At 46.6% G+C, this 72,089-nt stretch overlaps 1 protein-coding gene, 1 long non-coding RNA gene, 1 other non-coding gene and 2 pseudogenes across 4 annotated transcripts in view; 3 read left to right on the forward strand and 2 right to left on the reverse strand.

Moving 5' to 3' along the window:
* Window positions 1-28,171: 28,171 nt before the first annotated feature.
* Trnar-acg (transfer RNA arginine (anticodon ACG)) lies at window positions 28,172-28,244 on the reverse strand. Its single transcript has one exon. It is a non-coding gene; the product is annotated as a tRNA-Arg (tRNA).
* Window positions 28,245-30,429: 2,185 nt separating this feature from the next.
* LOC119374724 (DNA polymerase subunit gamma-1-like) lies at window positions 30,430-34,071 on the reverse strand (annotated as a pseudogene).
* Window positions 34,072-34,907: 836 nt separating this feature from the next.
* LOC119375103 (ubiquitin thioesterase OTUB1-like) lies at window positions 34,908-58,229 on the forward strand (annotated as a pseudogene).
* Window positions 58,230-65,167: 6,938 nt separating this feature from the next.
* LOC119374803 (uncharacterized) overlaps window positions 65,168-72,089 on the forward strand; it is a 122,248-nt gene continuing 115,326 nt past the window's right edge. Inside the window, exon 1 of one of the 2 annotated variants that reach the window (XR_007417929.1) lies at window positions 65,168-65,301. The gene's annotated coding sequence lies outside the window, so the exon portion shown is untranslated. Of the gene's footprint in view, window positions 65,371-72,089 lie in introns of both variants that reach the window. The other variant, XR_007417926.1, reaches the window with a different exon arrangement.
* Window positions 65,556-72,089, forward strand: part of LOC125760362 (uncharacterized) — an 8,116-nt gene continuing 1,582 nt past the window's right edge. The window contains exons 1-4 of the long non-coding RNA XR_007417930.1: window positions 65,556-65,817; window positions 65,948-66,013; window positions 66,079-66,183; window positions 68,162-68,240. This is a non-coding gene — a long non-coding RNA (uncharacterized LOC125760362). The remainder of the gene's footprint in view (window positions 65,818-65,947; window positions 66,014-66,078; window positions 66,184-68,161; window positions 68,241-72,089) is intronic.

The following is a 72,089-nucleotide window of genomic DNA, read 5'->3' on the forward strand; positions in this document are numbered from 1 at the left end:
TACCCACGCATGCTGGGTGCCGCGCGCGACCGCCGACACACTATGCTAACGCACTCGCGAAGCAAAGTCGTCACCCCTCACTTCTGCCAAGCCGGTGCACGCCCACTTTCCATCCGTCTCGGCAGTTACGTGCAGCGCTGCGAAGGCTACCAACGTTGCCGGTCGATCGAGAACAATGTACCCAGAGGTCATGACCGCTGGATATATGACAACGCATTCCACAAGAGACTGCTTCACTTCATACACAGTACCGGCCTAACGGCGCACATCTAGTACACGTACACATGCAAAATATTGTGCCTTAAGGTCAAGTCTATGTCGCAATGAAAAACCAAAAAGAGAGCAATGTATACATTCGCTCTCCGTGGCCTGCTATGCGTAGATACAGCGATTCGCTCACGGCCACGGTGACTGCCACTGCATAACGCTCAAACAAAATCAGTGGTCATGTGCTGGGATACTTTCTTCGTCTCTCGTCTTTCCTGCAGTCCAGCAATCCACCAAATTCGCAAGGGGGAACAAACGTCTTGCCATGGCGGCCATATTGCGTTTATAAATGTAGGTTTTATTTTTGTTTATCTGAAAACTGAAATTGGGCTTTGAAATAAGATTTAGAAACGAGCATTGGTTCTCAGCTCGCGTAATTGCATTTTGCTATGAAGTCCTCTAGGAAACCGTTCGAACGGCAGTTGCGACTTCCACATCTTGCACAGCTGGGCGGTAATGATCACAAATACACACTACAGAATAAAGCGTCAAAAAAAAAAGTTTGACACGCGATAGTTAACTGTCAACCGATTCAAATATCATTTTTGAAAGATAAATCTCAAGGGGGAGGGGGGACTTGCAAGGGGTGTCCCCCAGGCTGAGCACAAGGGGGGGTCAGACCCCCCTGACCACCCTGCGATTTAGGTTCTTTCTCTAGGTTCTTTCTCGATAATGGCAACACAACCTAGGCCTCCTGTCGATTCTGATGGTGATATAAAAGCTTACCCCTGCATAACTACGTATGCAAATGAAGTTAATTAGTTAATGTCTGTTTGAGTATAGTTTGTGGACATTGCGAGCTATTTGTCTGCGACGCTCGCCACGAAAACACAGCTTTTCAGAATAACCTCGGCCGTACACCATCCCGGGTGCTGCAGGGAACTGCAGAGAGGTGAAGTGAAGAGTAAAGATAATACGTGCGCCTCCGAGCCATTGGACGCACATTTCGCTTGTCCGGGAGTACGCAGTCCTTTAACGGACCGCTTAGCGGCTTCCCCCTCAGCGGCCGTTAATCCTTCCCAATCCGGTCGCGCCTAAGCTGTTTCGCAAAGGCGCCGCCGACCGATAATCCGCCAGCCCCGACCAAATCGGGCGCTGACAGAATGCTTCGCGCGGACGCCCAAAAGCCGCAGCGCTCGCAGCGCCACGCGCGCGTGCGGTGGCGATTAGTATTAAAGCGAGTGGCACATGGTGTGAGCGACAACGCAACGCGACGTGGACTGGTTTGCGTACGCCGCGGTGCAGACGCGGCATGCTGCACATAACTTGGCGATGGACCCGGGGAGAGGCCTATACGCTTTTGATTACTTAGAGGTGGACATCAACAGCAGGCGACAACAACTTGGCGCACGGGCTTCGAGAAATGCGGAAAGGAAAATTGGGCATTAGCGATTTAGTTAGAGCTTTACACTGGAAGTTGCTGAAATAATGACAAGGAGAGATCGAAAAAAAATATGATTCGGTGGGCATATGTAAGTGGTGTACGTAAGAGAAAACACACCAGACTTACCCTTGCATACTTACAGTATGCATTACCAACTCGCCCAACAGTCTGTTCTTCTAAGTTATATTACTGGTTCGCTGGGCTCTTTTGAGTGTTCAACCCTAACCTTTAAGGATAATGACGAGCAAGTATTCCAGGACAATTACGTGGTTTATTTGCTCTTCATATTCTGTGTTTTTCAATAAACTTTCAGTTGTTAGTATGCGCTTGTGTCGTCCGTTTCTCCCTTTGTCCACGTTTTTCGCGCAGTTTTTACAGTATGCATTACCAACTCGCCCTACAGTCTGTTCTTCTAACTTACCCTTCACTGTCATCATCAGCCTGACTGCGCCAACTGCAGGGCAAAGGCCTCTCTCAAGTTTCGCCGATTGACCGTGTCCTTTGCTTGCTCCGGCCCCGTTTTCTCCGCAAACTTCTTAATTTCATCTGTCCACCTAACTCCCTGCCTCCCCCTCGCGCGCTTTCTTTCTCTTTTAATCCAGTCTGCTATCCTTAATGGCCAAAGGTTGTCTTGCTCTCACGCTACATACTCTGTATATGCTTCGATTTGATTTCGACTAAGGTGTTCTTAACGTACGTTTGTTCCCTGACCCATTCTGCTCTCTTCTCGTCCATTCTTGTACCCGTATTTACCTCTAATTACCTTCAATTACCTCGATAGACAACACTAGCCAGCTCTGATTGGCCTAAAATGCTGCCATTACGGAATTTGGCAATATGAAGAACACGTTTAGCACGTTGTAATGTGGCATGCTTTTCACGTACGTCACGAAACCGTTTCTATCAGTCACGTGTGACACATACCCGCCTACCACGGCCGAAAGAACGCGGGTATGCGCCACAGGTGATTCACAGTCTATGTCAACCCAGCAACCTCAAGAATAGACTTTTGAAATGTTCACAAGATAACATTAAGGAACCCGTGTCTCAAAGACTCGATAGGCGCAAAGAATAGAATGCATGGTTCCAGCCGGAATCGAACCCAGGCATTCTGCGTGGCAGTCAATTAGGTGTCCTGCCATGAAGCCATTCCAGTGCTTGAAACTGCTTTGGAAAAAAAAGAGCCTATACAGGGGTATACTGTCGGGCAACGTCAACTGTGGTTGCAGTGTTCACTAATGGCTTTGATAACAATGTGATGAACATTACATATTTGCTCCTATGACTCAGCAAGTTGTAGTGAAGCACTGCTCGACCCCGGAGCAATACACCAAGGACCGCTACTTACGAGACGCACGTCTTATGGTTACGCACGTCATCGCACCGTAGTGTGCACTTTGTTTCGATAAAACTGACGTATATGCTGTAACGTGAGTACCGATCTTACATTGGACCATGAGCTAACCTTTAGGCGCCAGTGAAGTCAACTTGTCTGTTAACCCCTCTATATGCCCACAATTACACAATGTACACAAAGACGTCGATCCACCTCGCAACGCTTGCCTCCAACAAAAAAAAAACAAATAAATAAACAAACGAATGCGGTATAGGCTAGCTACTCGCTGACTTCTCAGCAAGTCGATTTCCACAATGCGTGGGATCTGCCGGAACTTTTCTTCCTTTCTTTCTTTCTTTGGAATTGAGCAATGCTCCCTCCTAACTTTTTCCTTCCTCCATAACGGGAATTGGACCTTCATCCACGTGTTTAGCAGCGTGACACTTCAGTCGCTACAGGCAACAACGATGGTCACGCGTTCATATCCAGGCAACAATGAAATGTGGCAACATGAAATGACAAGTGACCTCGGTGACCCCGATAAAAGATCGGATTGCCGTGTCAGGAGCGGCTGATAGCCCACAAGCCCACGATCGAGAGAGCGTCTGTTGTTGAAAAGCGGCCCACACAAACATATGCATGTACCGGCACACCTTCCAAGGCCTCATTTATGTAAAGCTGCGTTTCTGTATGCTGGCGGGCGCCGTTATTTTTTTTTTATTCACACCTACAGCGCCAATTCATGACGCGATACAAGCTTCGCTTGAAACGCGAATGCGTTTCTTTGCGATAAACACAATAGACTGAGAACAAAAACAAGAACAAGAATATGGATTTCGCCTTCGACTAGCGTTAAGCGAATGCATAAAAGACCGTGTCACGATTATCATGATGTATTCTTTCTCTTCTCTTCACTCTCCCTCTCTCTCTCTCTCTCTCTCTCCTTATTTCGTTCATAAAAGCTGCTGCCGCCTGAACGCGCGCTGAATTGCGTGACGCAGGCCACTTGCCTTCCGCACAAATGGGACGCGTGCGCACGTGACTTCAACGCCACTTACTCTCGCTATATCGGGCCAGTTGAAGAGGTGATGCCGTGCTCGTCGGCACCATTGCTGCTCTCAAGCCAGTTCAGACACGCGTCGAAATCGGAATGCGACGGAAAAAATATCTGTGGAGGACGGACGACAAGTGCGTGTTGGATATGAGGAAGCGGAGAAGTGCATGTCGGGAAAGAAATCGAACTTATGCGTTGCTGCGTCTATGCGTGTGAGAGAGAAATCTCTTTATTATGTAAGTAAGAGAGAATTCTGCCGGCGCAATTATTTATACGTGTGTTTTATTGTTTGCTTGTGTGGGTGTTCGTGTTTTTTTTTGTGTGTTTGAGGGTGTAAAAACGCTGCATCATAGGCGCTTCTCTATGGCCTAATTCAACCGTGTGCGTCGCTTTACAGAACACACTCTCGTACTTGATGACTGGGCGGTGATCGATTTAAATTACAGACAGCTATAGAACTGAAACAAGAAAGAAAGAAAGAAAGAAAGAAAGAAAGAAAGAAAGAAGAAAGAGAGAGAGAAAGAAAGAAAGAAAGAAAGAAAGAGAGAAAGAAAGAAAGAAAGAAAGAAAGAAAGAAAGAAAGCTATACAACTGAAGAAAGAAAGAAAGAAAGAAAGAAAGAAAGAAAGAAAGAAAGAAAGAAAGAAAGAAAGAAAGAAAGAAAGAAAGAAAGAAAGAAAGAAAGAAAGAAAGAAAGAAAGAAAGAAAGAAGTTTCTGGGGCGCTGTTATTCCTCAAGCTACCGCGAGATGTCGCCACCTGCCGTGTTGCGGAAATGACCGCAACAGGATGAGGCACGTGTTTGTCGCAACAAAATTCCGGAGACTGCATTACACGATGTAATGATACGTACACACTACGAGACCCGCAGAAGGTATCCACCCTTCGGGAACCTTGGTATTCATAGCGAATTAATGTGTCCACTGGTTAATGGCTGAGATTTACGAGATACGTTTAAAGTGTTGGCGAGAAAATGAAAAAGAAAATCAAGAAGCCAGGGAAGATATACTGACAGAACTGGATTCCTTACACACTTGTACAGGTCAGTTCCCTTTCGCGCCCATTCTTTCTTTCCTTTATCTATCAGTTTATTGTCACATAACTTTGTCAGTAACTCTTCAGATCACTAGAGAGCATAGCGAATAAAAGGATTCAAAGACGAAAGAAATAAAAAAAAATGGCTTTGCAAGAGAAGCGCAAGTACTGGTTGACGACAGCTGGACTCTTCAAAATTCGGAACTCACGCCAAGAATGCTAGATTTCCATGGCTAAAATAGTCACGCGGGCCCCTATGCATTTGCCTAAGACTACTCAAAGGCGAAAGCCATAATCTTCCTCTTATTTCGCTTCTTCTTCTTCTCAGTGAATTGATTGTACTGATCACTTTGTCAAGAACACTCGGTGAAAAAAAAAAAAACTCAAAAAGATGTGTCTATGTTTGCGCTTCGACGGAGCGTCACAAGATGTCGATACCAACATCCGATGATCCGGTATATTCCGTAAACGCGTTTACGACACCGGATTGTACCGTGCGTGAAACCGATCTCTAACGCTTAAACCAACATGCATAAACCTAATGCATAAACCAATACGCTCAATCTCACCCGTGACAAACGCTCTAGACGCTTGCGAGGACTCGGTTGTTGACGTCACAAGTTGGGTGGAAGGAGAAGGCTTCAAATGACGTATACGTCATGCACCGCTCACTCCCCTTGCTCCCAAAGGAGCACTCCAGTTCTCCCGTGCTATAATCTCTGCTCGGGGGAGTTCCCTCTCCCCTGAGTACGCTCCGGCCCACCAGTCTGTTTGGACGAGGGTAGGAAGGAAAAGGGGGAGGGGGATGTATTCGGCGGTGAGCTCAAATTATATCGCTCCGATTAGGGAAGTAGTCTGGCCCGATTTATGGGCTCCTAACCTCGTCTGTACGGTCGTTCCTATGACTGCTCCCCTCATGCTCGTCTCTTATAGCGCGACGTATCGCGTATCAAAACACGGCCGTTGACTTTTTATTCCGTATGCGTTTAGGCTTAGCGACTCTCCCGAACCACCACCACGCTCACCGCTATGGCGCTGTTTCGTTAATTTTTATTATAAAAAGAAAATCTAAGGCAGATACAACGCAAATGTGTACACCTTCTTGCCTGCGCGTTTGAGTTCGTCTGTATTATGCAGTTTGCCTTACGCATTGGATTGTTGCATACAGATGTTTTATTACTGTTATGTTACTGTTTTGTGTTCCGATTTATTTGCTTGTTAATCGTAATCAATATATAGATTCTACCATATGTGTTAAAAATTGTTGTATTTATTGTTGTCCACTCCTGCTTGGGCCCGAGAAGGAGCTGCAGTGTTCGCAAACAAACAAACAAACAAACAAACAAACAAACAAACAAACAAACAAACAAACAAATAAATAAATAAATAAATAAATAAATAAATAAATCAAATGTGGGAATGAATGTTCAGTGAATATTGAAAACGTGGATTGAGACGTTTCTGTTCAGTGATATACGACGCACACAATGTGAGTAAGTTTACTTTGAACATGAACTTCGAACCTTATCTCGTATCTATACAAGGTACTGACGAAATTTTATTTATATAAAAAAAGAAATAATTGGGAAGTTTGAAGTGCGAGACACACAGTGTGATTATGCAGCATTCAATAAGGGGAGACTGTGGATTGACTTTGACCGTGTAGGGTTCAGCCTAAATCCAATTAAGCGGTTGCGTTTAAATTTCATTCGCCCCATAAGATAGCCGCAGTCGAGGTCGGGATTCGAACCCACGCCCTGACACTCAGCAGTGGAGCACCACTAAACCACCAGGCGGTTATTTCATTTGTAAGCTCAAGGTATGGTTCGAATCCTTCCCTCGCATAACTCAGGAGTTTTGTGTCCATTTGGATTCGCGGCAAAACACGTAGAGATACAAACACACACACGCACTCACCTACGGAAACACACAGACCCAAACTCAGAAACACGCACACACATAACAGATTCAAACGATCACATATGGACTCTTTCACACACACAAACACACGCGCAGAAACACACACACACACAAGCACTGACATACGCAGACTCAAACACACATATATAGACTCTCTCACGCAAACAAACACTCGCGCAGAAACATACACACACACACACACACACACACAAACACACTGACTCATAAAGACCAGAGCACAGACACGCACGAACATACACAGACTCAAACGCACAGGTACTCTCTCTCAGACACAAACACACGTGCAGAAACACACACACACACTGACTCATAAAGACAGAAACACACACACGCACACACACACAGACTCAAACACACACATGCAGGCTCCCTCTCACACACAGAACCTCCTCCCCACCCCCACACACAAACGCACACACACACACACCGCCCTACATTTGCACACGCACTCATACAAACACAACACGATTTTGTCGACTTGGGTAACTTCTGGTTTTTTTTTTTTTTGCTGGCTCGCTCGTTATCATCGCTCACAAAACAAAAAGAAAAAAAATCGCACGCAAACGATTTTATGTTCAATCGCTCTAGGAGGTCTCTTGAGAACCATTCATTAAAACTGATCCGTCCACCCCTAAACTGAAACAAACAAACGAGTATAGATACACGCTACAAAACTACATAGTGTGTACAAAGACGTCAGGCGACACGGGTGATGTGACAAATGACTGGCGGGTTTTGCGAACACGCGTTCGGAACGCGACATATGGCTTGGTTTTCAGAATGCGTGGCCGTACGGTCATATCTTATTTGTCGCTTTTTTTTTCAGCAACCCCCTGTGTACACAGCGGGAGGTGGCAGGCGCCTACAGCCCTCAAAACGATCGCAAGTTTTAAAAAGTAATGACAAAACAAACAGGAGAATAAAAATATATATGCGCTTGTACAGAAAGGCGGGTTTAAAAGGCGAAAATGAACTCGCTGGCTCTGAAAGTGTGTTTGACTTGGCGCATGCTTACCCATCTTTCTTTCTTTCTTTCTTTCTTTCTTTCTTTCTTTCTTTCTTTCTTTCTTTCTTTCTTTCTTTCTTTCTTTCTTTCTTTCTTTCTTTCTTTCTTTCTCCGCATGTGTGTCTTAGATCGAAGGTGTTTCTTTTTTTTTTAATACTGTTAAATGGGGCCCGACGCTTTAGCGCTTGCTCTCGCCTACACCCTACCATCTGTTTGGCGGTCAGTGATGTTCTTGGGTTTTGTTTATCGTTTGCTAATTTAATAGGTTGGACAGCCTTGAAGGCGCACTGTAAAGTTCACTTATCACGTAGAAACTGCATGAACCTGCATGTTTTTTTTAACGTTTTATGATGCATATTTTTCATTCTTGGAAATACATGGGGCCTCGGCAGCACAAATGCTACTTCATTCATGTTATTTCATTAGATAGATAGATAGATAGATAGATAGATAGATAGATAGATAGATAGATAGATAGATAGATAGATAGATAGATAGATAGATAGATAGATAGATAGATAGATAGATAGATAGATTAGATCGAAGAGAGATAGATAGTAGATAGTAGATGATATGGATGGGTGTGTGGGGTGGGTGGGTGGGTGGGTGGGTAGGTAGGTAGGTAGGATAGGTAGGTAGGTAGTAGGTAGGTAGGTAGGTCGGGAGGTCGGTAGGTACGGTGGTAGGTAGGTATGTAGGTAGGTAGGAGGTGGTAGGTATGTAGGTAGGTAGGTAGGTAGGTAGGTAGATAGATAGATAGATAGATAGCTAATAGATAGATAGATAGATAGATAGATAGATAGATAGATAGAAGATAGATAGATAGATAGATAGATAGATAGATAGATAGATAGATAGATAGATAGATAGATAGATAGATAGATAGATGAACAAGTACTACCATCGGTTCGTCGAAAGAGGACACAGTTTTTCAGTAGGTCGTGCTATCTTCCAGACGCTGTTTCCACTTGAAGAAAGAAAAAAAAAAAAAAACTCCACACAGCACAATCTCCCAGTTTTTGGTAGGATACTGTATTTCGTTACTATTTGGACGCCACCCTCGTAAAATGCAGACTTGTTTGTTCCACCAGCTATTGCGTCAACTTCCTCGCAAACGAGCAATACGTTTGATCCTGGTATATCCAGCTGGTGGGTCTTTTTGACCGGATAGTAAAAGGCTAGTCATATTTTTTTCTCATAATACAGCTAGCCGCAGGGACTGGATATGTCTTCTTTTTACGTTACTCTGTGAAGTGGTGGAAGCCATTATTAAAGTATTTACGACCTAACGTCGCAATTGATTCTTTTTCGTCTTGCATAAGAAATAACGAGAGTTGAAGTGTCGTCTACGAAGCTTCTACAAGTAGAAGCGACTACTGCAAAGTTATGCTTGAGTTCTCTTTTCTCCTGGCTCAGATTTCATGAGCTTTGCACTAACAAGGTACTTTTTTTATAATGCTTGCTGTGGCAAATCAAATCTCCGTGCCATACCTCGAGGCAGACAATAAAAAGAAGAACGAAGTAAATGTTCTCTAGAATCCAGAGTGTACTAGTCTGTCTATGTGTCTGCCTCTTCGTGTCTGTCACTCTACAAGTGAGTAGCTTTGTCCAGGGGCGTAGCCAGAAATTTTTTTCGGGGGGGGGGGGGGGGTTCAACCATACTTTATGTATGTTCGTGCGTGCGTTTGTATGTGTGCGTATATATATGCGCAAGCAAAATTGAAAAATTTCGGGGGGGTTTGAACCCCCCCAACCCCCCCCCCTTGGACTACGCCCCTGGCTTTGTCCTCTGTTACTTTGTTAGTATGTCAGTTAATCTGCTTGTGTGTATGTCACTCTGTCGCTTGTCCCATGTTGGTTGCTCTGTCTCTCACACTGTCTCTCTGTCACTCGGTCTGTATGTTGTAAGCCACTTTGCATTCTGTCTGCCATTGTGTGACTGTCACTCTGTCGCTTCGCCATTTGTCTGTCTGTCCCTTTGTCTATAACTATGTCTGTTTGTCTGTCACTTTGTCTGTCCCTCGCTATGTCTATGTGTCTGTCACTCTGCCAGTCCGTCTCTCCATCTGCCATACTGTCACTCTCTCTGTGTGTCGGTCTTGTCTGTCACTCTGCAGCCACTTCGTCTTCTGTCGATCGTTGTATGACTGTCACTCTGTCTGTCGCTTCGTCTGTCGCTTCGTCCTTTGTCTGACGTTTTGTCCTCTGTCAGTCTCTCTTCCTTTCTGTCACTCTGTATGTTGGCCAATCTGCTCCTGTGACTTCCTCTTCGGTCTGTCTATCACTATGTCTATGTGGCTGTAGTTTTGTTTGTCTGTCACTATATCTGTGTGTATGACACATTGTCTGTCTATCACTATATCTATATGTCTATCACTTTGCCTGTCGGTCTCTCCGTCTGTCACACTGTCACTCTGTGTGTCGGTCTTGTCTGTCACTGTGTGTTAGAGAATTTGCATTCTGTCTGTCATTACGTGATTGTCACTCTGTCATTTCGTCTGTCCGTTGCTGTCTATCTCTCACTGTGTATACGTGTATGCACTGGCGTAAATCATGGGGGGGTCAGGGGGGTCCTGACCCCCCTTGTGTTCAGGCTGGGGGGGACACTCCTTGCAAGTGTCCCCCCTTGAGATTTAGCTTCAGAACATCATATATTTGAATTACTTGACAGTTAAGTATAGCGCATTCAACTTCTTTAAAGGCTTATTATTTTTTAGTGTGTACCTGTGTTCAATACACCTCAGATGTGTCAGACTAAAAAATGGCAAAAGCCGCTCGACCAGTTCAAAGAGGACAGAATATAACCATGCAAATGCTCGAGCTGGGACCCCATGCTCATTTTTAAAATTTTATTTCAAAGCATGGTTTAATTCTTGAGTAAATAAAAATACAACCCTTATGTATAAAAAGAAAATGGCCGCCATGATCTGACGTGTGTCCCCCCTTGTGATTTTTCTGGATTTACGCCACTGCGTGTATGTCACTTTGTCTATCATTATGTTCACATGCCTGTCACTCTGCAGCCACTTCGTCTTCTGTATGTCGCTGTGTGACTGCCACTCTGTGTGACTGTCTCACACTTCGTGCCGTGTCAGTCCCTCTGCATGTCCGTCACTGTACGTCGGCCAATCTATGTCTGTCGCTTTGTCCTTGCTCTATTTGACGCCTATAATAAAACGTTCGCACCACAGTTACTTGTACAGGCTGCCGTAGAGACGCTTCATTGTTTCAGAAGCTGGCCAGTTTGTCAACGTTTGTCTACTGTACTGCTGGAAAGCCAGCACCGCGACTACCGAAACTGCGCGCTCTTGAGCAATACTGAGTGAAGAAATTAAAAAATAACGATATAGCGAATGAGAAGACATTCGGCCAAAGACGTCACTGCACAGAAGACAGTGCCCCCTGTGGGTGGTTCCATGTAAGTAAGCGGGACAGAGCCCTAGCGGCAAAATAAAAGAAAGAAGGCAGATTTGATGAGGCATAGAATCGGAAAGGAAAGCCGAAAGATGAATGAAGCTGCCGGGAAAGAGGCAAAAGCGGGATAGAAGGAAATAAGTAATGGACAAAATGGAGGGGGCGTCAGCGCATGAACGAAAGGCTGGGACTGGGGAGGGGAGCTCGGGGACCTAACGCAATCCGACACCACCTGCTGTCGACGCACGGACGGCGTCGCCGCCGCCGCCGCCAGAGCAGTCATTTCTCCGCTATTTGTTTTTTTTTTCTTCTCTTTTCCCGGCGTCGCCGTCCATTGCATCGTCCCACTTTGCAGTGATTACGGCGTAATACGAGACGGTAATAATGCCTCAAGACCGCCATCCCTCATTCCTTTCTGTCCCCTCTATAGTCCCTTGCCTCCCTTGCCTCCTTCGAAGCCTGTTATCCCTCCATTGCTTGAAAACTACTTTCTCGAATTTTGCTCTTTCTTTATTTGCGTCGTCTGTTATTCATTCGCCTTTCGACGCGCCGTCTTGTCGTCCGCGCCATTTTCTTTTTTTCCTTCGCTGAAGCGACGCCTCTTCGTTTGGTTCGGCTTGACTTGACTTTATTCTTATCCTTTGTTCGCGCCTTACGACGCGTGTTCCCTTTTTATTTCTCGCATTTTTCTTGTCTGCTGCGCTTCTCTACTACATACTGCGAAGGTGCTTCTACCAAGGCCTCTGATCGCCTTGACTATGGAACTGGCTTGGTTTGACTTTGGGCATTCGTCACCGTTAGCAAACGCGTACTCGTTACCGCGTTAACGCGTTAGCAAACACGTAAATTAGTTCGTTCTTCCTTCGTTCATTCTTAGACGCTTTTTCTTTTGCACATCCTTCTTCTTTCTTCTTCCTTGTCTGAATGTCCTCGAGACAGGTAATCTTTTCGACGGTTGAATATATGCGATAATAGGGCACTAAGCTCGGAATGTTGTTGTGCAATTTCACCAATATTACCGACTTCAGCGATGACGTAAAGTTTTAGCCAGTCACAGAGGTCGTTGCATCCCTCTGGACCAATCACAGCCGGCAAGATGGCGAAATTGGCAATATGGTTGAAGTTGACAAACTCGGTATCCATGTTGAACAGTTTTGCAAATTGGGCTAGTTGGTCTTGCATAACAGGCGAACCCTAATGCAGTTTCGATAAAGGACGAACGCAGAAACGGCATACAACAAAGTAACAAAACGGTATGCTATAAGCAATGGCTGGCTTGATTTTTTTTTAAGTTTCAACATTCCACACAAATTTAATTCAGAAACTAATTATTAAACATTTCATAATTACTGTTACCGTGGCTCCACAGCAACTGACTTAGTAATTATTGTTTTCTCGTTTGAAAAAAAAATAATGCGTTAATATGGGATCTTCTGCATTAAAAATGGACCACCTCAAATTGCTAAATAGCGTGAACGAAAGAAGGGGAATTTTAAGGGATCGTTTTTCTTTGTTAGACACAGTATCAATGAAAACTAACAGAAAATAATACCAAGGATAGTATAGGGTATGTTATTTGTAGTAATTATGATGTAAATGCGAAGAAAGTAAAGTGGATGAAAAGATAACTTGCCGCCGGCAGGGACCCAACTTGCAACCTTCGAATAACGCGTCCGATGCTGTACCGATCGGACGCGTTATTCGAAGGTTGCAGATTTGGTCCCTGCCGGCGGCAAGTTATCTTTTCTACTTTAATTTCTTCTCATCTACATTATAACTACTACAAATAACATACGCTATACTATCCTTGGCATTATTGTCCGTTAGTTCTCATTAAAAAGCCTCAAAGGTGTATCTCGTATCATAGACGATACTTCGTACAATGTATCGGAAATACAGATACTGATGCGCCACCTGCCGAAGGTAGATATTATCTAAGATACATGAATATCCGATATTGCCCAGCGCTGAAGGAGACGACACTACAAGGAAATGAAATTTTGTGTTTTAAATCAGTCAACAATAAACGCGAAGTTGTTGGTCGGAGGGAAGCATTCCAAATATGCCCTGATTTAAATTGAATGCTAACGTTTGAATAAAGTTCGTTAGATAAACACCACGTCCCACATGTCGCACCGTCCACGGCATCTGGTAAGACCTATGCCGCGTAAATATATTTGAAAATCACCAGTATCTGTTGACCGTTCGTTTGTCATATCCTCCACGTCGTATGTGCGATAGCTGTGAAAAATTAGGACTCTCGGAAATAAACCGAAAAGGTGCTGCCCTGTTCAAGGACTAGGCAAGTAAAAGTGATAAATAATACACTGGAAGACCGGGGCCATATAATGTAATGTGTTTATAAAAAGTTTATAGCGGTGAGCAGCAGAAGCCAGCGCAATGCAAGCATAAATGAAGTTGTTCTTCCCATCTCCTATATAGTACCTATTCCGACGCTCTAACTGACTATCGGTTATCCGTTCTCATATGGCGTGACACAAACGTTTTCTCTCAATGTGTATACTATAGGATATCGGATACGCCGGTCTGTTCTCAGATAATGCTCTGCTGTCTTCCCATATCTCTTTGAATTACGCCCATCATTTTAGGGGCGAAGCACCTTAAGACTTCACAATGTTCGTCCGTCCGCCGTAGTCTACAGTCGAAGCGCAGGTGCAAAACAGCTGTGCGTATACCGTGTATACAGAGCGATCGAGCATAGCGCGCATATGGTTTAAAAATAGACCGTACTCGGCGCTGCGCCACTCGAAAGCTGCTCCAAAACAAGCGCATTGATTAACAGGTGACAACATGCGCAAAACCGTCGACAGAGCGCGCGTAGCGCGCACATGGTCCCAAAATAGAGCGTTCTCGGGCGCGGCGCCGCGCGACCTCGTCTTTGCCAACTTCAGGCTATAGATCCGATCGAAGAACCATTGGCTGTACATTTCACGGACCACAAAGCAGTAACAATGAAGGCAAAACGGAATCCACAACTAAACACGACATACGAGTTATCACCAATAAAGCACATTGTATATAACTGTACACACGCGTTGTCACTCATTTACATGCGCGAGTCGGCAGTTTCACGGGAGATTCACGGTTACCGAATGACCCCCAGTGCTTCGGTCACTCATCATCATTCACTTCGTGGCCGTGCGTGGATTTTTTTCGTCCCATCGCACGATACATGGTCCTTAACATTTCGAGCTTTGTTGTTCTTTAGGTTTCTACCCCGTATGTTAAAACCGACAAAGTACAATGGTTGTTCATTTTCCACTTTAGTGATGCTAAGTCGCCGATCATGAGTCGAGAAAGTCTACCGTACGAGCATCTGCCCATTCTTATTTTTGGTGAATTTTCTTTTCATGGGTGGGGCTTGAATGTTAGTATTTGACCTAGATATACGTACTCTTCTACTGAGTGAAGGGTCCGCGGTTGTCTATTACGAACTCTCGCGCTATCGCCGGACGGCCTATAGTATTATCTCTGTCTGCTGCATATTCATCTTCAGCTCTGCTTAGGTTTCCAATTAATTTTTCCCCGATTCGTCGCCGTCGTTGCTGAGTAGTATACGATATCGTCCGGCAACCGTAAATTGCTGAGATATTCGTCGGTGTCTTAGCAATCCAGTCATTTAAATACCCCGTCTAAATATGCAGTGACTAACAATGTGAGAGATCGTATTTCCACTAGGACTCCTTTCTCGATCGGGATTTTCCTGCCTTCTTGAGGATAAGAGAGTATAGCTACTACGGTGGAGTCTGTATATATATATTGGCTATGGTATTCACGGATGTTTCACGTAGCGCGAGACCTCGCTGACGCAACGCCTGCCCACTGCTGGGAACTCTAACGAGTCGAATGCATTTTCGCAACATATGAATGTCATACAGAGATTTCTGAATTTGAGAGATTTTTCAATTATTTCGTTAATTGCACAAAGGTAATCCATGGCTGAGTGCCCTTTCCTAAATCCAGCTTGCTCTCTAGGCGGATTAAGCTCAAGTAAGTGGTTCTTATCTGTTCGAGGTTATCTTCTTGAATATTTTGTATACAATGCTGAAATAAGCCTGATCGGTCTGTAGTTCTTGAAGTCTTTCACGCTTTTTTTTGTGCATTAGTAAAATATTGTTTTTTTTTTCGCTTTTTTTTTCAAATCGACGTTACACCGTAAGTTCTGGGGCATTTGTGCAGATTTTCGCTTAGGTGCGAAATCTCCTAATCGGTTGTTATGCCGTCTCCTGCGGCCGCTTCTCCGTTGCACGTGCTTTGTAGAACCTGTAATCTCATAGATTTATATTTCGATATATCCACCATCAAACTAGCCCGACGATTCCGCTGCTGTTTCGGTTACATTTATAGCGGATCATCGTTCCGTTCGATTTTTATTTTGCATTTTGAAAGGATACCCTTATGAGAGTAGTACGTAAGCATGGCCGAACCACGGGAACAAATTCGTGTACCCGGATAAAGGTCACAAGGGAACCGTGGAATGATGCGGAGGCGATAGTAGCGATAGTTACAGAGGGATGCCGATGGTGATTGGAGGTTTGAGGAATTGGCAGGGGTGCGCAACTTTCGTCCCTCACATACGGTGGCATACTTTAGCAGCCCGCATTTCCTTTCGTTATTCAGGGCGTGTTGAAATTTTAATGATTAATTAATTGTGTGTTTAGATGCCTCGCGCAAATAATGTCTGCAGCTTGGAGCAATTGAACTCAAGGACCGCTTGAAAGGTTCTTTATTGGAAAAAAGAAAGAAAGAAAGAAAGAAAGAAAGAAAGAAAGAAAGAAAGAAAGAAAGAAAGAAAGAAAGAAAGAAAGAAAGAAAGAAAGAAAGAAAGAAAGAAAGAAAGAAAGAAAGAAAGAAAGAAAGAAAAACGGCGGCTACGTTTGGTTCGTCGAAAATGCAGTGTGCCCAATTTGTTACTGTAAGGTGCATGCTTATATTAAATTTATGACACCAGGGCTGAAGCTAAATCACACACACACGCATAGGCGTACGCAGGGTTCCCCATCAGGGGGTGCAAAGGTTCATCGCAGCACCCCCCCCCCCCCACCCTACTAAGTCAATGCATGGGGCAGATTTTGCGCCCCACCCCCATATTACACTCTAAGAAAAAAGAGAGTCAAAAGAGGGTCATGGAACCGTGACTCTCTTCGGGTGTCCATCTGACCCCTTTTGGAAGGTACAGGCAGAGAAAAAGAGTTCGCATTTGGGAAGGAGTCACTGGACCCTCCTGAAGCGCGTTTCGAATGGCTTCCGTCATGAAAGAGCCGCCGTATACGCCATACATATCGCGCGCTTGCCCTTTGGCGCCGTTGTGGCGCGTTGCTCGCCGACGGAGACGGGGTTGGCGCCGGGGTGGCGCGCCGCTTCTGGCTTCTCTCTCAGTCGTCTCAGGGTCTCAGGGTCTCAGTCAGTCTCAGTGTCCTCGTCTATTGGAATGCGTTGCGTGGTTGCGTTGACATCCCGGGTTGCGTGTCTTGAAGTTTCATCAGTTCATGTTCATGCGCGTCTTCGGTGGTGTTGACGCCGGCTCCGTGCACGAAGTGACGCTTGGAGGGCGGAATATTCATGGAGGTGCGGATATGGACAACGGGCGCCAGTTAACGGTGAGTGTACTGCTTTCGTAGGCACTAATTATACAGCTTTAGCTGGGCGTCTGCAGCAGCTCTGCGGAACTTTCCAGCCATTTCCAACAGTAGCCTGTATCCGCGGGGCTGTTGCAGATGCCCAACTAAAGCTGTCAGTTAACGAGTTGCCACCGTTATGCGCGTTGCTGTACAAGCTCCCATAAAGTGAGCGATGGAAACAATAATCGAGGGTCATTTCTTGCTGATCGCACGTCGTGTCTGCACTACTGAAAATGCAAGATGTCGTTTTGAGATGCACTTTAGTCTACTTCATAATAACATTTCCATCGACCTTGATTGTGCAGCGTGCTTCCACGCGTGGGAACGTGAAAAAAAAAAAAAAGCCTGTGTACAGAACGCTCAGACGCACTATATGTAATGGTTTTTGTTGGCTTAAAGACGGTAGTTTGAGGTGCAGATATAGTACGGTGGCTTCCAGAACGTACGCGGTAGTCATTGAAGTTGGACATGCCTCGCCGGTAAAGTGAAAAAGCTCTAGAATTTCGACGGCGCGCGTTGTTGCGGCCGCCGGCGTGCACTCTTTTCCCTTGTTTCTGTTTGCTGTTTTCGTGGTTTGCATACACTGCGATGACGTTGGGCGCTATAACAGAATCGAGTGAGTGTACGTGATTGTGGGAGTTATGTGCGCTAATTCTAGCATATGACATGTCTGATCTCGACGTAGACGGCGTACGCACGCGCTGGGTGTCGTTCGGGACCTAGTACTCGCATCTGTTTATCTGAGTATTTAAGGATGGGTTACGTTTGTAAAACATGCGGTCAATAACCGCTCACGGCATGCCCCTGGCTGCCGGAGGATGTGCTTTGTTATTTTGTTGTTAGCCTTTATTATGTCTGTGTGAACCACTTATTGTGTAGGTTTTGCAAACCTTTACTGCAATTTCATTTTCTCATCATAATATCACGTTCTGCTTTTCAGATACCGTTTTTCATGTGCTCACGCTGGACAGGAGCGACAACCTAGCAAGCCACAAGTCTGATGCCTCAAGCCGTCACCACTTTTTGATTTATTCTTAATCACAAGGAATAATATGGATACATGATGGCGATTTCTACTGTTCATTTAGCACCATATGACACTGTGCACATCACAGTCACACATTTTAGTTGGCTATACTCATAGAAGCATGTAAATGAGGAATACCCAAACTTCTTAATTGGAAATCACAGACCATCTTTTCGCGCTTTCTATATAACTTTGCTGGAAAATATGTGTTGTTTTGACGAGTTTTATTAAAATAATGCTAAAACTGAACTATTCTTTTTTTACAGTCGCTGGGCAGAACGGCAAGTATTATTGGACTTGCTTAAAATGAATACTCCACTATTTTCAACAGTAGTCGCGCAAAAGTAGAGCAAGGATCAAATGAGTAGCTTAAAATACTCGTGGAGTCGCTTGATGCTTCGGTGTGTGTCCCTTGACCCCCCTAGGAGCGTTACCGGCAAGAGTCGTCTGACTCCCTATAAGTGGTAACGTGATCCTTCGGATGAGAGTCTTTCCACTCTGCCAAGAGGGTCAGGGGACTCTCCTAGAGCGAGCCGACCCTGACCCACCAAGAGAGTCACCGTGACTATTTAAAGAGAGTCCTATACGTGGCAAGTCAGAACTCTCCGAAAAGAGTCACGCATACTCTTTTTTTTCTTAGAGTGTAGGTGACTAGAAGGGTCAATGTACGGGGCAGATTTTGCGCCCCCCCCCCTCTTAGGTGATTAGGGGGGCTCCGCCCCCTCCGCCCCGCCCCCCTGTGCGCACGCCTATGCACACACGCACACACACAGGCGTGCCCGCCCACATGAATTTGTGATGATGACGACTTGTTTCTGTACCGTGTCTAGCGGGCGGGTGTGTAGTGACCCTAGCATACACACACAGGAGAAAAATAAAACACATCACACTAAAGAGATCTAGCAAAAAGAAAGGAAAGAACACAAAAAAAGAAGGTCACGCTAAAGCACAGGCGTGTGTGTGCTATATATATATATATATATATATATGAGGGTATCTTTGTGTCCACTTTACTTTCTTCACATTTACATAGTTAAAACGCCCCTTCTTTCGTATGAGCTCCCCCCTCCAATGAAGGGAGACTAAACCCTGATCGCGTCGCACTGTGCTCTCGCCCGTTGAGACTGCCGCTACTGCTGCTGCTGCAGTGCGCTAGAATATATTCTAGTGCACTGTACTGCTGCTACTGCCCTCCAGCTTTCATCAAGAATTGACGCGCCATCTATCGCACACGAAACAAATATACTACCAGCCATCGGGGTCGATGCAGTCAAGGAGGTTAAAGTAAAATTTGCTGGAGCGGAGAAGCCGCCCCTCAGCTGAAGCCGCGTGCCGCCATCTTGCCATAGGCAGAAAGCGCGCCTTCCGCAACGCATGCTGCAGCGGCCGCATAGATGTTCTAGCTGTTCTCTGGCGTGGTGGCGTCCGGACGTTGTTGGATACATTGTGCGTTGCGTACAGCTGTATAAATCGAGCGAAAAGGTACTCTGGGATGAAGTTTCAGTTGTAAGCAGAACATTTCGAGCTCGATGAAAACTTCTCCATATGCCGGAACATAAGCTGACAGCCCGCAATCTGTCTCTAATTTCACATCTGACGGTCATTCTTTTTTCCTAACCGGTTTCGTAAGGACTCAAATGTGCGAAGTACGTCGGGGCAGGCTGTTTGACGGGAAGTCTGGAAGCCAAAAGACGACGATCGCATATGTTAGAGGCACTTCTCGCCAAATTGTTTCGACCGGACTAGGCTGCGACCTGGGAGTTGTCCGACTAGCTGTGCTTGACGCATTTGTAAAACACTTGCAAAACCCAGTGATACACATTCTTGTGCTTGTTGATACCACTGGCGCGGAGCGCGAATAGGAAAATAACGCACCGCTTTCTATTCATTGAAATTATATAAATAGGCGAGATTTCGTTATCGGCTTCCCTGTTCGTGTTGTAAAAGGGTAGCTCGCAACTACGAGGTTAAGTAACGTCATTTGGGCAATATACAATGACCTGTTTTTTCTTACGTTCGTGCATTTTTTCGTTATATTTGTATTTGCTTTATGCAGTGCAGCGAGTAAAACCAGCAAGTCTGAACTGTGCAGTGCTCTTTCCAGCTGCAAATAAAGCGACCTAACCGATCGCCCAGGGTTACTCCGGCCGTTAGATGCGTTCAAATTAAAAAAGTTGTTGAATATGTGACAGCTGTATCACCTATACGGCCGCATTACGAAGAAATGCTTCATCTTTTCCAAGAAGAGATAAAACAGCGCAAGATCAAAATTCTGCAGCAGAAAAATTGCACACTACCCAAAAAGAGCGAGGCTCGATCCTCAAGCGATAATAAAGGAGACAGGGATCAAAAGCTCATGTCTGAGTAGGGCAGGGCGATGTTCGCTGCAGCCTTGCCCCATACATACAGCAACCCCGAAGGCACGAAAAGACCAGAAAGGCACGTATTCCATCCGAGCTGCGGGCGTTTGCGTTAACGCTGCGCTTCTATTCTCCATCAGCTTACGAGTATGTACGCACGAAGTTTAATCGCGCACTGTCAGCAGAGCGCTCTATACGAGAACGGTGTACAGAATTCCATCAAAGGAAATGCTGGCTTCACAGATGAGTCACTGTCTCGAAAAAGCTAGCCCAATGCCGCACAAAAACTCTAATGTACTTTGATTGTTGATGACAAATGAGAAAACATGTTGAGATTGTGGGCGACTAAACGGTTAGATATGCGGACTTTGGGACTGGAATACATGATGACAGACTATGCTCGTTGGCTTAAACTTATGACTTATGCCACTTGGGCGTTTTTAATTGATTCATTGACAGGGTAAGAGAGAGCGGCCGAGCCTATACGAAATGGTATCGAAAAAGCTGTATCTATTGAAATAGTGTCAACTGCAAGAATGCCCTTGAAGCACGTCCATTCAAAGCCAAAACTACTCTTTTTGGAGATTTTGAGCTTGTCTTGAGAAAAGAGATGGCTTTCAAGCCTTGACGAATATATATCCTTCTCGATGAGCATATCGAGTGTGGTGCTTTGGACCCACATTTATATTCCGCTCAAAGAAAGTGGCCGACTCCATATATGCATAAGACTCCGTCACATGACGAACGAAATAAACAGGAAAATGAATGCCGATAAGTGAGGTCTGCTCTTACGAGGATAATTACTTTAAAAAAAAAAACAGTGATAGACGCCCTTCGGTGTGCATGCTTGCAAGGAAAACGCCAAAAGAAACAGAATAAAACTGACCGCATTCTTATCTGCGAGTTCGCTTCTTATTCTTAACAACTTTTCCCTTAATGTTCGCTATTATAACCATTAAAAGCGACGGCGGAAACACGCGGTCAGCGCGGCGGGCGCGCTTCGGCTCCCCTATTTTGCCTATGGCAAGATGGCCGCCGCGCGCGCGGCTTCACTGCGGCCTAAAGCCCCTCCATCGCGTCTACTGCCGCTTTATAACCTAGCCGGCGGAAAACGCATGGAGGGGCTTTACTGCGGCCCATTGGTAAGTATTGGCCTCGAGGAGTTACGGAGTCGCCCTCTATCGGACGCGCCTCGATTGCGTGCTAGGCAGGATACCGCCGGCGCGCTCCCCATAGGTTTTGCTGTCGGCGCTCTACAAAAACACCTCGCGGAAGCCCTCCAGGGAATTTCTGTAAGTACTTTCGAAATGAACTGTGTTCTTTACTGTCAAAATAATCATTTTCGACGAAATGAAAGTACAAGATAGTCTACAGTCGCTGTCTCTTTGCAGAAAACCGAGCACCCGCTTCACGCTGTCACCGCGTTGGAGGCCCCTGAACCGGCTTCTTGCGTGAAAGGTAGTCACTCGCTGAGTGCAAACTATGTGAAGTATCTCGTTAGAGTAGACTGCCTGTATAACCAAACGGAGCATAACAGAAAGAAACCTCAAGCGATCGCACGGGTTCGCGACGACTGACGGTGCCTCTGCATGTATGAGCGTCTGCATGTATGTTCGTACTGATGGTTTCGCTTTTGCTACGGGTGCGTTTTGGCACCGCGCTGTGAACTTTAGGCCGCAAAATATGAGAATTTGTGAGTAAACAAACAACTACTGTTGCGCGGACGCTATCAGAGCAGTTCAATAACAATTTCCTTACAACTGCGGCTTCGGTGCGCATGGCAACTTTGTGATCTGCCGTCCCGACGATTCAGTGTTTTTTTTTTCTTTTTCGGTCTAAATTCGGTACGTTTTAATGTCATTTGACAAGTTGTCTCGCACTGCGTATTGATCGGTCTTCTCAGCGGGCAAATGCCGCTGCTTTTGTTTCTTTATTCAGCGCATTCGTTTCGTTTGGCGCTCACTCAAAACGTGAGCAAATGCGACGCCTTTTTTTTATGCTCCTTAATTATCGTTCCGTTTGCATTCCAGTGAACTTGCCGCGCTCTGTCATCAATAAATTGATAGACCAAAGCTTCCCCACTTCGAGATTGCTGGTGTAAGGAGAACCAGTCTACGAGACCGAGCATGTAGTAGCATGCGACACCTAGGAAAAGAAAGAAAATACAGTAACGTTTGCCGGACTTGTTTTGCAAACGTCGGCTGTGAACTAGGACCCACATGAACTTGAAATAGCGGTGAATAAAATAGAAGGTATTGCAGCAGCCAGCAGCCGTAAAACAGGATAGTAATTATTTGGCGAGTACCCCAGCAATTTTGGCAGCAGTGTCGTGTCTAACGCCAACGGGGTGGCATCTTTCCCACGTAAATAAATGAGGCTCCTAGAAAATACATGGGGTTGGCCGGTGGGCCGATCACGGAGGCAATGCAAAATTTATGTAGCTTGTGAAGCAATGCATGCCTCATCAAATGGGAAGGTTGCCCGTCGGCGTCCCGCATCGGCGGCGTCAACACGAGTGATGCAAAAAATAATCGTCACGTGATGGTGTCACCATATGACGTCATCATGGCATCACAGATCGCCAAAATATGTAGCGTCATTATGACGTCACATGATGACGTATTCACACGTCATGGTAGCTTTGCATTGCCTCCGTGATCGCTCACGGAGGCCGTGCAAAAGAGTGTTAGGTGCAGAACGCTTTTGGAAGGGGGCGCGGGAGCACCAGTACATCGACTGACAAGAAGAAGATGGCTTTCGCCTTCTAGTCATCTTTAACGAATGCATAAGGGACCCTGTGCGTTTTTTATTTTAACGTATCTAAACAATGACCTGCGCATCTGCAGCAGATTTTGTGGACGCTGAGCACGGGGCCGACGATAAAGAGATCGCATTGGAGGGTTCTGAGATGGCATCGCACGTGGTCAAAGGTGGCGCTTTTACCATCCTGTGGCAGATAAGCATCATTTGCCGGCGGGAAGCGCGCGCGCGCCATCGTCTCAGTGCGCGCTGTCTGCTACTCACCGAACTACGCAAGCCCAACGCAGTAATAAAAGTCTTCGTCGCGGAAGTGCTTGTTGCACACAAGACTCGTAGCGGATGGCTACTTGCCGGTTCTTAGCTTTAGAACCCATGCTTCACGCTATTTCTTGTCCCGCGGTTACCACTGCAGGCTGACATTGGGCTCCTTTGCGTAAGCGCGGCACTACGGCACCGAGCGGTAGAGCCCCATGTTCGTCGCCTTCGGAGGCAGCCACTCTATTACAATGGTTTCAATTGAGTAGAAAATGAAAGGAAACTTCCGAATTTGAACAGACCGCAGCGCATGTGGGACTTGAAACTCGTTTTCAAAGCACGCGGCAGTGCGCCACAAGCAGCCGACGCGGCCGCTGAGACCACGTGATCCTGCCAAGCACGTCACGCCGACGGTGGCGCCAGCGTTTCCAGTGGTGGGCCTCGAGGCCAATAGGCGGCCTCCACTCCAGCAAGTTTTATTTACACCTCCTTGGATGCAGTACTCAGGCAATATTTTTAGCTGCCCTTTCGTCGTGAATTCACTGCGTATTTTGCAGCCGTCTTTGAACGAGATAACACAGGGCCGTTTTCAATATAGCGCACGTCGATTTCTTCGGGAAAGATGTCCCTTATTCAGGTACAGTGTACTAGAAGGGGGCAGTGGAACGAACTTAGCGGCCGCGCCGCATCTCCGGTGATGCTCCGACGGGCGATCGTAGCGGCGGCGCTGTAGTCACTTTGTACTGAAGCTGAGGAGAGCGTCTGCATTTGGCGCGCGCGCGTCGCAGCCTACGAAAGCGTGTTTTGAGCGCGTTCAATGCATTACTGAGCTCTAATCGGTGTCTCAACGCCTGCTACGCGCCATGGTCCACGAGTGAATATGCAGGCGTGCCAAAATTGCGCCGAGATGTTCCCTGTTTTTGGAGCCTACCGGCCCCCAAAGAAGGCGACAATCGGATTTTGCGCACATGCACCTAGCTGCTCACTGATTGCTGTGCGGTTTGCAAGCAACACTTCGAGCCGCGTTACACTATAAGTGACTACGAACACTGACTAGAAATAACAAACCGGCGACATATGAGCTCCAATGCGCTCGACTGTTTCATGAGTAACCCATGGGCGTCGGCAGGATTTTGCCTTGGGGAGGGGGGGGGGGGAGAGCTGGCATAGCTTGGGCAAGTGCCCCTTTTGCAACCCCCTGCCTACGCCCATGGAGAAACCTGAGTACAAATAACTCTATCACAACATTTATATTGGTGACAGATGAGTTCTGCCAGTTTTGCTCTGTTTCTATGCCGACAGGCTATCTAACTGTTTCAACAGCGTATTTCCGCGGTTACTATGCATCGGTTATGCGACCTCTGAGGGCTTAAAATACCAGAAAGCCGAGCTAAAGGTGCGCGTTCACATCCGAGGCACAAACTTCATGCATCAGGGCTTATCACAAGCATCTTAAAATGCGCAGATGTAAATATAGACCGTCGGTTATCCTGCCTAAATTCACTACAACCAGTTCTTCTTTCAATGGACAGCTTATACATATTGCACTTTTTCTGACCTATCGACGCCATTGCAAGAACTTCTTTTTGACAATGTTTTGTATTTAATTTCATTGCTTCATCTGTAAAGCGTCAAATGTGAAGCCAGGAGGGGCAGTGGTGCTCTACGCTTCGCGATAATATGTTTATATATATATATATATATATATATATATATATATATATATATATATATATATATATATATATATATATATATATATATATATATATATATATATACACGCACAAATACAGACAGTAGAGTCTCACCTACCCACCCGGCGCCAATAACAATATCCATGCAACGCCCCTGAGGATGACCATTATTTGTACCGGTCGAGTTACATTTGACTTCAATACCTTTGAGCCCTCGTAATGTCGAAAAAGTCACATTTACACAGCGCATTTGTAAAGATACGCAACGTACACACAGCTTCGCCAATAATAGGACATGTTTACTAACGAAAAAAGGACGTGGACGAGAAGAAGGAATACAAGACAACGCTAGAATTCCTTCTTCTCGTCCACGTCTTTTTTTCGCTCGTAAACATGTCCTATTATTCACGTTACCAACTAGCCCATCGCCAACGCGCGATAAATGTTCGGCGTGCTTTCGGCAGAATATCAGCACGCAGCTTTCTGAGCACAGGTAAATCCCAATAGAGCAGCTCAGTTACTCTGAATAAACTAGACGCCGAATCACCCCCAGAAGAAAGCATTAAAACAGAAGAAATCAGAATAAGGCGCACTTTCTAACTGTTTCCTCTGTCTCTTTCTTCTGGCGGTCGTTCGGCGTCTAATGTACTAACTAGCCCAGCAATGAGTTCGGCTTAATTACACTGAGATCGTGAATCTTCACGGTCGGTATCAGCCCGTTTCCATTTTTATATTTTGCGTACCTTCCACCAGTCGCTTTGGCTACGAGAACTAATTTGTAGTGTCTCTCAAAGGCATATATATGAAGCAAGCATCCATTGAAAGCTTTGAAGTTTCGTCCATCAAGGCTTACGACGTCAAGTCCTACGCTTAATAATGATAGGCACGCAACGAAAGCCGCATCAGTAATAGTGCCGATTAGCCGGGTGCCGCCGACGCGCCCAGCAGTTCTTGCGCGCGGCGCCGCGCGCCTTCAGTACCGAGCGACTGCAGCGCCGCCGCTACGGTCGACGCGGAAGGAATCAGGCGGCGAGGCGCGTTCACGCCACTCGACAGTTCAGCTATACTCGGCGACAACTTATCTTGGCATTGGAGCGAAGGCTACGGAGGCGGGGCATCCGTACATTTGTGTTACTACGCAAGAAGTTCGGCATCTTGCAGCCGATTTCAGTTCCAGTTTCGGTTTCGCTTGCTCGCATCGCTAGAGCGTTTAGCACCACGTCTACATGCAGAATGGGAACATCAGTGTGCGCAGATGCATCTACCTACTGTACTGTATATTGTCACAGGGTTGTTACGTTGACGAAGGCAGCAGTGGGTGTGTCGAAGATGAAACTCTTTATTTGGCCAAACGTGTGGGCGGGAAACGAGTCAGTCAGAACGTCGTCCGTCAATAATTCTGACAAGTCGTAAAGCGTGTCGGCTTTTATACGTGTTCTGTCGAATGTTCCGCTGGTGGCCACGTAATCTCTTACTATTCGCGTACCGCGCGCAATCTTAACAGAAAGATCTAAAACAATCGTGGCGCTTCTGGAACATCGCATCGCGGTCTGCGCGGAGCATTCCAAACAGTCTTTGCGGGTGAAGCCCGAAGACAACAAAATAAGACACATGGGAATATGATGAACGCCACCAAGCGCACACCGCAACCTGAATACGGCGTTTGCTAGATTGTAACGCGATCACGATTGTAACGCGAGGGGCGACTTTAGTAGCAAAAATTTGGAGAAAAAGCTCGCATTGTATTCGAATAAATACGGAATGCAAGTACCATGATGCCGCTGAATTGGGTTTAGATTTAAAGAGAGCTCACGCTTAATTAAAAAGAGACTGACGCAGATTATTTTATCAAGCTTCGCTGGTCACACACCTTAGAGCGTAGTTTCTCGGCCGTAGGTATTTCATCGCGCATGAAGTAGCTGTGCACTTTGCGCCGCAATGCTGCCAACGCAAACGTGTAATAGCGCAGCAGCCGCGTCTTGCCGGTGATGCGCTTCTCAGTTTGGCCCGAGAAATTCAATTTCTTGCGCTTCGGGGAGGCAAGTGGGGCCCGCAGAGCTTCAGCCTTGATACGCTTAACTGTTCGCTCACTCACTCCAGTGAGCTCGGCGACAGTACGGCATACTGCATTTGCAGACAAGTCACGCTGACGGCGCCTCACTACAGCGATGACATTGCAGATAACTCGCGTGGTCTGGTTTTGATAGCCACTTTCTGTCACATGTACAGCTTTATTTATTCGAGCTAGGTAACTTTTCGAATTAGAAAATTAATATAGGTACTATTTCATGGCGCGCGCGCATGCAGGCACTTTGGCTCTGTAGCTTCCACAGTGGTGCCAAGAAAAGTTGTCGCGGAGTATAGTACACTCTAATTCAGGTAATTTATTCAGTGCCACCAGTGACCAGTGCCGTAGTTACTGCTGTACAGTTGTTGGTTTTGTTGGAAAGATGGCGCCAGTACTCGTTCGCGCGCGAAGTTTAGATGGATTGTTTGAAGCAAGAGAACAATTGTTTGTTGATGGATTTGTTTGCTTTGGAAGTACAACTGACAAGAGCAGTGTAACCCCCTACCCTTATTTCAGGCACGTTAAACTTAAGCATGAGCAACCGACACAACGCGCCAACGGCAATGTTTTGGCGCAATAAAAATAACGTCACAGTTCCGCTACCGTCTCTATCCGCGGTGGCTAAATCAACGTTTTTAGAATCTAAAAACGTTGGGCTATATTGGCTAAATGTAACTGTTGGAGGTTCCCGCCAGCTCTCCAGGCGCAAGGGTGACAACCTGGCTTCCACGTATCTAGGTAGGGATGTAGGATTTTTCCGTGGGGGGGTTGGTGTTCAGCTTATGGCAAGCGGGGTGTAAGCTCATAGAATCCGATAGGTCGTCTTCAGGACATGCGGACTCCTCCTACGTCCTCCCCCAATCAATAAGGGAAAAAAATGGGCAAAAACTTCAAAAAGAAAAGGAAAAAAAAAAAATAAAGAAGCACGAGCCTGCCAGGATTCGAACCTGGAATCTTCTGATCCGTAGTCAGACGCGTTATCCGTTGCGCCACAGGCCCAGATGCGCGGCAATCGCTGCACGCGGGAATAGTGCCAGAAAATTTTCTCAGTCCAAAGTGGTCAGCTTGCTCGTGTGCATGCCCTGCCTCTGGATACAATGGTCAGTGTGCTTGCATCCAGCGGCCGTGATACTTGTATCTGGCGCACAGGCGGAGGGTACGTTCGCGGGTTCTAGCAAATTCGCACATGCAAACACAAGCGCACATACAAGGGAGGGTCGCACTTCTGCAGAAAAAAAAAAAGATCCTCTACGTCCCCGACTAACTATTTCACCACTTATATAAGCCCTAAATCCTCCCGGATCGGGGGCCTCGATATGAGAGCATCTAGGATTATCAGCATCTATTTTTTTGGTGTCGCGCTTTTTCGACCAAAAGTTACCATTTGAAGAGCCGCGCCGCCGCTATCGACGGGATCATTAAAAAAAAAAAAAAAAAAAAACAGAGGGAAGAAATTAATAGCAACGTCAGGTATTTATAAATCTTCCTGGCAAACCGGAGCGTCGCCAAGGGGGGGGGGGGGGAGGTTCAACCCCCCCCCCGAAATTTTTCAGTTTTGCTTGCGTATATATACACGCACACATACAAACACACACACGAACATACATAAAGTATGGTTGAACCCCCCCCCCCCCCCCCCCGAAAATTTCTGGCTACGCCCCTGCTAGCAAACCATCGCCTTCCAGCTCAAACGTGCAGAGGTAGCATTTTAATGTCAGTTTAGTTCTTATCTAAACCGTATCTCGCCGTAGTTAGCGATTGGATGATGATGATAATAACGATAGCCGCGCGATTTGTGCCGGCAATGTGCTTTCGTCGCGGTGGTCTCTAACCACCATAGCGGTGGTTTACTGCAGTAATAAGCTGGTACCACATCACATAGAGTTAAGAGTTAGCTCACGTTTTTTTTTTTTTTTTTCGCGGTTGTTCCGTAGGGAGCTGTCGTGGTTGGCCACACGACTGTCATTCATTGTAGTGTATTCATTCCTGGCAGGGGCGTAGCCGAGGGGGGGTTCAACCCCCCCCCCCCCGAAAATTTTCAGTTTTGCTTGCGTATATACACACACACACATGCAAACGCACGCACGGACATACATAAAGTATAGTTGAACCCCCCCCCTCCCCGAAAAAAATTTCTGCCTACGCCCGTGATTCCTGGAACCAGCTTCCTCTCGGGGTTGGCTGAAGTGTTTCTCTCATTCGAAATTATCTTGGTAAATATATTCCACCACAGAAAATGGTCAGATACATACCAGAAAGAGTGATCATGTAAGGAATGCTCCACAACTATCTCACAGGTAATTGTGCCTTGCAATTTTTCTTAAGTTGGCTAATCTAATTATAACTAAATATACAATTAAACGAAGTGCAACAAAGACTGCGGGACTAGGTCCGGGCCACAGAAAACATGCTTCATCACATTCTCAAAGAGTGCTTCGTCATGTTTTGAAACCTTAGTAAGGTTTCAAACTATGCCTACAGCTATAGCTAGCCTTGTCTGACAGAGCTACAGTCACACTGAAATTTCCACCACGGCACTAGCATGCATGTTGTGACATTTGTTTAGGTTGTAGTCTGCTTTTAGCAAAATGCATTTGCAATTTCAACATAATGTACAAAAATTCGGCTGAAAGTACTTAACGTGATGGTACAATGAAACCAGTAGACAACCCACATTAAAGAATGCAATTCCTTGCAACTCCAACGCTTGTAATCCTCATCCTATCTTGGCATTTGTTTTGAAGCTACAATGACAGTAGGCATAGCAAGCTTTAAGTTTGCAAGAGTGCAAGCATTCTTGGCGTGTATTTGACTTTTCTAGACACTTCTACATAAACGAGACCAATGTTGGACACTAATACCATCCAATTTAGTCATGCACGTGGTGTACAATCAAACTTAGATGCAGTTATGGAGACATACACTGATTATTGTTTGATGTGGCGAGAGCCTTGCAGTTTCAGAAAACAAGTCTGAATGATAAGAAAGGCACCGAGAAGACGAACTAAATGCAACAGTTCATTTGGAATTCAGACACTGTGCCATCACACCATATAGTTATGGCCTGGCAGCCCTGGCTACATCATAGTGGCATCACACGATGTAGCCAGGCCACAACTATACGTAGGTAGCAACATAAGAAATGCCGAGGCTTCAAAAATTACTGTTTAATCGAGTTGAAGCATGACGGTAGTCTATTACGAAGACATGAACGCATACTTTACTAATGTGAAAATGGACTAGGTTTTTAGAAATGAAAACAAAATGTGAAACATAGCTTTTAGACATGAAACATGATTAGGCTGACTCAGCCTCGGGGGACAAGCGGCCCCCTTTTGTCTTTTCGAGCACGGCGTAAATGTCCAATGCTTCGCCGGGAGGTATGCCGTAGCCTTCTTTCAATCCCTGAGGGTTCGACGGCGTCACGCAGTCCATGTCCACCTCTTTTCGAAGCACTGTATCAACTTCAACACTGCTGAAGAAAGCCACGCTCTGTGGGAGATCTCGCATTCCCAATCTCCAGGCAAAGAAGGAGCGCGTGAGCATATTGGTCACCTGCAGCGCGAGAGCAGCCCTGTACCTGTCCTCTGAGGCAACCAAGAAGCGCACCTCATCGTGGATGCTGACGCCGAAGCGGCCTCGAATCGCAAAGTCTTCCATAAGCCACCTCATGGTGACCAGCATGAGGTGAAGGTAGTCCACCGCCGAGCTCTGCACGACCCAGTTGATGCGGCTGTTGAAGAAGTTCGTGTTCACGGCGGCCGGTTCCAAGGCACGGCTGATGCAGCAACCCAGAACTGGAGTCCTTGGAACTTTTGAATTGGCGATCTCTTCGAGCTTGTTGAACATGTGCGACTCGCTTCCTCCAGACCAAACCTTGCGGGCGCCTTGGACACGTACATTTTGTCTGCCGACGTTTTCTCCACCATGCACCCTGACACCCTTCGTCTGGGCGTACATCATCTTAGCCTTGGAGGCAGCCTCCTGCGAGCTCAGTCTGTGATTGAACTGCATGAAGAGGCGTTGCGCGAATGGCAGCCCCGCACCGTAAATGCGGGCGTAATTGATGATCTTGGCCTGGTCTCGACTGATACCAACAGATTGCGCGATCCGGCTGTGCATGTCTGTACCGGCTGCCTTGTTTCCCTGCAGGGTCATCCAACCAAAGGCCGTACAGCCGTGCATGCCTGCAAAGTGAGCATCGGCGAATATGGCAGCAATCCAGAGCTCCTGGGAGTCTACATCAGCACCCACGACATGATAGCCCTTGGGAGCCTGAATCATGCACTTGAGCTCACTACCCACACGGTCTTTGTAAGCATTGCTGGCTGTCAGCCAGGTTGTCTCGACACTTCTTCGCGTGACTGTACCGGCCGGAATGATCCGTGGCAGGATGACACCATTGTCAGTACGCTCGTCGGCTTCGACTGTTCCCGGCAGTTCATCACTGTCGAACCACACCACCATTTGTCCCATGATGCGGTCGCGGGCATTCTTCCAATACGAAATCATCTTGCTGAGTGACAACACCTGGTTGGCTTCTGAGTTGTCGCTAGACTGCAAGGTTCCGTCAGTGATCTTTGGCAGAAAGTCTTTCGCAAGTGGGTTTCCAACTCTCTTGTGGGGGCCATCCTTGTGCGGGAGTCTAAAGAAGCTGCACCCTTCAATGCCGATGTCTGTATCGGCATTTTCCTCCAGTCGAGGAGAATCAGTTTTCTCTCCCAGAATTTTCTGCCACAGCTCTCTCGCCCCTTCTTCTGGAATCCGTTCTAGCTTCTGCCACATCGCATCGGTGTCACTATTCTCTACAGGGCACCTCTGGTAACCGCAAACTTTCAGAAATTCTGCAAGAGGAAACTTTGGCTTTTTTGCACCTTGTTCCGCTTCTTCCTCAACAGCTGCAGAAATGCTTACCGTCCCATCGCTCTCAACATTTGGGACCAAGTAGCCCCAACCATGCTTCTCATCGTAATGTACTGGATAGCCGTCCCACTTCAGCCTAAGCAGTTTTGGCACAGAGCGCATTTGGGTGCTTATTAGGTAGGGCCCGGGTGCCCAATCTGGATTGTCCTCAGGTTTCGCAGGAGGCTTTGAGCAGAAGTCACGATACCAGGCAGGGTAGCCCGGCATGAATGGCTGCACCTTGTACAACAGCTTGGAAGTATCGAAGATGTGCTGAACCTGCATCAACAATTCCTTTTCGGTAGGAACAGGGCTGTTATGGTCCAGGGATCCTTCCATAAGCTTTTGCGAACTGTTGGCTGAATTCGGTGAAACTACTGTCTCGCAACTGGCTCCATTGCCCGCTTCCGCCTCGCTTGCACGAGCTAATCGCTTTTTCGAGGATGCCTTGGTCACCTTCGTGCTCTTTGAAGTAACCTCAGAAGCGGTGGGTGCCTTCTTGATCCTGATGCTTTGAACTGTCCAGTCAAGATCCCAGAGCCACGGGTCTTTCTTGTACGCTTCGCCGTGCAACAGACGGCAAGCACTGTTGGCAATACTCGTAAGCATCTGCTTCAGCTCCTGCTGGTAGTCCTCGTAGACGGAGTCGGCCTCCTTAAGGTAGCGCTCCCAGTTCTGGTTCACCGGAAGGTACGCTGTCGACATCTCCAACATGCCGGCAAACGACACGGGGTGCGGGAAGCGCTCGAAGTACAGCGGGAGGAGCTTGCCCAGTACCAGGTGGGTGCGACGACGTCGTTGGCGCAGTACGTCATTAGCTCCTGGAAGTCTTCGGCGACGTCCTGGAGGGTGCCGTTGACGAATGTGTCCCTGGCCTCCTTTTGAGTTCGCGTCCCCCGGAGTAGAGCTTGTAGACGTCGGCAAGGTTGTTGAGGGAGCTCAGGGTTCCTGCCAGAGTCGACGGGAGGGCTCCTCGCGCGGCCGTCTCCGACGACTGCTGGCCATGGATAGAGCCCTCTGGAAACTCGTCAGACCCGACACGCACATGTGAAGCGACAGGGTGTCCAAGAATCTCAGGCGACCTTCCCTCGATCGCGTACTGCTCCCGGAACGAAAGACCGGTCGAATCCGACGTTGTGGCCGACGATTACACGCGCCGGCGACTTCTCCAGGCCAGTAGTCCGCTCCAGTGGTATCAAGTCACTCAGCCTGACGCGCTCTTTCCACCTGAACCGCTCGCCGACCAGCTGCGGGCTGCACCAGAGTACCAGCAGTCGCCCGACGCGGCAGTCGCGAGCGTTGGAAAAGTGCCCCTCCCTCATGCACACCTCGACGTCGAAGACTAGCGACGTCTCGTAGGGGTAGTCGACTGCAACGGCGTGTTTGCCGTCGTTCGAGTACTTGGTCCACCCCGGCGCGAAGCTCCAGCGCGGCGGCTGGCGTGGCAAGGGATTCGAACCGAGTACATCCGCGGCTAGCCTGTAGTCCTGGAATACCGGCGGCCGAGCTCCAAGAAGTGCTCGTCGAGGTCGGAGCCCAGCAAAAGGGCGGGAGCTCAAAGTCGACTTCGGGTAGTGGCGTCGTTGTTGTGGCCCCCACAGCTTTTGTTCTTTCAAGTGTTGCACGCTCCTCTGGACCGCTTCGCGGTCGAGCTTGTCGGAAACGTCGCCGAAGACTTGACGGTGTAGCGCCGGCGACAGCATCTGCACTCCGATGGGGTTGAAGCGGCGCGCGTTTTTCGTCTCGGGGTCGCATTTTGTTTCAGAAATCGAGGTCGCATTTTGGCGCAAGCCTCCAACGGCAACCGTTCTGTCACGAAGACGGGGAAGACGGGCACGGATCTGCGTCAACATCGAGAGCTGTCACCACATAAGCTCGCTCACATATTTCACCAAAGCAAACAAAGCCTCGTGCGAAGTTGAGCTTTCCTCCGACCACGCGTGTTTTGTTTACGAGGATTCCCTCGGCTCATCCGTCTAGAGCTGATTAGAAACAGCCAAATGACAATACTTGACACGAAGAGTAGTGTTTAGCGGCGCCACTAGAAATTGGCGCGGTAGACGAGAGCAACAGACACCGGTTGTGTTTTTAGATCTTGAAGGCCTGCTTTAAGACAACGCGAACGTTACATTAGTACTGAAACGGCCACTTTTGTAGCGCATAGATGGCATAAACAATTGTATAAGGTTAAAAGCTAATCTCTCGCAATGCACTCCACCACTTTACGAAAGACTTGCTTGAACATTTGCGGAAAACGTTGGTTTGATGTGCCTAAACATGGCGGCCATGACGTACTTTTTTCTCTTGTAGTATACTCGAAGTATAGCCTTTGAGATTGGTAGTTTCCACTGGGAGGAAACCGCCGTTGGGTTGGAGTTTGAACCAAATAGCTTGCTTGTACACCACCTCTTGCTCGCTGGCCGTTAAACATATTCGTTAAGTTGATCGTACAGTTGCATGTTTTCAGTATAAGTGACGTGTGCCTTTATGACACGCGTTCATTAGCGAACGCGCCCGCTAACGAGCGGCAACAGCTCTTATCAACTGGCACTTTGAATTCATACCAATTTATAATTGTACAAAATACCTCGACGAAGCTCTCACGCATTCAAGCCTTCTGGCGTTAAAGCTTCGTCAATTCACCTATCCGGCAGCACTTCTTTTTTTTTCAAAAAAGAGCTCGCGCGCGCAAATCCGAAATGAAACGACACCAGCCGGCGCGTATGTAGCCACTCGAAAATGAATCCTTCAAACGTAAACATGGCTGACCGATGTGCGCAGGACGCACCAAATCGCCCTCGAATAACGCGATATCGGGTACGTTGAAACTGGCCATTACCGTCTCTGTCAGTGTGTCGCTTCCCAGTTCAAATGCCCTTAGCGCTAGATGGACGCCGAACGCAGCTCCTAGCGTTGGTCGTCCATTGTATCGGCTTTCCTAAGCCTGAATCTTGCGCTTCCATTTGACGAGATGGATGGAGGTAGCGGGGGAGGGGAGAGTATTTGTTTGTTGTCGTTCGCTGCGAAGCGATACTTGTCTTTGATTCGGTTCTCGCACGATTGATATCCCGTGGACTCGTTTTTTTATCGGAACCAAGATATCCTTCCTTCGCGCGTTGCGATTTCCCGTGGAAAAGCGAAGCGTTACGTTTCGAAGTGAACGCGGGTCGTGCACCCAAATTTTGACAAACTCGCGTATTTTTCTTCTTTGTTTCAGACATCAATCACGATGAAGCGATACTCGCCCAGGAGAAATAGATTGAACGTGAGGTGAGTTTGCGTGTCGTTTGCACTTTCGCTGACGCCTCTCAAGTTTCAGCCTCCGTATTTTGCATATCGCCGCTAAGTCGAGCCGGCACATTTGGACCGGCTACGATAGGTGATTTTTTTTACGGGCTCATAGGGTCGTTACTTTATGAAGAGCTTTGGCGGTAAATACAATGACTTGCGGTGGAGTGTAGCGAATGGGCTGCTTGAATTGAAGCCGGCACCGACATTTTTCTGAATCGTTACCGTGCTCCCGTACGATATGGGTACCAGAGCCTCGCGTTTGTTGCCGATGCGCATGCGTCATACGCTAATTACGAGGGTACGCACGTAATTTTTCGAAAATAGCGTGCGTGCCCAAAGCCTACGTGCAAAATTTTAAAGCTCTGTGCGTTAGAGCAGAAGCCCACCACTTTGAAGAGCTGTGTTAACTTCGTTGTGGGGGAGTTATTGGTGTATGTCGAAATGAACAGGTTTTTCTCAGCAAAATAGCTAATTACTTTAGTTGGGGAAGCGTTGTATGCATTTAACAACACATCAATCCCACTTTTTAATGCACTAAAAGCCGTGCTTGCTTGCCAATTTACAAGCGAGGTTCTATTATGTTCACGCTTGTGAGGGCATGCCTAGATGTATTTATGAAGTATATTTATTACGTTCCTGTTCAAATCTCATTGGTGGTATTCTTGAGGCTTACCTACCCAACTTTTCTACATTGCCTCGTTCTAAGTGTATCCATCATTAGCAAGTTTAACTAAAAATTTATGCTCTTACAGTAATTCGACTAATTTGGCATGTACACGATTAAAACGAATTTTCTTTAAAAACCAGATTTCTCTGAAACTCATGCTAGCGGTAAGAGACGGGCAGTCATATGTGGCTGCAGTTATGAATTGAAGTAATAATAGTTAAAAAATAGCATGCACTTTCAGTGTAAATCATAATGAATAATGATCCAGTGGCTGTCTCATCGCAAAATTGTCCCGATGCTAAAAAGCAAAAACCATGTTTCAGGGAAGTGGTGCTATCTTCGTGCTTGTAGCGATGCTTATGAAGATTTAGCTGGAGCAAGTGGCCTTTACAGTGTAGCTGTTATTGCAACTGCATGATCGATACATTTTTAAACGAGTGCTAAACAGACTCGTTTCGAGATGGAGAAGATCGGGCTAAGCTTCAATAGATTCTCGCTGAGATGAAGATGCTGAATTCATTGCTGTATCGAATGAACATGCGGGGCTGTAAAACCATCAGTGCTTTAGTGGCTACACACTGCTGTATGTATGGGCTGTGACGTCACACTACGGACCTGCTGTGAGTCTAGCAGCTGCATTTCGATGGGCACAAAATACAAAACTGTTCGTGTACTCCTGGGCAGTGCCAGCGTTTTTTGAAACGTATTAGGGTATTGCTGGTTTACAAATGCTGTTGACACTCCTGTACCCAAGGAGTGGGTTCAGTTTGCTTATAAACCTTGTTGGTAACATTAATCGAGCTCGTCATGGTGGCTCAGTGCTGCTGATCCAAAAGGCGCGGGTTCGATCCCAGCTGCGACGGTTAAATCAACAGCCCAAAGGAGGATTGAATTGAGAAGCCTCTTTCTTCATTGGGCACAGTCTAATTATGCCAAGAAAGGTGTAGGGGGTGTTATTTGTAGTACTTAATTGATATTAGTACTTATCAAATGTCCGAAAAGGAATAGGTACAAGGAAGCAATTCACCGCTGGTGGGGGACCAAAACTTGCAACCTAAATGTTCTGCGTGCGATACTTTTAGCAACTGCGCTACGTGCAGCATTAGCTTCCCCCATCCACCTCCTTGGTCATATCTGTATGTGGGATGCCGGGAGCGTTGGCCAGTGCCACTTATGATGGCCATTCGTGTGTTTCTTGTACACTTTCTGAAAGTGGCCTCTCACACGAACTTGAAGGCATGTGCTTTTACCCCTCAGAGTAATAGTCATTACATCTCTAACCAGAGTTGCCAGATGCCACCGAGCTAACTAACAAATAATCATAAGAAGCGGAACTTTAATTTTCTAATTCTTCGGAATGTTTCTATTTGCAATACCAAAGTTGCTCAGATACGATGGGAAGAATAAAAAATAACTTTAGTTTGTAAATTGAAAATATGTGCATCTAGAATGAAGCACGTATTTACTTTTTAACATAGTCTCCAGTGTGGTCTCCGCTCTGTTTAATGCATATTTACCAGCACATGAGTAGCAGTATTTGTCGACTTCTCCAGTGTATGTTTGATATCAACGTGCAGCTATACAGTGTCATTAACAGATGCACTATTACTGAACTTGACAAGCACTAAAATACCTATATTTGTAGGAAAATAGCGAATAAGCTCAGAAAATGCAGCAAGTGACTAGAAAATTCTGCAAGCTACTCAGTTAAGAAAGAAGCCTAGATCAGCTTGTTATAAGCGGTACTGGCAACTCTCTCTAAACTGCAACCTGTATTTTTGTCTTGTGCTTTCTTGCGTTAACAGCAATTCACTGCCGAGTTGACCTACTTTATCACTACTCTCTGTGTGCGTGACGATTGCGGTTCGTTGTGTTCTGCAGAGTTAATGCTTGTCTGTAATGCACGCTTTTGCGGCGACGCCTCGCTCTTCAGATTGCTGAGCGCATACCGTTGGTGGACACGACGCAAGACTGGCCATCCTCGAGAAAGAGTACGCCCGAGACGACGAAGTCTACCAGCAACGAAAGTCAAGGTAAGGTGTTTTTGTTTGATAGTTGTCATCATCAGCTGGCTACGCCCACTTCAGGGTAGAGGCTTCTTCCCTTGTTTCACCAATTAACACGGACCTGTGCTTGCTGCAGCCACGTTATCCCCACGAGCTTCCTAAGGGAGACACTCAACTTTGAACTTTTTCTAAAATTCTTTATTCATTGGTTTTTATGAAACTTGCTGATATTATGTTGATTTGTGGACTGATTTCAAGTACGCAATTGTTTTTTTCAGTTCAATGTGTAGGTTTTAAAGTATCAAGATTTCATATGCTTTACGGGAGCACAATTCTTTCCTAAACTGAGGAAAGTCTCAAAGTAATCGGCATATCACAATAATCTGGGATGAGAACTGTTGTGCAAGAAAATGGGTATGGACATTCTAGCCCGTTTGAACAAAATTTTATGCCACGTTGAACATTCATGACTGAAATTCCAGATTGACATCCACTCGTTCGTTTAAAGGGATACTGAACAAAATTATTGCCGCCAAGATTTTCAGCCATATTCAAAGCTTGGCTGCTGAAATCGATAGACACGACCTTCATTGCAGGCAGAAACTAGAGGGAAAATCATGAATTTAATACGTTTTTCACAAACAGCCGCGTCTAGCGGCAATGGTTCTCAGAACCACAACGAGCAGCACTGGCAGCGGACAATGGTTCTGGCTGGGGGTAAAGCATCATCACTTTTGTGAAAGGCGGAGAGGGGGATGTCAAGGAGAGGTGGAGAAAGGAAGACGAGGACGGGAACACGTGCACCCTACATGCGCCTTGGTGAATGTATCGTCGCAGCTGCGTGCTCGCGCGCCTGGCCGCCGTGTGCTGAAAATTCACTAAAAATACAGCGAACTGTTAAAAAATACGTAAAATAAGCTCTGTTTAATCGGAACGGTCGAGTCTTCCGAGTACAATTTCATGTTTTCGTCAGTTTTTCCCAATCCTTCAATGTTGAACTTCTTGTTCAGTTGTGTTTACACATCCATTTTTGTTCTATTGCACGCGGGTTCTAATTTCAGATTATTCTGATTTGCTGATTTACTTTGCAACTTCTCTATTCAGGACAAATCTTGCTCCCAAAAGCACAAATGTTACATATTTAAAAACTACATCATGCGCTAGAAAAATAATTGCGTAGTGGGAAATCACCGCGCAAATATAGTAAACTTTCAATAAACGGAAATATCTTGATCGTAATTGATCGTAACAGGAAAGTGTTAAATGGAACAACTTTCCCTGATACAATTGGTTCATACTTGAATTCTGCGCTTCGTTTGTCTCTCAGTAACGGAACTCCTGTTAAACGGTAGCTTCAAGTTCCGTTTAATGAGGGTCTACTGTATACACGAACTTGGCAAGGTTTCGTCAAAATCGATAACTTTTTTTTTTTTTTTAGATTAAAGAGCAGTATCCCTCCTTAATCTCATCTGTCCCACTTAACTATCTGCCTCCTCCTCGCATGCTTGCCTTTTCTAGGAAGCCACTCTTTTACGCTCTCGTATTTGTAAATTCCTCTTTCACAATACCATAATCATCCCACTTGCTGCGAGAAGGCGCTTGATAAGGGAGAAAACGCGCAAAAGAAAAATGTGGGGTGGCCACACCACCTTGAAGTTGAAGGGGAACGACACACAGCCGCAAGTGTGTTGTCCTCTTTCTTGTCTTGGTGTCCTCGCGCTGTAAGTTTACTGTCTTGAAGTTCCAGCACCAATCGCCGTAATGTCATAGATACCCGAAAAATGGGCATGCCAACATCGCTAGCCGTCACCGCGTCACAACCCGCTCAGCTTCCTTTCGGTTCCCACCAGGGCCAACTTAGTTCTCAGCAGGTCAACATGCGGTACGTTATCCGCTGCATGGGCCAGAGATGTAGCATGAAGTTTCAGGATATTTTGTGGAACCAATGTCGCAAAAAAAAGAAAGCGTTTGAAAACCCCGACGTCATGTCGGAGATTCTGGCGCAATATTTAAATATGAAACTTCGACATCGATTTTCTCTTGTTAATGAACCAATGGCACTGAAATAATGACAATAAGAGTTTCCACAGAGTAATTTATCAGTCTAAACTGATTCATTGTTTCACTTCAGTGTCCCTTTAATGACCAGCGGTTATTTTTCCTACGCGCTACATGCCCTGCCCACGCCCATTTCTTCTTGATTTCGACTAAGATGCCCTTAAAGGGGTGGTGCCATCAAATTTCGAGGCTATAACAAGCTGTTGTGGGTTGCCTCTGTATGCAAGGACACTCCACACGAAGGGTCGGACACAGCAAACGTTTGGAATATATTTTAATTCGCTTCCAAAGTGTACCTAAATGCCCATTCTCTCGATCGAAGCCCATCTAGCGCGCCAACTCTGACGTAGATGTATAGGAAAGGCAACGAAAGTTGTAGTGACGTCACACCAGGTCTGCTGTAGTGACGTGAGTGACCTCCGGACCTTTGCCACCTCCGCAACGTACGTACGGCTGTAGTGAACTAGAGTATATTCTAGTTCACCACAGTACCGGTAAAGCATCGGTTGCTACATCACTCGCCGAGTTTCGATCGCTTCCTGGCGAAGTGCGTCACAGCCTTGTGTGGTCATGTGACCAAGCCTCCTACACTTCTACGTCACTGCCCAACCTCGGCGCCCAGAAACCGAAACCGAAAGTTGTCCGCATCAAAGGGCTATATTAAATTATTTAGCGAGAATACATGAATTGGTGCGTGCATCATGCTTCCTGGAGCTATAGGAAACGCTTACAGAAAGAACGCGCAAGCCACAAACATGGTGGCACCACCCCTTTAACGCCCGTTCGTTCCCTGACCACTCTGCTCTCTTCTCGTCCCTTTCTACAACTCCGCTATTGAAATTTGGCACTAGAATGTGATGCCAGTCAACCCATCTCGACTCGCTAAAGCAGTTGGCAGTGCCACCTGTTTACCTAAGCAATAAACAGTGCTTCGATGATAGTATTTGTGTTTCTTGAGAAAAACTTTCATGGCTGTGTGCCTATGGTGACTACAAGCTTCACTTGGGCAAAGGTTCATTTCTCGAGCAGCTCCTTGTAGCAACTTGTTGAAACGCATTGCCTTCTTTATTCAGAGAGAAGCTTCGGCCCAAAATCTGTTCAAGGACAGCCCTGATTAAGTGGGGCCCGTAGTGAGGCTCAGCACAATGTAAATTCTATTGTGCCTTCGCATCTACCCGTGGCACACTACCGAACTCTGTGATAACCTAAGAATTCAGCTTAAATTTACCCTCGAAAATAGCGGTGAATGTGCTGAAGTTTGTAGGAATGCCATCGAGCCCAACATACCGTCCTTGGTGAATGGGCCTTTCACTTGTGTAAAAAAAAGTTTCAGCTTGACGTTGAGTCACTCACGAATGTTAAACATACCAAAACTTTTGTTCAAGTGGGTTTAGAACATCCATTCTTGTTGTATTGCATACAGTAGTATCATTCTAAATTGTTGTGACATGCCAGTTTACTTCGTAATTCTGTTTAGAAAAAAAAAACCTTGCTCACAAAAAAAAAAAACCACTTGAAATGCTTGGTATTTAAAAACTATATGTTGCACGAGAAAAGTTATTTCCTACACTCAAACCTCATTATGACGAGGTTACATCTTACACGAACATAACTTCGTATATCCGAAAATTCGTTATACAGGTATATTCCTAACACTGTATGTATTGCAAACTATTCCTCATTTACTTCGTTATAACCGATATTTCGTTTTATCTGCGTTCGTTATATCGAGGTTAAGTGTGTTTGAAATGTGTGCACAAATATGCATAAGCTCGGCAAGTTTCATAGAAATTGACCTAGAATTTTAGAAATGTTTTAATGCTCAGCATCCTCCTTTAAAGGTTCCGTAATCATACGAGGCACTTTCGAAGGATTCAAGCTACGTGTCGTAATAGTGTGGTTGACAGTCTTCATGTGCTGTAATTTTGAAATGGTTCGCTCTCTGGTGACTGTGCAGGACCTCCGCAGCAAGTACAGCCACATCCGCAAGACACGGCCGGACGGCAACTGCTTCTTCCGCGCGATTCAGCTTCGCGTACCTCGAAAGCCTGTTGAACGACAAGGAGGAGTACACAAGGCACGTGCTTTCACTTTGCCTTTTTTGTTGGTTCAGGAAATGGATATGCAAGGATTCACTGAATTTATGTTGTAACACAATAGCGTTAAGGGGAGATGCTACTCGAAGATAATATTCACCCTTGAGTGATGAAACTTGGCCTGTTTGTAGAGATGTTTATGCTGATTTCAAATATCTAATTAGTTTTCTTGCAAGTTGCATACTTTTTGTTCGGCACCATGACAAAAGTGTGAAACATAGGCCTTGTAGCCCCGCTTTTTTCGATCCTTCAGCTTCTACACATTTTGACAATTGATGGCTCATATTGTTCCATTTGAACTGTAGAGTGCCGAAAACTATCCAGAAAGTGCATACAAAAAATTTACTAGACGTGAAAAATTCGAACATGGGAAGTCCATATTTTCAGACCACAGTAGATGTTTACCTTTTAAATATTTTTAATATGCATAAATAATATTGAGATTTGGAGGAGATAACTGCACTCCTCAGACCTTAGAGAAAAGTTGGGGCAAAATTTCATGCAGATCCAAGCATTAGAAGTGCGAAAAACAAGAGGGGCACCCTTAAAAATTTGCCAAAAAGTGTGTTTTGAGAAAAACGAAGTTTAAAGTTAAAATTGGATGTTTATTTATGAAGGAGGTAACGAAATGCAATCAAAATTGCACACAAAAGAGGCAAATTGTTCTTCTAGTAGCCACTTCCACTAAAATGAGCCAGCGCCATAAGTTTCTCCTTCACAGCTCTTTCGAGCAGAGTAGCTATTGCGCGAGCTCCCGCTGCCGTAGGTTCTGCTTGCGATCGGTCTGCCACTCGCCGTGCTTACGCTGGCCTCCTCGCTCGAAGCAACTCGTCGCAACGTATACGATAGTCTTTGAAGCATGGCTCGCCGCACACGCTTTTCAGATGTCGCTTCTTGATCGTCATCGGAGTCTGAACTCGTTAAAAAATCCTCATCTGACAAACTGAAATCCAATGAATCAGATTCTGATTTGGCATTTGGGGAATAGTTTGCATCAGAAGAATCGCTGCTCGACTCACCGGCAGCAAAGCAACCGGTGCGCGCTTCCATAGCGTAAGCGAACTGCATCAGTGAGCGCACGGAAGAAAACTCTATGGTTGTGCGCCCGTCCGGAAAGCACAATGAGTGAAAAAATTACAGTAATCCTTCGTCTTATCACCAACAAGACGTAATTAGTTTTTCCGAGGCCCCAAAACAGGAAACTCAACACGGCGGCGTCGTTTGTGTAATTTGGCGCCGCACGGAAAAACAGATGTAATCGCACCCCGGGGAGCAATAAACGAGAGAGTAACAAGCGGTCACGTTTTGAGAGATTAGAAACCAAACAGCCATCAGCTTTGCGGGCACAAGAAGCGGAAAACCACGCGAAGGACAAAACCGAAACCAGCCAGAGCGTGCGCGCGCGTTCAACTGAAAGCTGCCACGCTTCTTTGGAAAGCACGAAAAAAAAGACGGAGGGACATCGGCGCATTAAAAAAAATTCCATGTATTCCCGAAGCATGGCAGCACATTCCAAGCAAGTGAAAATGATCGAAGAAGGTGCGCGTTTGAAACCAACTGCGCAGCGGGCGGCGCGCTCGGTTGCGCAACCGATAGCCAGCGCGTTGGCGCGCCGATTTGCGAAGCATAAAAAAAGTAACAATGGAGAGACATCGGCGCATGAAAAGAATTCCACGCATTCCCGAAGCGTGGCAGCACATGCAAAGCAAGAGAAATGATCGAAAAAAGCACGCACTTTAAACCAGCTGCACCACGAACGCGCTCGGATGGGCAAGCGATAGCAGGCGGCGCCGTTTTGGGAAGCACGAAAAAAATACAACGGAGAGACATCGGCACGTGAAAAAAATTCCACGTATTCCCGAAGTGTGGCAGCACAAGCCAAGCAAGAGAAATCATCGAAAAAGGCGCGCGTTTAAAAATAAATGCTATGCCGTACATGTACGACGAAAAACCTTTGGTACCAGGAAGCTTCTGCCGTACATGTGAGGAGAAAACCCTCAAGGGGTTAAGCATGGCAGTCCTTCGCCGTGGTCTCGTTGAGAACGAAGTCGCAGGATGACGATATCGAGGCTTTTCTCTGCTCTTATGCCCAAAAAATACAGGATTTAAGCATTCATCAAGAAAATGAAAGTGTGTTGAAGTAACAGACATTTGTTTTGTTGTTTTCTCGATACGTTCGATAATTCTGCATTCGGTTAATTCAGACATTTTTTTTTCCAGTCCCGTTAAATCCAAATTAATGCGCTTTTATTGTACAACAGATGTTCCAGCAGCTGCATTTATGTAGTCAACTTGGGACATGTTAGGAACCTGAAGTGATCAAAAATTTGACATTCTGATCTAGTTCTTGCACTTCAAGGGCGATAATTAGAGCTGTGCGAATAGCAACAGTTTGGGTGCGAAGCGAATTCGAATATTGAAGGGTGAGTGCGAATCGAATCGAATATTTTTGAATATATTCTTGAATACTTTTCGAATACTTCGACAGCGAAATTGCAGAAAGAAAGTTAGAGAGCATTCCTAAGCATATTCTTATGAAATAGCAACATGAAAGGTGTTTCTTATTGCTAGGTTGATGAAGTGCTGCGGGTTGGTGTTCAGTTGTTCTATCAAGGATGAATGAGGCAATGTAGAGGCCGAATTGTATTTAGTACATGATTTGGTGCCACCAAAGTGTTGCTGACAATACTTTACACCTGATAGGCAAAGATGCCATTTCCTCAGCTCTCCCCTCTTCCAGTTTCTGTGGAAGCCCAACTGATGTGGCGGACAAGGGTCTGCTCCCTTGAAGTGCGGAGTTCCAAATCTGCCTCGTAGATGTCGATATATAAGAACTCTGAAATTTTGGATGCTAAAAAGCTTCGTCTTCCGATTTTTTTGGACTTCCTTCCCAAATTCTTTGGTCCAAAACAGCATTAATGAGCCCCCACCCTCTGCGCACACATCTTTCATCTCCATGTTGGAACAGAAGGTTTCTTTTGAGTAATACATTTGCGACCGTAGCGGAGCTTGAAAGGCAGCTTTGCTGCAACACGGGGGTGTGATGAGGTGAAGCATATTGAAAAATCTAGGGATACTTCCATCGGACGTGAAGGTGTGTCTTGGCGAAGTTCGACCATAACGGAGCTTGAAAGGCAGCTTGTTGCAATACGAGAGGTGTATAAGGTGAAGCATATGAAAATCTGAAAGGGTCACTTTCAATCGGACGTTGGACTGTTCTTGTTTTGGGAAGTCGAATAGTTCGAATAGTAAAATCCAGTGCGAATCGAATCGAATAGCAAACACTATTCGAAAAATATTCGAAAATTCCGAATATTCGCACACCCGTAGCGATGTTGTCCATAGTGCTTTGGAAATAGCGTTGTTGCAAAAGAATCTGCTTGGGATGCTGCTCCGCGTTCTTAAAAAATCTTCGATAAGTACTTCCATTCTGTTGTTGGAAACCTGTACGAACTCTGTTATCCACTTCAGCGCGGAGGATTAGTGGGAGATGAACAAAAAGTGCGTGTTAATGGAAGAGCCGGGGGTCAAAATTACTTTGCCTTCCACCAAGTCTGCTCTGTAATATATGGCAGATGTGGCTTTAGAATTAGAAACCTCAAAACTTGATTTTAATTCTTCGCATTCTTGCGTCACTCAGGTTCAAGAAAGTCGCCGAAAACAGCAAGGAGGTCTTGGTCTCGCTCGGCTTCCAGCGCCACCATCGAGGACTTCCACGACACCGTAAGTCACATGTCGCGTGAGCGCTGGTCGGTGTGATGCTTGTTAACCCAACCAGTTTTGTCTGCCGAGGTGGCTCAGGGAGGTCTGTAGTGTTGTGCTTACCTCGCAAGAGGTCTCGGGTTGGATTCCCAGCTTCGACAGCTGCATTGTAGAGTGTTCAAAGCAAAAGCACTTGTGTACCAGTCTCTGGGTGCGCGTTGGAGAAATTTAGTTTCTCTACCCAGTCTCAGTGTTGTTTTTAGATGCGAAGCCCTTATGGCGGAGTTAGTTCAATCCGGTGGTGGGTGTGCGGCGTGACCACCCTTACTGGCGCATGACATCGCACAGTACGCGGCCTCTAGCATTTTGCCTTCATCTAAATGCGACTGCCGCGACCGGGCGAACCCACATCCTTCGGGTCAGCAGCAAGTACAGTAACCTGGTACCGCAGCCGTGGACACTAACATTGCTATCGCTGGAAAATTCTTGTCTTTCCATCAGGTTTAGGTGCACATTACGTGCAAAAGTAGACAAAGGATTGGTGTAGCTTGACCATGGCACTGCAGGAGCGTATGTCTCTGCACAGATGAGGTCCACGTCTCTGCAACAGCGAAAGGTAAAATCACAGCAGGACTGAAAGGGGGGGGGCCGTTCCGTGTAACGGCATTCGCAGTGTATCTGTTTCCAACTCCCGCCGCACCGCCGTGTTTGTCGATGCGACCAGGCCGTTGCGTTCGTGACTGTGGTCCATGCAAAAGTAGACGTGAGCATGCACTCGCGTCCTTCTCGGCAAGCAGCAAGCAGAAATGCCTATAGCTGCGGCAGGGTTTGCTGCACCCCTTGTGGTGAGCAGTGGCGCTAACCACGGAGACACGCTACCATTGCGTTCAACTCGATAGCGAAGCCGTAAGACAGTGCTCACGGGATTTTTCAGTCGGGCCGTGGTAAAATAAAATGAAATCTGTCATGCTGGTGAGCATTTCACATTGCGTGTAAGTTTGTAGCGTTCCATACAAGTGTGCAGATTTCATGGCTGTGCTAGTACATTCGTCCAGGAGTGGCATGAAGAAAGGCGTAGATTTCTTTTTCTTTTTGACCGCGTTGTGTTTGCTTTTCTTTTTGTGTGTCCGCAGTTCATGGATGTTCTGAAGAGGATCGAGAACAACATCAGCCTGGAGGACCTGCTCAAGATCTTCAACGACCGGGCTACTCAGACTACATTGTAGTGTACATGAGGTGTGTGGCCACAGTCAAGCCATTGCCTTTATTTATTTATTAATTTGTTGTTTTTTATTTATTAAGGCGTCCGATGAGGTGCTTCACCAGGCAGGGAGCTTGAAATGTGGCGTGTGGTACTCTTACGAAGGACCTAAGTCCCCCAGTAATTTTATTTCCTCATGCTGCAGCCCAACATGGGCAATGGCAGGGACTGGTGATAATATCACATGACAAATGCAGAGAGGAAATCGGTCGTGGGCAAAAAGCAAACATTTCTGACAATGCACTCCACTGTTCAATTGTTGAGGGAAAATGGGCTGTTTCTGGACAGTTCAGTTCTACTTCACAATGGCAAAAAAAAAAAAAATAAGGTTATGTGAGCTATTTGTACAGAAAGGCCCAACAAAACTTTAGAGCAGTTTTCTCATTACTGCCTTTTTTTTTTTGGCATGCTACTGAGCTCAGGGAGCGGATATCTTAAATACTGGTGGATGAATTTTATTCCTTTTATTTTGTAAGGCACTCTGAACTCTGCTGGAGGGCCTAGCATCTGATTTGTCATCCTGTTTTTGAAAAATTCTTAGTATTGTTTCTTGTTTCGTAGTGCAAGCGCTTGTCCGTGTAGCTTCTTGTGTTCATCTCGTTCACTTTTATTCTTTCGTAACATGCACCAACAAGCCCAGCAAAAAGTTCTGTGGTGAAATTCTTCCAGCAGGGAGTTGTTATCATGGCAGCGTAAAATTTTCATGAAAGCATTGGGTGCCAGGTTTTTTTGCGGCCAACCCACAACGCCATTTGTGAGGCCTGAAAGCTTCTCTTGAAAGGCGTTGGCGCTGCTTTTGTGGCAACTAGTGGAACCGGAAAACCGTATCGAGGTACATGCAGTGTACCGTGGCATGTGAACACGAACCACTACAACACAGGCCTGATTGGTAGGGTCTCACCTGTTTGCCGGTTTATGATCGCTATCACTCTCATCTACCAGTTTGCAGCGTGTGTTGCCGTATGACTTTGTAGACGCTGCAGATTAAAAAGTTCCGATAGAAAACATTTCGCAGTGTTTAATGCATTACCATTCCATGAGAGACACCGACTATTTAGCCTTATGCTCCACTGAGGGAACGGTTTCAACAGAAAATTGGTTGTCAGTCTTTTAAAGGGAGGGTAGGGTGAATTGACCAAAAACATAATTTTTAGTTTCATTACTAAAAAAATACACTCCAAGGACCAAAACTGTGCATGAACAAGCGTGTAGGAACGCTCGGAAGCCCCGTAAAAATGGCGCCAAAAACCATGCCTTCTGACAGATAAGAATCAAGTGTTTGTTCACATGTTTTCCGTAATTGTTTCAGTGTGTATGTATTCTTTGTAACAAAGTGGCCATATTGGTTTAATATATTCATTTCCTGCCATTTTCACAAGTTCTGATCAATTTTCCCACCGGGGATGCTTATGTAGCGTAGTCATTGGTTTATTTGTGAGCACCTCCACGGTGTTTTTAAACGTGGAAGTGCGTTTTTCTCACCATCAGTTTTCTGAAAATTTTGAAACTTGATGCACCTTTTCTGGAAAAACTATACGACCGATTTAGCTGATATTTTTCTCAATTTATACTTAAATCCGTTCCAAATAGCTGAACCTAAACTTTGAGGAATTATGCAAGTTATAATTAAGCAAAATAAGATTATTGGAAAGTCCCTCTCTTACGGCATTTTCAACATGCGAAATTTCACATATGGAACAGTTCCTAAGATATAAAGCTGAATCCAAGACAACCCATTTATTGTACCATACCCCCTTGAGATTGCCACGCCTTTTCACTCTCCGCGTGTCACGTGCGCCAGCATGTTAGTGATTCTGTTGCACCTGGTCGATGATGCAGTTGCTGAACATCCGGGCAGCTCCAGAAGAAGCATCGTTCTTTGAGAGCTTTATCGATGGACAGCGGACTGTCCAGGAGTCTGCAAGCAGGCAAGTCTTTTTGTGTGTTTTTTCACCTTGCAGGAAAAGTGCATGCCTCTTGCTATGATGGGGAGTGAATCTTCATTTCGATGGGGCCAAAGCCCTCATGTATAGTAGAATCTTGTTGAAAAAATTCGAAAAATAAACATACCTTTCGGGAAAGTGGATGACCCGAACCCAGTAAAAAATTGAGGTTGACAAGCCCACATTCAGGTGCATGTGCAAAAAACATTTATTTCTCAAAAAACATGGTGGGGCTCTCTGATTTATGGACTTCTGGCAGTTCGCTGGCAGACAGAGGTCAGCCAGTTCTGGTCCTGACAGGAAACAACGTTGTGGTCACGTGGTGGAAATTCCGAGTCAACCCGCAGATGCCTGAAGATTGTGAAATCGAATCTAGGATAGCCAGTGTAAATGTAAAGAAACGCTGCCGTCGTGGCTGCAAATGAAACTCGTGCCGCATGAAACGTCGGTTCTTTCTGCATTGCCACTTGGAAATATGGGGCCATTTTTGCTGAAGAGCTGAAGTGATATCTTGCAGATGCATTTGGGTCACATACGTTTGCAAGATCACGTGCGACTCGCCTCGTCCATGACCCGCTAACAACCTCTTAACAACCATGAACCGCCATCCGCTTAACCAGCTCACCTCTGCACAGTGCGTGTAACATAGCGGTACAACACGATGCAAATCTCGCGAAAATGATAGTGCCCTAAGAGCGACAGATCGAGGACATAGCTGCTCACACCTATCACTTACTACAGTAAAACCTCGTTAATTCGGATCTCAAGGGAGTGAAAAAAAATGTCCGAATTATTGGAATGTTGAATGACGAATGCATAACAAAAACACACATTTTCAATTCCTTTATCGCATACCTTTATTTTGAGGTGTCCGGGATGCTTGTTTTTTTTGGGGACGCTGGGCGGCCAGGACTAGTTTGCGGGCATGTGACAAACCCTCTGGCGCAAGAGTATTTCCTGGGACATCGTAACAAAACTCCTCTAAAACGGCGAGAGCGTCCGCAGTTACTTTGCGGTACGACGCACGAGCGTAGTTCATCGCACGGTTCTTCGTTGGGCCGCGCATCCGTCTCACCGAGGGCAGCACTGATCTCGTCATTGTTCATGTGACCGCGGCGACAACGCCGTCCATCTTTAACGTAATCTGCAAGCTCCACTTTGGAGGGAAGCAGCCAAGGAACGCCATATAGTCCTTCTCTCCTTCTGGCGCTGCGGGCTCTGGGCTGCGTTCTGAGCTTTCTGAAGCCTCGGCTGCACAAATGCACTGTGACGAAAACAGTTCCCCACAACTTGTGCTGGCTATTGGACCACACATGCGCCAAGATATGTATCGCACTCAAAGCGTTATGTGTATGGCTGCTTCCGATCCATGCAGAGAATAATGTTTGCAACACTTGAGTGCGGTACATTTTCTTTACGTACTGTGTGATGCTTGGTCCATAGCTGAAGGACTGCAGTGGTGTTGGGTGGAAGAAAACACAAGCCGTATTGCCTCCAGATTCGAAACGTGCAGTGTGCGCTGCGATTGTCCACTACGAAGAGCACCGTGCGTTTCTTGGCACTGAAGCGTCGATCTAGATCCTGCAGCCAAACACGGGAGATCTCAGAGGTCATCCACGCTTTCCGATTCACATGGTACTCGACGGGGGGAGGTGTTTTTTAGTAGAAGCACCTTGGCTTCAGCGCCTTCCGATAACCAGATTGGAAGCCGCTCTGTCCAGTCATGTTTGCTGCTAACAGCACCGTTACTGCTCCTTGCTTCGTTTGCCGCCGGTGCACGGGTCCCCTTTAAAAGTGACAGTTTTATGTGGCAGCAAAAAAAGTGCTCTTTTGTCGGCGTTTAAAATGTCGTTCAAGTTTTAGGCTGCTGCATGGGCTTTAAGCTGCACGCTTTGCCAGTCTTCCACAACTTCTTCGTCCACCTCACCCCTCTTCCCGCACCGGTCTTGACAAGAGGCCATGCCGTTCTTTTCAAACGCGCAAGCCACCCTCCAATGCTTGAAGGAATCTATGTTCATTCGTAGAGCGTACCTCTCTGCTTGCGCGCATATAAGTGTCCACTCAACGGCAGTCTTTGACTTGCGTGCAGTAACGATCCACTGCACAGCGCTTCGTCCAGTGTGGGGTGGCTGCGGTGCGTAATCGCTTTCGTCCGGCGTGAAATTTTCTCGCCCTCAAACGCTTCATTACTTGAGCCTTCGTTTTCGCATAAGTCGATAGCGTGCTTCCTTTTATGTTGAACTGACGCATCACCTCTTCTCTGGAAGCCCGTCTTCGAGTGCCTTAGTATCTTCACTTTAATTGCCAAGTCCTTCGCCTCGCACTACGCGCGTTTTGCCGGTTCCAACATTGCGGCAGGGTGAGTATCACGCCACTGCTGTGGCCACCACCCCCCCGTGCCCGAAACTTCCGATATGTCGCGACGCACCGAAGAGGGGGAAGAAAAGCACAACTGACTCGGCAGGTCCGCACGCTATCCGTCGGAGGCCTTGTTTCTTTGTTATCTGTTCTCCGCCGATGACAGGACGATGCGTGCTCCAAAACGCCACCTTGTGTACCCTTTCATAAGTTTTCCAAAAAAAATTCAGTTTCCTTGGCGCCGCGATAGGCGTCGACAGCGCACTGTTGCTGCCGGAGCCCATCTCGGAGACCATAAGTTTGCACGTGTGGCAAAGGAAATGCAATGCGATAAATATTATGGCCTCTGAGACGCAGTTTCAGTTTTGCCGCTTTTGGCTTGCCTCCAGTCCAATTACCAGTGCGCATGCAATTTTGCATCAATTAGCGAATGTTTGTTGCCATAGGGCTATGAAACATTTTTGAAGGGAGGGTGGGGGATGACAATTATAGAATAACGGGGGGCCGAATTAACAGATTCTACTGTACATAAACTCAGGATTGCTGCAAAAGAGAGGCATAATATCATGTTTCTTAGGTGCACTAGAAGACGATGGCCTGTCATATCAGGACGTTTTCATCATCAAAATCATGAAAAATAAAAAATTTTTAACATTTTTAAGTGCCATGTCCCTCCAACTTGAGACATGTGCATTCGTAATGACGCCATCTCGCACGGCAGAACAGGCTTTAGAAGATAATAATGCCAAGCGTAACGGCAACCGAAGGTGAGTCCCTAGTGCCTGCGTTGCAATGCGTCGAGTCCTCACAAGATGGCAGTGAGCGCGCATCGGCGATCAGAATGCGCCGCGTGGTGGGCGGAGCAACCTGAAAACGAACGCGCTCTGGGAGAAAAGTGTGGAGAAATGACGCCTTATCGGCCGTACGCACTGGGCAAATTGCGGCGTTGCTATGGTTACGTGGTGCGGTGTGTTGTGTAGTGGCAGCGGCATGCGCGCTTCTGCAGGTCTCGTTTCATACCGAACGTTGCTGACTGGAGGTGTTCGACAGCATCTATTCGTTGTGCCGCATTGTTAGCTCCGCAGTGTTCTCCCGGCTGTTGCAGTCATGGGGTCCGAACAAGAGTGTGTGAAACGAGTGCGTATGTACGTGCCATGCTGCGGATGAAGGATTTGCAGTGCTCAGCGAAATCATGCTGAGGTGCCATCACAGAACGAAACCAGTGTGCTGCAGAAAAGATATTTTTTGAAAGCCTTTTGAAAATTTTCATGGCCACCGTGGCCGCCTACTTTTGGATCAGTGTGTGGCTGACAGAGAGTTGAGGCAATGGGGATATCGAGCAGTTCAGAGAAAACGCAGAGGGGACGACCAAGTAATTCGGAGAAGATACGAAGAGGATAAATTAAGCAAATTGGAGAAGGTGCGGAGGGGGGAAATCGGGCACTGTGGAGAAGCCACTGTCGCCGCGGCAGTCTGCCATTTAGGGCTTCATAAGTACACGGAGGGGTCTTTTTGCACACCTGAATGAGATTTTTTAGCTGCAAAACGTATCTTATGACCACAGTTTGCCACAGTGCTGAACATGGCCGCCAAACAGTCGTATTTTCCGGAACACTTAACACACAGCTCTATTGGGCTACTTTAGTTTTTGCGTTTGTGAGCGTAGGAGCCGGGAAATAATAATAATAATATCTGGGGTTAACGTCCCGAAACCACGATTTGATTATGAGAGACGCCGTAGTGGAGGCTCCGGAAATTTCGACCACCTGGGGTTCTTTAACGTGCACCTAAATCTAAGTACACGGGCCTCAAACATTTTCGCCTCCTCAAAATGCAGCCGCCGCGGCCGGGATTCGATCCCGCGACCTTCAGGTCAGCAGCCGAGCGCCATACCACTAGACTACCGTGGCGGGGCAATGGGAAATCAGACTAAGCAGGAACATATCACCAAATTTTACTGGACTCTGGCTATGCCAGCTGGCAAGAGGAATGGTCTCTTTCTTTTATTCATTAAGGGACTTGTTAGAGGCTAACACAGCTTGTATAATGCTGGAGAACGTGCGCCAAAAGTAATTTTGTGTGATGAAATAAAAATGTAAATCTGCGTTAACCAGAAACGTGGCTCCTTTTAGTCCATACAGTAGACAATAATTCTATAGTGCGTTTATCTCAATTCGTATTCTCAGCGTTGTCTGTTCCTTTAACTCTGTGACTCGCATTATCGACTGTCTATAAATGCTTGAAAATCTACAATTTGATGTGAAGGTTCTGGAGACTCAATTTAAAGCGAGTAGAAAAGTTTGAATAAACTATAGCACATGTTTTTGAAATTACAACATATTTATCTAATTACTGAGAGTTAGTCATGCCATATTTTTTCATACAACGAATTCATCAATTGCCCACGCAAATTACATCCAATAGTTATCTGCTGACAGCAAGTGCAGTCGTTGACCATTTATTCAGACTCGGCGGGAACCGCCGAACATTCCGATAATCGGGAGTTCGAAAGAAAGATTCACCACAAAAAAGCACCTGTACTGACCCAGCGGCTGAAAAAACTTGTCAATGTGCGTCTGTACACATGCACGCTTACACGCGACCTAGTCTGCCTGTATTCAGCCAATGTTTGGCCACTCCTGTGGGTTGGCAATAGCACTGCGACGGCCTACGCTAAATCTGCATTTGATGGCTGTGGTGTGGGAGGCAAGTCGTGACGGCAGTCACTGTCCACATGCGCTGGTTCAAGTAGCTACAGATGATCTGAATCACCCACCTGGCGAAAACACCCAGCAACTTCGGATTGAGGTCGGCCGCCTTCCACCTTGTGAATAATCATTGCTTTTTTCGCCATTGTCAGGCCTTGTAATGCTGTGTTTCTTTAGTTCCGACGGCGTGCATTGGAAACGGGGCGTCAGAGCAACTTCAGCAGATCAGGCCTCGCACGCCAAGCAACAACAGGGAGTGAGAAACAAAGCTCGGGACGCAGATCAGGCCAGCCACGAAACGTCTGACAAGCAAACCTCAAACGCCAAACGGGAACGACGTTGGGCTATGTTGCAGTGCTTCTGTTGGCGTACTCTTTTGTAGAGTTAGGATCTGCGTCGTACTCGTACGCGCTGTCGTTCACCTCAAACGCCGCACTGAGCTGACCTTGATCTCGGCTTGGCTTGGCCTGCTGTTTGGCCGCAATAGCCATTCAATGGATACTGACTGGCTAAAGCCAAAAGGCAACCGTTAGGCGTAGCCAACAAACATAGCCTTCGAGATCGGCAATTTCTGCATGTATTTGACACTGGCATGATCTCCAGCTATAGCCAGTGCAGCATTTCAGTTCTGGCAACCTAGCAAAATATTGTTAACATTGCTGACGGCTTGTCATGGCGTTCAACGTCGCACTCGATCAGCCCAGCCAGAGTCCGAAAAATCGAACGGCGCACTGTGGGGCATCCGAATTTTCGTCGTGAGTTAACATTACTTCAATGGGACGAGTGACGGGTGCGGCAAGGTGTTTGAATAAAACGAGCATGTCCGTATTTTAAGTGTCCGAATAAACGGTTGGGGCGACTGTATTCCCCCAAAATATTAAAAAAACCTTTTGAAATTCCTGCTGGAACACCCTGGGTTGAGCGTCTCGTTTAAACACTGCACCGCCTTTACCAAAGCGATTGTGTTTAGCAAAGTATTTCACCCAGAAATAATATATAAAAACTTTCGGTAAGACAACTGTTTAATTTACCATTAGCTCAGTGTTGTCTCTTTATTGCCCGCCACTAGTGCATAGAAATGGCAAAAGTTAGTCGCATGTACAGATGTACACACTGTGTTGTAAAGGGTTAAAGAGCCCCTAAACCACCCACAGGTCGAAATTTAGTTGTGGTGTTGCAGTTGTGTGCAGTCTTCAACAAACATGTAGCCATGAGAATTTTTCCAAACGATGTCGCAGTAGCGGAGTAGCAAGCGTTTGATGATTCAAAAGAGGCCCTCGCTCGCTTCGCTCTTTCCTTCGCTATGCTCCGTTCGTCGTCTCGTCTCTCCTCCTGGCAGAGTGCTCCTCCTCATTGTGCCAGGAGGAAGAGAGGTGAGCGTGCGTACCTGTGAGCAGGCAAACAGGTTCTTCGTGGATGACATGACCAGACTCGATTGACGCCACGGCAGATGCCGGGGATTACCGAAAGGTCCGGAGAGGAGGACAGGGGATTGTTTCTCGGAATTTGTGACGCTCCCACGGCTTGTAGCGCTGCTGCGTTTGGCGTTGTTGATCGTGACGGCATTCTGAAATCGATGCACGCGTTTACTTGAAATGTTAAAAATTATCAGAGCTGGTTTAGACGCTCGTAATGTCGCGTGTGTCCACTCGCAGGAAGTGGAGCCCATGTACAAGGAGAGCGACCACATCCACGTCATCTCGCTGACGCGCAACCTTGGCGTCGGTGTGCGCATCCAGTACATGGACCGCGGCATCGGCGGCAAGGTCAACACCCACGACTTTCCCGAAGACCGTGAACCCCGCATCCACCTGCTGTACAGGCCGGGACATTACGACATCCTGTACCTGTCGTGACTTGCGACCGTCTCTGTTGGGGGGTGGTTTTGTCAACTTTTTTTTTCTTATTTTTCTTGGGGAGAAAGAAGGAAAGGGGGCGGGCAAAAGTTTGTGTGATCGCGACCAGTGCTTCGTTGACCTGCCACTTTGACGAGCATTTTCGAAATTCTGGAGAGAAAGAAGTTTCTTGCGTTCAACATTTCCCGTCTCTTTGTGTTGGATATTTTTTTTTATTTTGCTCTCCTACCGATGAGTATCGGTGCTGAAACAAAGTCGAGATGGACATTTAGACGAAGCGTTGCCGAGTGTGTTTCATGTGAAATGCAAAACCTGCGGAGAGGCCCAACAACCCCGTCACAGTTTGCTGCTGCACCAATTTTCATGCCAGAACACACGGTTCAATGACTGTGAATCACTAGCTTGCGTCAGCCTAAAAGAAGGTTCAAAATTTTTCACCTTGACAATGCAACTCGTATCCGATTAGCTCCAAAGCAGACTACCCCCTTGATTTTTTCAAAAGCACAAAGCACTGGCTCCGTACCCACGAAAGAAAAAAAAGCTGTTTGCCAGGCTTCCTTGTGCTTTCAGACCTAATGTTGACCATTAAGAAGACCATCAGAGCATTCTGTGCCCCATTGTGCCATTGTATTTGGGTCCTTCGTGAATATTGTCGTATTTTCATGACCTCCTCCTGAAATTCTGGATTGTGGAAGAGCTTGATGACCTGATGCAATGTCATTTGCAAAGGTTGGGTATGCAACCACTACGCTCGAAGTAGTCAGTACTTTCATGGCTTAGCAGTATTGAGCTGTTTAAATCGAAGACTGGTGTTCTGGGAACCAGCCTCTAGCAAAATGTTTTACAGTTCAAGTTCAGATGCACGTTTGCGACCATTTGCCCAACCAAAACCTGGTTCGCGAACATTTTTTCTTTCCCTCTTTGATTCCTGGCAAACAGTTAGGGTTAATTTGTGAAGATTTGTTACATTCGGACCGTCTTTGCATGAAGGAATGTATGAGAATCGAAGTGCGCGATGGTTTCTCTTCACTGTCACTCGCGTGTGAGCTACAGCTTTTGTGAAGAATGGCTTGTAAGTGTGAAAGAATGGCTTCCTCATTGCCTCATTACTGTCGTAAGGCCATAAAGGGGTGTGGCTGTAACTGTGCATTATCTGAATGTTAGTGGAAAGTTACTGTGCTGACGCATTTGGAATCTTGTCTGTTCTAGTAAACTAAGGAACATTTTTTTCGCTCTCAATTTGAGCAATAAGACCTTGGAAAGTTTTTTTTTTTTTTCAAACATGTAGACACTTACCGATTGAAGTTCAATGTTTAGGGAGTGCTTTCTTTGCAGAAACTGAACAAGTGCATTGTAAGGTTGCTAGAGATGATCGATGATAGGATTGTCATTTTGTAATGGGCATTTGGTGCTCAGAATGAGTTCCCATGAAAACACCCATTCCTGTTGTGATCCAAGTAGTTGTAAGTTGCAAACTGAACTTCCTCCATGGTCCTTGGGTGTAGCTTGATGTTTTAAGCCGGTATTTTTCTTTAGGTAATCACGGCACCAAATTTTGAAGTCGACTAGGTTTGAAAACGTGCCGGAAACAGTTCATCTTGGTGCTGCGTGCGGCCTGAAATTCACCATTAAGCGAGCGGTTGAGCTTCATTTCTGTGCTCACGATTGCTTTTTGCGATAGCTTGTGGGCACAACAGCGTACACCATCTCACGAACGATTTCAATATATCAGATGCATTGGAGAGATGTTACTTTGCTCATTCCATGCTTGGCTTTTGAAAAATTTCAGTAATTGCGCATGAGTTGGCATTGCAATCTGAGTGTTGCCTGGCGTTGGTTTGGGCAAGTAACGTTGTTCTAGCGTGAACACCGTGCGCAGCAACTGTTTCATTAATTTTGGCATTACTGTGGCAAGCTAACATGTTTCTGCGAGCATTTACAAGAGTGCGTATTCCAGTGCAACATGGAGAGATTGCATGTTTCATTCGAGCTGGGAAATGTTCTGCTGGTCATGCCAGGAGCGAGACGACGTTTATTTCATGTAATTTAATTTTTCCCGATTTTTTTTTCTGTGCTTTGTGAAAGGCCTTTGTTAACTTGTGTTTCAATAAAGAGAGGGTTTGTTTGCACAAAGTGCTCGTTGTGGAATGTGCTTGTCTGGGTGCTTCAAGAACCGTAACTTGGTTTATCAGTTCTTGTGTCGTAGACTGGTTCGTCTGTAGCAAGGAACATCTGGATGTTTTCAGTTGTGATGCAGGTAATTAATTGAAAGTTTTTTCACACTGTGTGGAAGGCTACGCTTCACGTTTGCGATTCAGAAAGGCAAAGCGCTTGTCTATCTGATGCAGTGTCTGAAGAGTGATGCAGACTGCTGTAGCCTTGAAAGATAGCCGTTATACCCATGTGTCAAATTGCACAAACTTTTACGTACAGTGCTCAAAGATTGAAGTTCAACAGTTAGGGCTGAGCAGCCATAACATAGTGCAGTTATCTCTAGCAGTTGCTTATACTTGACTTTATACTGGAAGTTCTGATGTCTCGTTCCAATAAGTGATCACTACACGTGTAGTGGCCTAAGTAGTCCCCTAGGTTGGCTTGTTGGTCTTTCTCTGTAATATGACTCTCAGTCATCTTTGGGGGTTGGTTGATAAATGCTGGCTTCAGCAAGGTAGTCTTCAGAAATCGCACAAATATAAAAAATTCAGGAGCCCTTTTCCTGTCGGGGAAATGGTGGCAAGCGAAGCTTGGCGTGGCCGTTAGTGATGCAGAACTATCGGTGAATTGACTATCGATAGTATCGATAGTTTTTTTGAAACTATCGATAGTGTAAACGAACTATCGATAGTGCTACTATCAACAAACTATCGATAGTGCAATGGGTAGTACCATCGTTAATATTACTATAGCGATATTACTGCCACGCGTGTTTATTGCTTTGTTTTGACGTATTCGGGTTTCACCCCCAAAGACTGCTAGCAACGTTTGACGCAGACCGCGCCGTAATGTTTGAGAAGCTTCACAATTGTTTGAGATCATTCTGTTAAGATTACGCGCCGGACGCGAATAGTCAAGTTTATTCGAGAGCTTACGCGAGCGCCAGCGATAACGCTGGAAGGTTTGATTACTGATGTATAAAGGACGACGCGTTCCACCGATGATCAGATCACTCAGCGGGTGACGACTCCTCCCGCCGCTATCAGTACGCAGCATGTATCGCTTGTATTTTGAGTTTTGATTTCCTGGGCACAAGTTCTCCCGAATAAAGAGCTCCGCATTTCCCAGTCTTGCTGCAGCATTCTTCACCGTCACAACCAGGTGACAATACTATCAATAGCGGTGTGAATAATGATGCGGTTGCTGGCCGGCCATATTGCCAAAATATTTGTGATAGCCTATACTACCAGCTCCGCTTAATTTATGAGCAAATTTAGGCAGAGAAATTAATTATTGCTGCAGTGAAAATGGCGGAATATATCCATCAATAAATTCGTATCCAAAAGCAACTAGTCGCACCTTACAATTAACTTCTTGATATTTTTTTTGAAATCAAAATGCAATATCAATTCGAAGCCACGCAGTCCCACCACATGTAAAGGCTTCCTTTCCGCTAGAGCTGAACAGTTTGACGTTATGATCATGTGTCAGCAAAGCACTCTGGTGAAGAACACAAGCATGTCAACTTTCTTGCCCTTCAGCCTGCTCCTCCGGCTCCCCCATGTACCACGTACGCGCGCGGGGAACCAAGTATATTCTGCAGTGAGTCCGCGCTCTTGATTTTATACTATCGATGGTACTATAGAATCTTTTACTATCGATAGCGCTATCGATAGGATTTTTCACCATCGATAGTTCGATAGTGACTCAGCTATCGATAGTATCGATAGTACCATCGATAGTTCTGCATCACTAGTGGCCGTGCCTGCCGGACTGTTTTTTCTTTGCAGAATAACGGCTAGGTGGGCAAGTTGGTTTGAGTTTATAATGATATACAGTGATTCGTGAGGAAGAAGAAAATGGTGCTAATTTCTGTCTACCCGTAGGGAAAAAGGCTAAGGGCGTAATAATGATGGAAAGGCAGTGCTAGAACGAATACAAAAGGAAGGAGAAGACGGCACATGCGCTCCTCTTTCTTGCTTCAAAAACGACACTCTTGAAAGATGCGAGTGAGAGCATCGTTCGAGTATCCTCTGCGGGATCGCTTTCCCTTTCAGCCCAATTCCTGCTCGGTCCCCCCCCCCCCCCCCCCCAAAGAACTTGAGCGTCCAAGAAGAGGCTCTCTGTGGCTAAGCACGTGTCATCCCCTCGCATTCTGTACGGAAATGAGAGGATTGCCGCAGTGGTTTCAGCTACGCTTTATTGGGCAAAGGAAACTATTTTTTAGCGGTAAAGGTTTAGATACCTCATCGAACTTCGAAAATTGACCGGCGCCACGCGTCGGTCAGTTTCGTCAACCCGATTGATGCAAAAGATCATCACCTGATGACGTCGTTATGACGTCACAGATCGCCAAAATTCCTGACGTCATCACATGACATCATTGCTTGGTCAAAGGTGGGCCGATCTCGGAGGCAGTGCAAAGACTCGGAAGACGCTTGAGCTTCGCTTTCAAGAGTAGACCGCGATAGCGTAATCGGACCGTGTTCGTATCGCCTTCCCAATCGCTAGCCTGGCTCGCTTCTCGGTGGAGACCTAAACCGTGCCGCAAGGAAAGCCAAAGTGCGAACGCACTCCGGTTCCTTTATCCATGCATGCGGTGCGACGAAACGGCGGCGCAATACCGCTGCAAATCGTGCCTGTGGGCCATTTGCGCCACCTCGCGGGTGATAGTCAATCTGCCACGCTGAAGCACATCCGAGATGCGCGTACCACCAGTAGTAAATGGCGTATATAAATAGCTCGCTGTTAGTACGCTAGCGGACGTATACGTGCTGGTCGAGCGGTTAAACGCATCGCGCCACTAAGCGACGGGTCGCAGGTTTGAATCCCCGGTCCCACTCGAACCGAAGATTCTTCATTGCTTTATTTGCATCTCCTAGAACTTTCGCTCACGAACAACTCCGTTTTTTCGCTCATAACCAACGACACCGACACCGGCATTTCTGCGAAACGAGCTCTGTAACGCTGTCGCTCTAAAACAAGCTACCGTGCAGGAATTTTACAATGCCTCCGGTATTATTTGCGGGCGCATTTCTGACCAAAATGATAAGCCTATGTAAAATAATAAGCCTTTGGATTTTTCCAGTTTTAAAGTTTCGTCCGATTTTAATAACACTGATTCAGGGTGTATTTCTGACCAAAATGGTAAGCCAAAATCTGAGCCTTTGGAAATTCATATTTTTCCAGCTTGAAAGTTTCGTCTGATTTTAATAACATTGATTCAGGCTGTACTTCTGACCTAAATGGTAAGCCTTGGAAATCTCGTATTTTTCCAGTTTTAAGTTTCGGCCGATTTTAATAACATTGATTCAACTAGGGTGCGTTTCTGACCAAAATGGTAATCCTACAGCCTTTGGAAATCTCGTATTTTTCTAGCGTTAAAGTTTCGTCCGATTTTAATAACATTGATTCAGGGCGTGCTTCCAGGTTCGTAGACGGAAATTCCTTTCAGGGGGGGGGGGGTTCAACCATACTTTATGTATGTTCGTGCGTGCGTTTGTATGTGTGCGTGTATGTATACGCAAGCAAAACTGAAAAATTTCGGTGGGTTTGAACCCCCTCTAACCCCACCCCCTGGCTACGCCCCTGGTTCTCCCTACCTAAGAGAAAGAAAGAAAGGGGAAATATTGTAACATTAACATTCGACTAGAACTGAATTGTACATAAATATATACTGGCGTGCATTGGTGTACAAGACAAAGAGGCAACTAAACGTAATGTTAAAAAATTCTTTTACACCATTTCTCTAGAAGTGTAAACTTCTAGATAATTTCTAAGGATTGTGCGACAATGACTAAGCATTTTTTCCGCCCGCTATCTGAGCACATGTTGCTCCCTGATCAGTCAGCGTGACGTGTAATGACGTCACTTCGTTGACTTTGGTACATTGCCCTTTTTTTTTACTCAGCGCAGCTCTCTATGGCTGGCAGTGGCGTATGGTATGACGAACTTTATTCGGGTTCTGAAGATTAACCTTACCGCCATATCGTGGGCCTTCTGGACGGCCTGTACTTGATCTGAAAGAGCTCCACTGTGAAGGACTCTTTGCCACCAGTCTCTTTGCTTGTCACAGCCAGAAATTTTTTTCGGGAGGGGGGGGGGGTTCAACCATACCTTATGAATGCTCGTGCGTGCGCTTCTATCGGTGCGTGAATATGCACACATGCATAATTGAAAAATTTCGGGGGGGGGGGGAGTTGAACCCCCTTCCCTCCCCCACCCTGGTTGCGCCAGTGATGTAAGCGCTTAGTTCTGGTGGATCGCGTCCGCAGACAAAACGACGCGTAATACAATTTTCGGCGACCCTCGCCTTCGCGCCGCAGGTGCCCCGCCCTGTCACCCCCGCCGATACTTCTTTCAGAGGTATCGCGATACTCGGCGACGGCACTTCCCACCAGTCGCTGTGCCCCTTGGTGTTGCTATCGGGCGGACGCATGTCGTTCGCTCGGAGGAAGAAGAGTGGGTATTGAAGGAGCGCCAACGCGCGCAGAAGCGCGAAAACGTCGTGAAGCCGCAGTTACTGCAGTAGTTCAAGGGTTCCGATTTTTAGATGCGAAGCATCTTATGGCGGAGTTCAATCCGGTGGTGGCGGTGGTGGTGGTGTGCGGTGTTACCACCCTTACTGCGCATGCGCCAACCCTCTTCACTTACTTCCTCACCACTAACCCTCTCCACTCCCCCTCTCGCGCGCCTCATTCTCTCCTGCGCAACGCCACGATGAGCGCCAGCGCATGCGCGTCACCTCCCCTTCTCTCTCCTCTCCTACGCTCCCCCTCCCCCCCCTTGCGCGCCTGTCGACCGCGTTCCCCGCTCGCCCTGTGAGAATTAACGGCCAGGCTAGAGGGAAGACACGGCGCGCGTAGCGTTCCTCTTCGCGTTCCACGACGCGAGGTCGGTAGCATGCCCAACGAACGCCAACAGAACGCGATCGGGCAAGTGCTCCGGCTTCGCATCGCCTCATGGTCCCCTTTAGCGGGTGATGGTGTAATTTTTTTAATAACTGAAAAATGAAGTTGCCAAATTCGAAAATCTAGGTTTGGATACCGTGCATGCCAGGAATGTTCGGTATTCAGGTCCCTGAATACCTCGGACGTTGGTTGGCCGGCTTGTTTATCGGGTTTAACGTCCCAAAGCACTCAGGCTATGAAAGACCCCGCAGTGGAGCGCTAAGGATAATTTAGATCACCTGCAGGGGTTCTTTAGGGTCCGCTGAAATCGCACAGTACACCGGCCTCTACCATCTGGTCTGTGGAAATGCGACCGCGGCGCCCGTGATCGAATCCGCGCCTTTCAGAGCGCCCGAGCACCGTAACCACTGCGCCACCGCGGCGGCTCACGTGTCGGCGGTAGAGTGTTCGATACCCTTTGCATGGTTGATAGTTCGAGCCCCGACATACTTGTTAAGTCGCAGGCTCGAGTCGTTATTCACTACGTAACACACACATGTCTCCTATGTAATTCCTGTGGAGCCGTGGCCAGGGGTGTTTTGTATTTTCTGATGACTGCCTACAACTAAGCTACCAGACATCAGCATTTCCAAATTTCTAACGTTCCAATGTCACCATTTTTGCTATTTTCGAGAACACGATTTTGTTCCGATTTTTGCTTGCCCACACACGTAGGTGCGCGTTAAGAACCCTATATGGTCTAAATCAGCCTGGAGTCCCCCGCTATGCCGTAAAACCTAAGAATTTTCTTTTTGTCTGGTGGGAAGGGTGCAATTGAACGTGCTAATCTGTGGCGCGGAGCGTTAAGTCTGGTTGATAAAGGATGCTCCTCGTGTACGTGATAGAAGAGCGACTGGTGAAAGCGCCTGTCGAATATCGGTATCGCTAATGAGCTTAGCGGCATGACAGCTACGGCTCCGCGTAACTGGCCTCTCGTTCTCGCAGCGCAGCAATGCCATATTACAGCTTCTGTTCCAGGGGGATGGCGTTTTGGGAAGTATCGTTCCTGCATTCTACAAAGACAGCGTGATTCATCAGACCATCACTTCGGACATCGCGCCGTTGTAAACCGAGATTCGTATATCTTGCGCCCACCCGTATCAATTAGGACCTTCCAGAAGTCTTCTTTAATACAGCGCAAGACTGAACGACCACCTCGCCCGCAGCGTCACGGCCGCTTTGTATACATCCAGCGGCCGTGGTCATGTCATGTAAAGGAATTACACCCCCTTCAAAGCAGCCGTTAAGAGCCATTGCACATCATGCGAACTGTGAACCGCTGCCATTTCTTTTTTTGCCTATAATATCTTTCTGGGACGCTTAAGGTACGAATAAAGGTAACGAAATTTTGGTGAGACATGGAGTTTTCCCGAAAATAAATAATGAAAATAGGTGTTTTTTTTTTCAAATAGTTAAGGCCCTCAGCAAGTGCCCCCCCCCCCCGAAAAAATCAGTCAAGGGTCAAGGTATGGGGCAGACTTTGCGCCCCCCCCCCCGAAGTTGACTGAGGGGGGGGGGGTGCCCTCGTGCGCGCGCCATATATGTGCTCACGTTCGTCACCTAATTGCAAGTCATGACGGTAATTGGTTCGCAATTCAAGAGCGCAAGGTATACGCGAGAAGGCCGACATCACGGAAGCGATCCGACCGCTTCAGCTCTGCAGTTTAGGCGCTTGTGGAACCTCCGAGAGCGACTATCATGCGCCGCATGGGCCATATCCTTCGGTTTTGTTTTTGTACATCTTTTCTTCGATTTCTTTCCACCGCAGTACGCACCGCGCGCAGACGGCGCAGATCTCGCCGATAACACGGCGACAAACGATGGCGTGACGTAATGGCGCCACTAGATCTGACTGAAACAACGCATGCGCGAATATCGGAGCGTCGTCGTGAAAAGGGTTACACGCGGGCCGCCGACGTCCATTTTGCTCTTACCAGCCGGTCGCGCTGCGCATGTTGCGGACCGAGGGCAGTTCTTCGGCGCCATGGATTGGCTTGCCACGATGTTCAGGCACGGGGCGTGTAGTTGCAGTACGTACGAGTCGCGTTTTAACTTTTTTTCTGTGTGTGTGTGTGTGTGGACTTTACCTGGACTTGTGGAGCTGTGTACCAGGAACTGCGTCGCCTGGAATTCATCGAGGACCACTGCGAGCTTCGTCGTCGGCATCGTAATTGGTGAGCCCCAATATATGGCAGGCCGGCGAGGTGTGGGGCGTGTTCACCGAACGTCACTCGCTATAGTTTCCTAGCTCAACCGAAGTTAAAGGTTGCGTGGAACTTTAGCGAGCGGGTTCCTTGAAAACTGCTGCCACTTCGGGTCCAACTCCCCGTGACACAGGCGCGCGTACTACAGCTCAGGCTTAGCTTACGGTTAGGCAGGTAGGTAGCTTGTCAGGGGTTGTGTTCACGGGCGGACTCGACGCCGGGATGCTCGTGGCGCTCCCGCGGCCGCCATTTCGTGCCAGACTTCTGGTGCGTAATGGGGGTTTTCGCGGGCCGCAAAGCGGCGTCCCGGTGTAATTGCCTCGTCGGCTTGTCCCCACACTTCAAGATACTGGCAACGTTTGAACTTCAAGTCTGCACAACGCGTCGCGTCGGGGAGCTGCTACGGGAGGAGCGCAGGTGGGTTAACCCTTTTTAACGCGTTCACGTGCTAGTTGGTACTGCCCGTTCTAGCTGGCATCTTTTTTTTACGATTTGCATGTTCCCTTTGCCGTGTTAACCCTTGCACTCTTTTCTTTTTCTTCTGTAGCTTCAACTTGGCTGCTAGACCAGAGTGCACATGGACCAGCCGTGGCTTCGCGCTCAAGCGTTATTCGTGAGACTGCGTTTATTTTTTTTACGCATGCTTTCATCGTCTAACAAGTGTTGCTTTCGTTCCAGGAGCGCTGACGTACTGACACGCCCCGTGCCACACCGGCGTATCTTGCGCACTGTATATCGCCGACGGGAGTCCTGATGGCGGACGTGCTCCCGGCATTGGATCGAGTAAGCATCTCTCTCGTATTTGAGCAGTACATTAAACGCGAAGGGCCACCAATTACTTCTTCATGCTTTGTTAATCGCAGCCATCGTTCTCGCAAGGGTTAATACGATCGTGTCGAAGCGTTTAGGGGTGCCTAAATGGTGACAGCAACTTTAGTGACTTCGCGCGCCTTACTGCGTTAAGCTACCGTGGCCGGCCATGGCAGGCGCATTTATTTGGTTGATAGCATTTCAGCATGTGCTTGCGTCAGCTTTAAATTTGGGGGAGTTGCTCGAGGTAGTTTGCAATTTTGGCGCGGTAGAGTTTGCAATTAGGGCGCGTTGCGCGCGCGATAGTTTGTAAGTTTGTTCGTTTGTCTACTTTATTTCTTTGTGCTAGTCTTATACCGCCCCTCCAATATAACTGACCTTTATAAACATTTACAACCTGTTTATTAACACACACACACCCACCGAGGAGGCAAGTTATCAAACGCTACTGGTGACCGTAGTAAAATACGCTGCAATTAAGACTCTTACTTACGCAATATTTACACAAACCAGGGTTTTCTCAATTACGTTAGAGCGAGTTTCATGCTACGTGTCACACACATGCCCGTAGCCAGCAATTTTTTTCGGTGAGGGAGGGGGCGGGGCACTTTAACTGGCCTTGACAATTTTCGGCAAAACTCCCCCATCCATCAAGACTTCGAGGCGGGCCCGGGCCACTAGCCTCCCCCCCCCCCCCTTGTCTACGGCCTGGTCACACATATATGCTAACAGTAATGTGTCGGAATCAGGGTCTGAAACGTCATTTCTTCATCTAAACTTACGGCTCTTCAGATACGTGTTGCCCTTAAAGTTGCTGCTAGTGTAAATGTACAGATGTTGCGTAGAAGCCTTGACATTTTGTTTTCTTGCTCGTGGTACGCTCATGCCTCAACGTATGTACAGTGAGGGTCAAAAGCGTAAGGACCACGACATATAACTAAAAAGCCGAATATTCCCACTGCTTAGACAAGGAGCCTTTGAAATTTCCGGCCTGTTCTGAAACGCGCCGACGTGTACTGTGCAGTGCAGTGAAATAGTCAAATTCCTGAAAAGTAGTGCTTCCGGACCTTGTGGTTTTGATGCCTACTGTAGTCATGCTTGAGTTGCAGTATGATAGCCTTGCTTCAAAGGGCTCCAAGAATGCAGTGACACCACGAAATGTTTGTTTTATAAAATTACAGTAATATTCATTTGCCTCACTCTGTTGGCACTGCCAAGCCTTTTTGTTCACATTTTGACCATGGACAAGTTGAAACTTGTATTCTGCTTAACTGTAAATTGTTACCTGAACATGTGCCATTGATATGTGCATTCACTATGGTAATTACTTGTAGTAAGCCTTATTTAGTCTGAGCAGGCAATTCTCTGCACCATTTGACATTTACTTTGATCTTAGGCTTTCGAGTTTTGGTAATTGATCCGAATTAGTATGTAGTTATATATTTAACATGCATCTGCGATTTGTATTGAGTTGTATTCATTTAGAGTAAACAAAACCTATACTTTTGACATTAGCCTTGGAACGTGGCTCACTGGTAAAGCCATCGAAGTAGTGCCTCCATTGAAGTAGTTGGCTGCAGTCATGAGCAGCAAACAAGGAAACAGTAAAGACGATGGTTATGCAGAAGGTTCACTTCACCCTGTGCATGATATATGTCACTCATGTTGGACTGGGCGTGCAATCATTAACGCAAGAGAGAATTCAACGCACCACAAATGCCGTTTTTCTTTAGGGAGTATCGTATAATTGGCGTTTGTGGTGTCTTGACTGTGTCCGCATTTGCATGCCCAGTCTTTTTAAGATGAATACGTGCCAACTAGCTCAGCTCTCTCCGTTACTGTATCTTGCTCCTTCTTGGCCACTAGTCCCAAGAACTGGCAAAGAACAAGTTGCGTCCACTTTTATACGTTGTGCCTCGAGGGATTAATAAGTTCTTTGACTGCATCCCAGGAGCGCAGACTGTCTTCACACGTCCCCTGCGCCACAACGGCAGATCTTCCTGGCGGGTATCCTCCTGACACTGCCTCAAGTAAGCACTTTCTCACACGTCCACGAGTAGATTAAACAATAATCGTGCTTCTAGCTGATTTAATCGCAGCCATTGTTCTCTGAAAAGGTCACTACGGCATGTCGGGAGTGTTCTGGTATACCTAATGGCAACCACCATAGTGACTTATACTACAGTGTTGCGCTGATATAAGCTAAGATGAGAGCGCTACGGTTATGATTGCCAGCAATGGTAGGTGCGTATAGTTTGTTACGAGAGAAACTCCCATACGTTTAGATTTACGCAGCACATTAAGAAAATCTAGCTCCTTGAAAACATCTAGTAAGTAGTCGGCAAATGCATGCGTGCACCTAACTGGGCTCTTTGTTTAATCGTTAGAACGAGAACAAACGGTATTGGACAAGTGACAGTGATAGGACACAACACGCTGACAGTCTGTAGTTCTATCGCAGTCTAGCACTGCTTGTTCCTGTCTCGGTAAATGCATTCATTTTATCAGCTTACTTGTGCACGAGTTTGGTCTTAGAGTGCCTCTCCCTGGCCGGCAGCTAGTACAGAGAAATACTGCAGTTCCTAACCAGAAAGGCCTCCTTAGTGTTTTAGAGTACAGCTCTAAGTTGCTGTGTCGGATGTCGGTGTTCCCTAGTCTGTCAGTAATGACAGGCTAAAAACGAAGCAAAATACAAAATTGAACGCGGGGAGGATGGTGAAACGGCACAGGACTGCAAGTGCCGCATAAGACAAGGTGCAACAGTATTTTCACTGTCTTTAGAGACCACAGCTCATTGCCACCATTGTCGAGGGGACCTGTGCATTAGAGTATATTAATCTATGGTAGTCTTTAACGCCAGATAACTTCCAAACCACTTCTATGTTGCGAGATGCCACGTAGATGGCTCTACTTCGTAAGTGAGAGGGGCTCGTACTAGTCAAATTTTTTTTTCTTTCTGCCCTAGACTGACAGCAATGGTGCACTTTGGAATTTCCAAAAGTGTCATGAAAAGCCTAATTGCTAAACTTTTTATCGTCGGCTTAGATTACGTTCACTGCATGGCGAAGCCCTCTCTGAACGATTTCCAATGCACCATTTTTTGTGCTTGAAGATTCCATTTTATGCTTGAAAATTTCTTCGTCACTCCAACTAACCCGTTGCTACCCTCGGTCACTCTCGGTATTCATCCAGGCGCTCTAATTGACCACCGGTTATCTGTCCATTGCGTGGCATGACTTGCCCCTGATCAGTTTTTCTCGTAATGTTTCCTCCAATATATACTACCCCTGTTCGTTTAGACTCTCACTGCTGCCTTCCTTAGATCAAACTATCGTTTTCCGTTTCATCGTATTCTGTGTGGTCCTTTCAACGAATTTCTTAATCAAGTTTCTCTCGCTTTCTGCCCCATATGTTAAAAGTGACCAAGTGAAATTTTTTTTACCCTTCCCGCTTTCGTGGCAGCGGTAATACGCGGGTGATGAGTTGAGAATGCCTACCGTGTGCGCAAGAACGGCTATTTGGGCTAGTTGGTTAAGGTGCATATTGAAAGGGTTCCAGCGCAAGCACGGTAGTGCTGGAGGAAAGGCGTAAAAGCAAGGAACGCAAGGAAAAGAGGGACGACACGAGCGCTGACTACCAAATGATTTGTTGTTCAAGACATGCATGTACAGTAACGTGACATGTTTCGGTGGAATGTCCCATAAAACGAAGGTACACTGATAACTATTAACACACTAACCCTTATCCAAAAGCGCGAATGCTTTTTCATGCAAGGCCACCGAAGGCTGCCTCACGCATTCATCGTCAAATTTTCTAATGTGATACGCCTCAGTGAATTCCCTTGTTAGTTGGTCTTTATGGCGTTCCAACACACTCCCGGCCTGAAATTGAGGCTGGCAGTCGCAACTTTGCAATGCATCGCAAGGTTGGAACTTATCCCTTTGCATAGGTCATTCTTATGTTTTCCTAACCTCTTATTTATGCAACGACCAGTCTGTCCTATGTAACTGCGCCTGCACGTTAAAGGAAGGCTGTACACTACGCCCATGGAGCATTCTACAAACTATGTGTCCTGAACAATAAATCGGTTGGTAGTCGGCACTCGTCTTGTATCTTTGCTTTCCGTTCCGCGCTTTTACACCTTTCCTTCAGCACTACCGTGCTTGCGCTGCAACCCTTTCGTATGCGCAACAGCCCATTTTTAATCTTTTGTGAACTTCCTTTGCATGAGTGCTCCCCGTTTAGCTTATACATGCTCTTCTACTGCTTCTAGGGTACAGTTGCTTAACACGCACTTTTCTCTCACCATATACCACCTAGCATTATCTTTGCTTTCTACATGTTGAGCTTCAACCCTGCTTTTACGCTTTTTCGCTTCGTCTTGAGTCATTTCCCATTGGCTGCCGTCATTCATGAAGTGTACGGTGTCGTCTGCAAACTGTAAATTGCTAAAACATTTTGTTACTCTTTCTGCCTATTTCTTTCCAATCTAGCCACTCGTACTTCCAGACATGCGTGCGCAGCAATAGGGATTGTATCTTGTTGTCGAACCTCTTTCTCGATCGTCACTTTGTTGCTTTTCTGGAATAGCTTGTCCCATGTACCTTTAGTCAAGACTTTAAAAATGAGTCTCGTCGGAAGCGTGGAAGCCTTGGAATTTTGTGGGTGTGTGTTTGTTCTGGTTTATCGTGCGTTCGTGCTTCTGTGTAGTCTCGCTCAATGCGTTGCAACATGGTGGCCTTCCGTCAAAGGACCCTAAGCCTCAGTGAATGGTATCAAATCATGAATGGTAGTCTACCACTATTCCTCAAGAGGAAGGTATATAACAGCTGCATCTTACCGGTACTTACCTACGGAGCAGAAACCTGGAGACTTACAAAGAGGGTTCAACTTAAATTGAGGGTGACGCAGCGAGCGATGGAAAGGAAAATGATAGGTGTAATCTTAAGAGACAGGAAGAGAGCAGTGGGTCAGGGAGAAAACGGGGGTTAAGGATATCATAGTTGAAATCAAGAAGAAATGGATATGGGCCGGGCACGTAGCACGTCGGCAGGATGACCGGTGGTCATTAAGGGTAACTGACTGGATTCCAAGAGATGGCAAACGCGTGAGGGGGGAGAACGAAAACAAGGGGGTAGATGATATTCAGAAATTTGTAGGTGTAACGTGGCAGCAGAAAGCACAGGACAGGGTTTATTGGCGGAACATGGGAGAGGCCTTTGCCCTGCAGAGGGCGTAGACAGGCTGATGATGATGAAGCCTCAGTGACAATGGCAGATATTACATTGGTTTATACAATACCAGTAATCTAAAGTGTTTCCTTGACCACTTTTAGTTTGCGCTGCAGTGTTTCATTGGTGCCACTTTTACCACTGGCTACAAGTTGCAATTCGTATTGGGTTTGACTGTGCCTTGTTACCCGAACACATATATCTGCAAGTTTAACATGGTAAATAACTGAACTAATTAGCTTATTGATTAGCATCAAGACATTGCCATATCAATTCACTTTACTGTACCTTGTGTTGGTAGTGGAGACTAGTATGTGTCTTTGGTATTACCATACCAGGGTTCCCCCTGCTTTGACAGTAATTTTTAAAGAATACATCTAGAAAAGGCGTACCATCAGAGCTTAGCGGTATTTGTGTGCTTAGAGCCAGTATTTCTCATAACTTGGTATGTTGTCTTTTTCATTCTTGCTTCCTGCTTGACTCGCTAACATGTCAAACTTGTAGGCCGGCCAAATTACCTCGGAATCGAGCATTCATTTTCCGCAGAAGGTTTTACTATTTTGTTTTTGACCGAGAAAAACAAAAGCCTGGGACATATTCAATAGTCATGCGCTCGCATGCCTAGGCTCGGGCGCTTCAGAGCAAACC

This window comes from Rhipicephalus sanguineus, chromosome 11 (genome assembly GCF_013339695.2).
Source record: "Rhipicephalus sanguineus isolate Rsan-2018 chromosome 11, BIME_Rsan_1.4, whole genome shotgun sequence".
In the NCBI taxonomy this organism is placed as follows: Eukaryota; Metazoa; Arthropoda; class Arachnida; order Ixodida; family Ixodidae; genus Rhipicephalus; species Rhipicephalus sanguineus.